Source organism: Eschscholzia californica, unplaced genomic scaffold (assembly GCF_041429995.1).
Source record: "Eschscholzia californica isolate CP2 unplaced genomic scaffold, dmEscCali1.0.p SCAF_5, whole genome shotgun sequence".
NCBI lineage: Eukaryota > Viridiplantae > Streptophyta > Magnoliopsida > Ranunculales > Papaveraceae > Eschscholzia > Eschscholzia californica.
The window spans coordinates 34,950,339-35,022,221 of record NW_028238472.1 but is presented as its reverse complement, the minus strand read 5'-3'; the positions used below and the strand labels follow the sequence as shown (position 1 = coordinate 35,022,221).

General features: G+C 36.4%; 5 protein-coding genes, 1 long non-coding RNA gene and 1 pseudogene across 9 annotated transcripts; 2 read left to right on the top strand and 5 right to left on the bottom strand.

Moving 5' to 3' along the window:
* Window positions 1-19,262: 19,262 nt before the first annotated feature.
* LOC147538819 (kiwellin-1 pseudogene) lies at window positions 19,263-20,065 on the bottom strand (annotated as a pseudogene).
* A 5,606-nt stretch (window positions 20,066-25,671) lies between these two features.
* LOC147538818 (uncharacterized) lies at window positions 25,672-26,424 on the top strand. The gene has a single exon (XM_086643016.1). It carries the CDS (start codon window positions 25,672-25,674, stop codon window positions 26,422-26,424), a length of 753 nt encoding a protein of 250 aa, XP_086499142.1.
* Window positions 26,425-32,452: 6,028 nt separating this feature from the next.
* On the bottom strand, window positions 32,453-35,197 carry LOC147538817 (outer envelope pore protein 21B, chloroplastic-like). The gene is made up of 5 exons (XM_086643433.1): window positions 34,882-35,197; window positions 34,663-34,737; window positions 34,418-34,570; window positions 33,408-33,506; window positions 32,453-32,686 (listed from the first exon to the last, which is right to left on the bottom strand). The coding sequence occupies exons 1-5, from the start codon at window positions 34,972-34,974 to the stop codon at window positions 32,603-32,605; spliced, it is 504 nt and encodes a 167-aa protein (XP_086499559.1). The 5' UTR covers window positions 34,975-35,197; the 3' UTR covers window positions 32,453-32,602.
* A 717-nt stretch (window positions 35,198-35,914) lies between these two features.
* LOC147538816 (MLO-like protein 9) lies at window positions 35,915-39,965 on the bottom strand. 2 transcript variants are annotated; one of them, XM_086643432.1, is made up of 15 exons: window positions 39,469-39,965; window positions 39,029-39,086; window positions 38,673-38,926; window positions 38,400-38,516; window positions 38,217-38,277; window positions 38,019-38,107; window positions 37,844-37,918; window positions 37,676-37,764; window positions 37,523-37,572; window positions 37,398-37,438; window positions 37,127-37,300; window positions 36,932-36,967; window positions 36,754-36,821; window positions 36,572-36,632; window positions 35,915-36,436 (listed from the first exon to the last, which is right to left on the bottom strand). In XM_086643432.1, exons 1-15 carry the CDS (start codon window positions 39,595-39,597, stop codon window positions 36,152-36,154), a joined length of 1,587 nt encoding a protein of 528 aa, XP_086499558.1. In that variant the 5' UTR covers window positions 39,598-39,965; the 3' UTR covers window positions 35,915-36,151. The 2 variants fall into 2 exon arrangements, with proteins under 2 accessions (XP_086499558.1, XP_086499557.1); XM_086643431.1 differs by having other exon boundaries at window positions 38,217-38,289; window positions 39,469-39,931.
* A 503-nt stretch (window positions 39,966-40,468) lies between these two features.
* Window positions 40,469-46,023, bottom strand: LOC147538815 (DHHC-type zinc finger family protein). The gene is made up of 10 exons (XM_086643429.1): window positions 45,306-46,023; window positions 44,617-44,730; window positions 44,382-44,502; window positions 43,787-43,992; window positions 43,306-43,374; window positions 42,879-42,950; window positions 42,646-42,774; window positions 42,215-42,295; window positions 41,920-42,129; window positions 40,469-41,509 (listed from the first exon to the last, which is right to left on the bottom strand). The coding sequence occupies exons 1-10, from the start codon at window positions 45,348-45,350 to the stop codon at window positions 40,580-40,582; spliced, it is 1,977 nt and encodes a 658-aa protein (XP_086499555.1). The 5' UTR covers window positions 45,351-46,023; the 3' UTR covers window positions 40,469-40,579.
* A 10,573-nt stretch (window positions 46,024-56,596) lies between these two features.
* On the bottom strand, window positions 56,597-65,937 carry LOC147538814 (exosome complex exonuclease RRP44 homolog A-like). The gene is given in 25 exon segments (XM_086643428.1): window positions 56,597-57,128; window positions 57,480-57,545; window positions 57,711-57,792; window positions 58,008-58,103; window positions 58,224-58,329; window positions 58,437-58,496; window positions 58,660-58,780; window positions 59,093-59,204; window positions 60,313-60,412; window positions 60,503-60,557; window positions 60,987-61,093; window positions 61,633-61,685; window positions 61,792-61,917; window positions 62,108-62,176; window positions 62,451-62,607; window positions 62,777-63,017; window positions 63,406-63,556; window positions 64,166-64,403; window positions 64,582-64,712; window positions 64,854-64,976; window positions 65,223-65,278; window positions 65,372-65,529; window positions 65,614-65,714; window positions 65,717-65,756; window positions 65,884-65,937. Coding segments are annotated over 25 exon segments (2,802 nt in total). The 3' UTR covers window positions 56,597-56,929.
* A 2,510-nt stretch (window positions 65,938-68,447) lies between these two features.
* On the top strand, window positions 68,448-69,830 carry LOC147538813 (uncharacterized). Of its 3 annotated transcripts, none has more exons than XR_015225891.1 (3): window positions 68,448-68,524; window positions 68,910-68,992; window positions 69,255-69,830. It is a non-coding gene; the product is annotated as an uncharacterized LOC147538813 (long non-coding RNA). The 3 variants fall into 3 exon arrangements; XR_015225890.1 differs by having other exon boundaries at window positions 68,511-68,524; window positions 68,611-68,992; XR_015225889.1 differs by lacking the exon at window positions 68,448-68,524 and having other exon boundaries at window positions 68,560-68,992.
* Window positions 69,831-71,883: the final 2,053 nt, after the last annotated feature.

The following is a 71,883-nucleotide window of genomic DNA, read 5'->3' as shown; positions in this document are numbered from 1 at the left end:
AATACGCCATATAACCCAATAATTTAGAAGGCCTATATATTAGGCGCGCATACCCTTTCATGGTGCTTCTCCACCATTTATTTCTCGGCCCTGAACAGGACCCACCTGTAATTAGTTACCAACGCCAGCCATAACCTGTTTCACTTGCCCCCTACTATCTTCTCAACCTTCGCCAAAACCAACTCACTCCAGAACCCCATCCCCCAGACACCCCAGCTTCAGAGCTATGGTAGTAGGTTTTGATATAGGCTCCATCCCCTTGCATCAATTCCCTCTGCTCCGCGGATCTATTGCTGTAATATTTAGACTGTTGCATCAGTTTACAAGTAAAGGACATACTCATCTATCGGGCACATGACTTATTGGCTTAAGAAGGAAGCCAAAGAAATAAGGGATTCACTTACTTCTAAAATATAACAAGAAAAAAAAGTGCTTTGATTGATGTTCCTGGTCTAGCACAATCAATGGGTACGCATGACACCTTCTCCTCATCTCTGTTTGCTGTAACTCTGTCCCTGTCTATGTGATTTAGAAACTAAGATAAGTAGGAATTGGATCGATGTAATGTAATGCCTACAGCTTCAAGACTGTTATATGCCCGCCCTATTCCCATACATGTAAAATCTGTTGGAATCGGAGCCAACTTTAGATCGGTTCAATTTGTCAAACTCAGAAACAAAGCAAGCCATTGCATTCGCCTCGTCGAGCTCTTAAGTTTAGAGGCAAGAATCACTCAAATACGATTCCGGATGAATGAGATATTCAAGTCTGAAGTTTGATCGATTTTTGGTTAATTTAGGGACTAAATTGCAATAAGGAAAAGTTGGTTTGGGGACCATTTACGCAAAGAGAACACACCTAGATCAGACTGCTGGCGTTCGCTCCGCGCAAATGCGCAAGATCTAACGGATCTGGTTAAGCCTGTGTCGGGCACGGAGTGGGATCATGCCGAAACCCCATCCAACGGCTGATCTCCTTTAGATTTCCGGATGGTTTCGGTATAAGTCCATCAAATCTAACGGAGGGCGTTTTCTCCGCGCTTTTGAGCAAGATCTGATGGTCCAAATCTCAACCGACAGGATCTGTTGCTAAAGAAGTGACCCTTCACTTTACTTTCTCAATAGATGCGTCCCTTAACCAACAGAAGTGTCCCAAATGTAGGTGTCTATTCGAAACCTATTTATAGGACCCAAATGAACTCCAAATTTCAATCCGTTTTTTCCAGAGTGTCAAGCATGTTAGAAGATCATATTAGAGTTTCTAAGAGAAAGATTTAGCAGAGTTTTCAAGGATTTTTATAAGCAAGAAGTTTGGTCCATTTGCATTAAGTCAGAGGTTAGTATACGTTCAAGTTCGACTGCTTTCTGATTCGAAGTACCATTGAATCGAAAGGTAATCGTTGTATCCTGGGAGACAAACACCGATAACTGTTTGGTACTATACAGGGCGTCAATTTTCTTAAGGAAAGAGGAATACCTCGCCTCGATTAAAAATCTTCTTTTTATCCTCCGATTTTTCTTTTTAGTCTATCTGATTTCTTAATGAAAGACATTCTGATTTTCCAAATCAGAAGTGTGTTGATTTTTTAAAGTAATAAATCAGTAAACACAGAAGGATACAGTTCCTCTTTCCGATCTTAAATCGCTAGTGAGATTCGACTACGAATCATCTATTCTGGATAACAGACATTATCGGTTATAAATACGAAAGATATTGAGTTGTTCTATTCCTTAGTTTTTGTCCATTAATTTGGAAAGAAAATGTTTTTGATTGATTTGCAAATAAAATCAAAGTAGTAACCAGTTTCACCAGTGATTCGGTTATAGACTCGTCGAGTCAACTCGTTGATTCGGTACACTGAAACCAACAAAATCCATGTTGACGTGATCATGCTCTTGTCACAGGGTCCTAATTAGAAACCGAACGTAGGCTACACTTCATTAATGGAAAGATAAGTGATACTTAATGGATTAATGATGGATCCACCATTTCATAAAACCAAAACGCGTCTCTTTTCTGAAGTTTTAGATTTTGCAAACAATTTCAAAGTTAAATCACTTACACCTTACCACTTAAAAATAAGTAATGACAGTAGAGTTCATTTCGTATTTGCCAACTCTCTGGCACACCACGACCAGACCTCCAACCGCGCCATTGGGCTCTCCTGCCATGTGAAAACCGGCCTTTTCATGATTTTTCGAGCTGATCGCTTTGCCTTCATAAGTGAATTCACTTTTTGGAGTAAAAAAACAATTAAGGGAGAGTTTAGGACGATAGCAAAACAAATAGAGGGCTCTCCGGCATTAATATAGTTCTTGCTGTCCAACTTTTGTGTCATCTTCATAAACTGTAATTTCCTCCATTTCCAACTTAAAATTAAATGTGGCACATACATTACCAGGGCCGGATCAATGAATTTCACTTAGGGGTGCGGATTTGTGTACTTAAATAATTTTTTTTTTTTTGTTTTTGCAAATACAGTAATTAACAAAATATTTATATTTATTAATTATATTAATACATCAACGATTGCAAACGCAATTGACCTTTATGAGAGTTCGTATTTTGAAATGTTCCTAAAATCAACTCATTGTTAATTTCACTAAAAACTTTTTTTTCAATAGAGACTACTAAACTATCTTTAGGTTCATCAATTTTAAGCAAGAAGCTTTAGTAGTTTAATGAAATTACCTAGGCAGGGGGAATGAAAATTCTCTAAATGTAACATTACCAACTTAATATCAATTTGCTCTTAACCATAGTTTCCATATCTATCCTTCGTTATTTTTGTAAAATATAAAAGAAAAATTGTGATAGTTTATTTAAGACGTATATTCACAGTCGGGGAGATAAAACCTGCTTTGCTTGCCCTCAGAGTAGGGCGACAACTTTGGTAGGTACACTTAGCGTATTTTCATTCCTCTTGTCTAGTTGCCCTTATGTTCAGGCGCTTGCACAATTAAAGAGCACCTATGCAATATATTCACACGGTGTAAATTTCTTTTAGCATTTTTAAATGTTTAATAATCACTTCCTAAGTTATATCAATTATAAGTATTATGTAATTTCTTTTCCATCACTTTTAAGTGGGTGCTTTTTAGTTTGATATCAATTTCAAGGGCTAGCAGTTTGGAGAAATAAGAAAGTTGGGTGCAAATATTTTGTTAAAAGTTTGTCAACTTTAGTTGACTATTTTTTTTCTTATTGTTTGGGGGAAACTATTTGAGTAAATAATTTTGCTTTCTTTTTTACTCTCCACAATTCCACCACCACTTTTTATGCACTCCGACAATGGGCGCCGGCAAACGACTATTGTCGGCAACCTTCAATATTTTTTCAGAATATTTCTTCTATTCCGCCCACCATCTTCGACCACCGTCGTCATTATTATTTTTCTCTCTTCCTTCCTCTCTCTCTTTGTCTTTTCTCTTCCCTCCTTCTTTCTCTTTCTATTCGCTCTCTAGTCGTTTTAATATGAAGGAATTGCCGAAAAATGTCACTGGTTAGGGGATCTCCCAAACCCATAAGATGATTGGGGATTCCCCCAACCGGTAGCAGATCTAGTTTGGAGATTTTCCGAACTAGATCGATTTTCCGACGAAGGAGATCATCCACTTTGCCAGATTAGAGAGAGAGAGAAAGAAACGATACATGCAGTGGCGAAGCCAGAAATTTTTCTGTGGGGGCACTTTTAAAAAGAAAATCCCACAAAAATTAATAAATCAAACAGTATATATTAACCCGTTATATTTAATTTAGTGCATTGAATACTTTCCGGATCGACTAAATAGAAAAGTGGTTTGTCCGACACTATAGTTTATCATAGAAAACGACAAATTCGGACGAAATTTTTCTTCCAATCAACCTATTGCTATTTAATCTTCTTTGAATGATATAAGAAATACGTAGGTAAATTTCATTATATTCTTAATTACTATATTTTTAGAGTAATTTAGTTCAAATTTTTGAAGAAAAAGAACTACACAATTTAATTTAGAAACATATACAAAAGAAAGCAAAAAAACAACACTTGCTTTTTAGTGGAAAAAATTTACACGCAATCAAAATTCTAAAGGTAAATAAATTATATATTAATGTTTTTATCTTATTTGATTTCTAAGGCAACTGACTATATACGACCACGTTTTTTACTAAAATATTTTACGTTTTATTTTGATTGTAATTTAGTGGTTATACTTTATTTATGTAAATAATCAAGTTAGGTAATTAATCTAACACATCGAACGAAAATGTAAATGTTATGCAAAAAAATAATTTTATTTCAAAGAGGAGATGATTACGAAAAATCGTCTCACTCATCAAACTAGGTTTACCAAGAAATTAAATTACAAAATAATTGGTATATCATTTCACGTATAAAGAATGAGATTATGGTGAGATGGAGTTTACACTATTTCTCCATGGACTTGAATTATAATTGCTTAATTTTTGTAGTGGGCACATATAAGAAGTGAATTTTCTTTAAAAACTAAATAGTGGATTTCTTACGAAGAAAAGAAATTAAAAAAAAAATCATTTACAAATTAAAAAATTAATTTAAGAATAGTGTTAAGGGGGGGGGGGGGGGGGGGGGGGGTTTAGGAGCTTGTGGGGACATGCGCCTCCACATGCCCCTTACTAGCTCCGCCCCTGGATACATGCAAGTGGTGGTGGACGAGAAAAGAAGAAAAAAATTGGGGAAAATATGAGTGGTGGTGGTGGTGGCCGGATTTTGTGATGGTGGTGGGTAGGAGATGAGGAAGAAGAAGTGTTTTGTTTCCTTTTAAATTTTGTACCCCCAAAATTGGTAAATTCACATTTTTCGATTAAATTCTTTACCCGGAAAATTTTTTTATTTCTGCAAAGCGCCGACCATCTTAATGATATAAAGTGAGTGATTATCTATTTTAACCTTCAAGTATTTTAATATTAGCATTTTATACTAATTCATTAAGCTCATGATTTTAGTTAAAAAAATAACTAAGTTTAATGAATATTATGTATTAAAAACATAAATTACAAGTAAGTAAGATTTATGAAAGAGAAAGAGATCCAATTGTAGTATAGATTTGGGGTCAGGGACGGAACTATGTTGGGGCCAGGAGGGGCCATGGCCCCCCTTGACCTCAACATAGTTAAACCTATATGGGGAGGCCAATTATCTCTAATGGTAGTAGTATTACTAATTTATATTTGGATTGTGATTAAGAGTTAACATTCTATCATAAACTAATTCCCCAATTGAATATATATTTAAAATACTTAAAACTTTAATGTATTGCATATAGATATCGATAAAATTGTATGTAAATATCGACTATTTTTGTCGTATGTAAATAGATATGGATTTTAGTGCAACTATTCTAGTTGTGTTCTATTTGATGAAATTTTGTAATTAATAAAATATTTAATTTATATCCAAAACCTCATATCACGTTAATATAGTGGTCAACGTTAAATCTAATATAAAAGTTCGAACATCTGAGCGTTTAAACTGATAAATTTTGTTGGTTAAGTTTTGTGAAAAAACTGGTTGTGTGAAATCCATTGAACACTGATAACTTGATCAATGACTTGAAACGGTTTAAGTTCTCAGTCGTCTATTAGTTTAATACACTTCAACGATTTCATTGTGTTTGGTATAATGAGGTGATCGTTCTTGTAAAATATCAAATTTTATTTTGTCACCGTACTATCTCCATGAATTAACGTAAATATTTTGTAACAATAATTTTAGGTAGTGTATGAAAAAGTATAAAAGAGAGAATTTTTCTAAACGTTCATTTGCATTTGGCCCCCGGTGATTGGGATTTCTGGTTTCGTCCCTGTTTGGGGTGGCTCCTTGCAATGTAAGAAAGGGAGAGGAAAGGATCTAAAGGGAAGACTCGAGTGAAAAAAGAGTGACGAACATAAAGCGTCTTTGCCAAGTGATAATTTGTTGGTTTTTTTTTTGTTTCTTTTTTTAATTAAGCCAGAATTTTCATTCAAACGTAGGAATTCAATCCAATACATTTTAAATGGTTTTGAATCTTTTGGCTCTTTTGAGTACAACACGAGACTTACAAAAGTAAATTACAATCTGAGACTTCCAAAAGTAAATTACAATATGAAGCTTAAAGGAGCACAACATTACGATAACAAAATGAAAAGACTCCAAAGATCACAAAAGGAAAAGATCATGAAGATCATAAATAAGAATACCCTAAAGGTCATAAAATTTTATTATACCTGGATACATCTAAAAATCGAACTAAATAATCTTATGAATAAAGAGTAGGGATAATTTTCGAACTGAAATTGGTCCCAAAAATATGAAGTCATCCTGAAATATCCAAGATAACCGACCGATTTCTTGATAATATCCCTACTCTTTATTCATAAGATTATTTAGTTCGCTTCACTTTTGGTTCTTTAACGTCAATCTTCTCACTTCATGAAGCCACACACCATCAATGTCGATTAATAGGGCGAACTAGTGGAAGATAAGTCGAGAAAATTGCAAAAATCATTAGAAAATACTCAATAACAGTTGATAATGGTGAATCTGATGATTATGTGTCAAGCAAAAGGAATATGGATCTGCTTTCAATACCAACTTTCATCTCCTCTTCTCTGCATCAATACCTCTATTCTTTACTCCAAATACTCATACTTGGATAGTAATAGATGTAAAACGAAGTAAAGAAACGAAAATAACAAACTTCTACTTGAATGGTAAATGGGTTCCAGTGAAGGGTACATACAACATTAGTTTGGGGTGGTTCTATAGGCCCTCCAAAGGCCAAAACTACAACTAATAATTTGGAAAACCAATAGAACTATTTGAATATTTGTCGTTGTTAAATTTGGTGGATGATAAAAATGTCTTTCTTAACACTTTTTTCTTGTTGTGAGTTCTTAACACTTATGAAGTAACTACAAGAATTTTTTTATTTTTCGAGGTGGAAAAATTTTAAATAGAAAATGTGATATTTAGAAGATTTCCAAGGAAAAAAAAAAAACATTTCTTCTTCTTCAACTCCGGCCACCACCATTATCACCATTTTTCTCTTCTTCTTTTCTTCCTCCCCTCCTCTCTCTTACTCGTTCTCTCACTGTTTAGCTCTTTCTCTCACACAGTCAATCTCCTCAAGGATTATGGTTTGGGGAGCGTGAGTTTCAGCAAGACAGAGAGAGAGACACACAGTGAGTGAAAGTGAGAGAGAGGCAATCCGACCGAGAGAGACGTAGCAGAAATGAGAATGAGTGATACTGTGATAGAGAGAGAAAAAAGGGTGACATAATGAGGAAAATAACGAAAGAAAGAGAGAGAGAGAAGAGAGAGAGAGAGAGAGAGAGAGAGAGAGAGAGAGAGAGAGAGAACAAAATGAGAGAAAAAAAAATAAAGAAAGAGGCAAATTATGCTGGTGGTGGCTAGATTTGGTGATCAGAAAGGATAGAAGAAAGAAAAAGAAATTGAAAAAAAAATTAAGGTCGTCGACAATGGTAGTTTACTAACGACCCTTCCCAACAGGGAAGTCGACAATTTTTTTCCCCCATAACAATTACAAAATATATAGGTCAACTAAAGTTAACCAGTTTTTAACAAAATCTTTGCCCTCAAAATTATTTTTATTTCCCCAAAGCGTCGGCCAAAGTGAGAAAATAAACGCCCTAAAGTTGTTGGCCTGCATTAATAGATGACTTTCGTAAGTGCAAGAAACACACACCTTGGAGGTTGTACTTTTGCACTTACTTTCTCATCACTTACACATTATTTTCATTTATTTAGTGAAAAGACAAACACCCTAAAATTTGTAACCGCACTTGATAAGTGAAAATCACGTAATAAGTGCAAATATCAAATTCCTTTAAATCTTAGAGACTCTTAGAGCCACACAAGAATTTTGAGTTTTTCTTTATAAAAGGTGCCCAAGAAAAAACTCAATTTAGATCTCTAAGATGTTGTGGCAATAGTCAAATAAAGATATCTAGAAAAAACACTCAATTTTTCAAGTGTCCTGTTTTTTGAGAAATCGAGTGTCCTCTTAATATATTTCTTACTGTCCAACTTATCATTTTCAATATTTAGACCAACGGAAATCAAGTCTTTCATTTATCTTCAAATAACAATTATTTACACCTAAATAAACAAAACAACTTTAGGATTTACCAAGACACCTAACAATGTCATATAAAACTAATGGAGTTTTTTTTTTTGAATTTGCGTTGGAGATTCTCTAATAATTTTTATCTTAAATGGGGCAGTAAAAAACTTGATACAAATTTTGAACGAAACTAAAGCTTTATATGCAATAAAATTTCTTGATTAGAAAATCTGAAATACTATTGAAAGAAATTTTTTAGAGAGACTTCTTTATATAGCACTTGAAGTTTCTTGTTATTGTTCCTTTATTGTCTCTCTCTTTCATTTTATTTTCTCTATCTCGGTTAATCCGAAATAATGATTCTTGATAAATTAGTATTCCCTTATTGTCTGTCTCTGTATAACTCACAAAAAGAAAGTTTTCTACTTCAAGCCAAGATTCTCTCTTAATCTAGACAAGAAGAGTGAGATCGTGAAATCGACTTCTTACAATAGGAACAACACTTCGTTCCCTCTCTCCTCTATGGATTTGTAGTACACTTTTACTTTGATAGTAGGAGAAGATAAAAAAAAAGTGATGGGAACTTAAAAAAAGAAGGCAGTTGATACCATTACCGTTTAGTTTCACCTTTTGGTTGATTGTATTACTAACTGATAAACAGGGGCGGCCCGTGACCAAAGCCACCAAGGCGGTCACTTTGGGCCCCAAATAATCAAGGGCCTCATGTTTCATATTTCGTATCTAACTTTCGAAAAAGTAATTATATTTTAAATCAATTACAAACACAAGTTAAGTTGTAGCTTGGTGGTAAAGGGTTTTTCTTAAATGAAAGGTCAAAGGTTCGATTCCTACCATTTGCATTGTTTACATTTTACTTAATTTTTTTCTAACATCCATTGTATGGGGGCCCCAATTTTTGATTTCGCTTGGGGCCCCCGATATACTAGGGCCGGCCCTGCTGATAAAACTAAAATTTAGAAATTAGTCTCTCCAAACTTACCTTTAATGTACCTGAGCATCTCCAATGAAACACTCAAATTGAAAAACTAAAAGTGCCACCTAGGTTTTTTTTGTAAGAAACTCTCTCCACTGCAACACTCAATTTGGATCTCAAAATGACATGACATCATTTAATATTGAGATATCTCAAGAAGAAACTCAATATTTGAGACTTCTTTTGAGGATCTCAATTTGTCACTCAATATTAAAAGCAAATCTAACCATCTAGGAAGAAATGACACCTAAGTTATTTTTAAGTTTTTAGAGTGTTGTATTGGAGATGTCTTTTGAATTGAGGATCTCATCAATATTAACATCTAGAACAGAGAAACTCAATTGAGCCTTGACACGTAGGACAATTTCAATTTTTTTTTTGAGTTTTGCATCGGAGATGCTCTAATAAGTAATATGATTTGTTTTTTTTTTTGTTGAAAAGTAATATTGCCTTGGGCTTCAAACTGAAAACACAATTGAGGATTTTATTTTGCCGCAAACTCTCTCTTTATTCCCTGATGGATATGAGCAGATTTTTTTTTTATCCTTTTCGATCAGTTTTTAGAAGTAAATCCCTACAAGTTACAACCACTAGCCATGTATCTTCTTTTAGTCAAGTCCTTCGGGGAACATGAAGGCAAATAGGCAATGGAAAGGACACAACAATAACAACTTGCAGCACTGGAATTATTAGCCACGGTGAGTGGGGTTCACAGCAACCAAGCTGTTGACCATAAAGCAAGTCCAGCCGCCTCAAAAAGTCATTTGTCATACAGAGTGATAAGTTGTTATTGGAAAAATCTATATGTATAACTAAATAATTTATAACAAAGATACAAGTATACAACTCTTGATTCAGTGTTTGTTGTTTTATAATTGGGTCGATCTTTATACAATTTTTACTACTAAAATTATGCAGTATGAATAAAAGTTACATAACGCATAATATGAAAAGAACAATGTGTTATCAATTGGTGTCTATTAGTATATCAATTAGTATATAATATCTTTTTATAATTAGGGTATATAATAGTATAAATTTGGTAGCTTACATTCTTATATATTGACTCACTTTGTATAAAGACCCATTGTAACACAACTCTTAATATATCAATGAAATATCATTCTATTTGAGACATGGTATCATGAGCATTTCATTGAAAAAAGAAAAAATTGCTTCTGTTATTTTCAAAGATTTTTTTTTCTAATCGTTGTAACTTAATCATCTTCATTCTCATTATTAGATATGATTGAATATATATTCAAATCTGTCTACTTCTCATAGCATCATCAAATCAGTGATTTACAACGGTTTGTTTCTCTTCTTCAATTGAGGAGAGGACTGGTAAAATCAATTTCTTCATCGGGTAACACCATCAGTTTTACACAGATTTTTTTTGGTTCTCTGTCATTAACTTAGCTTTCTCTCTGTAATTGTTTTTTAAGAAAAAAAAGGGTTAATTTAGTTCTCCTATTTGTTTTCTAATGGCTGGTGAAAAATATATTCAATCATTGATCACCAATGGGTCATCTGTTGACTTCGTCAATGGTCACGATGAAAATAATTATTCATTATCGCATCAAATTATTGAGATGAAGGTTGTTGGAACTTCTCTGAGAAGCTTATTCGAATTATCACATGGTATTAGAGCTTCTAGGTTGTGATTGATCAAGATCTGCGCCATTAATGGAGTCAGTAAACTCAGAAAACTTAGATTCTTCTTCGATCTCTAAAGTTCATTCTCCAACTTTAAACATCACAAATTTTATATCAGATAAACTCGACGAATCATACTTTCTGGTTTGGAAGGACCAATTCGAGACGATTCTTATTAACAATGATGATTTCTGTTTTGCTGATGGAACTTTAAATAAACCAGAAGCTTCTATCATTGATTCAGAAAGAAAAAAAACTATACCTAATCCTGATAATATCAACTAGAGGAAGCAAGATAGCTTCGTCAAATCATGCTTAAAGGCAACATTCTCTAAATCGATATCATTGGATGTTTTAGGTCTTCAAATCTCTCGAGAAATTTTGAGCTATTTGGAGACTGTGTATGCTGAATAATTTGAGGCTAAACAAGGTCTTCTTTGTCGATAAATTCAAAATACAAAGAGAGGATCGACATCAGTAAGTTAGTATCTTCGAAAACCTAAATCTATTTCAGATTCCTTAACTGTTGTTAGAGATAAAGTTTCAGATAGAGAGATATATTCGAATTATACTCTCTGGCTTAGGAAAAGAGTTTAATCAGTTTGTTATAGCAATCAATAATAGAACAGTTAACATCACACTTCCTGAACTTAGATCTAAGTTACTTCATCATGAATAGTGGCTATTGACTCAAGAACAAGATGATCAATTAGCCTATTATGTTAAAAATGCTCCATATAAGAACTCAAAACCAAATTTATACAAACAGAAACAATCTGGTTCTAGATCGAGCTATAACCAGTCTTCAAAACAAAACCATGACAAATTTTGTACATCACGAATTCAGAGATCTAATGATTCTCAGATCAAAACACAACAATCAAATACAAATTTACATCAAAATCCTCCATATCAACACAATCAGAAGGTTGTTAACTTTGATTTTTCAAGCATACCTTGTGGACTCTGCCACAAATGGGGTCATCAAGCTCATAGGCGTAGATTTCTTTATACACCTAACAAAACAACAACTACACAAGCATTTGTTAGAATACATATTTCAGATGATTGTAAAGTAGATAATCAAAATGATGAATGTGAATCGAAGCATGAAGAACGCAATTATGTTATACTAGAAGAGTGTAATGTTGCTACAAAAAGTACTATGTGTACATCAAGAGATACTTAACTTGCTGACACTGAAGCATCAAGCCATATGACCAACAATGTTAAGGTACTAACAACTTCTAAACCTTATCTTGGTTCAAAATCAGTATTAGTAGGAAGTGGTAAATCTATTCCTATTATTAGCTCAGGTGATGCTCAAATGCAAACCAAATCTCATAAATTCTGTCTGGAAAACGTTTTGTTAGTTCCTGACCTAAGGAAGAACTTGCTTTCTGTTTCAAAGTTTATTAGAGATAACAAATGTTCAGTAGAATTCTTTCCATGGGGTTATGATGTGAAGGGTCTAGCTACTCAAGATATATTGACAACATGACCAATGTTGAATGGTCTATATCCAATGGAATTTGAAACCATATTATCACAACAAGAGGCTTATGTCTCATATGTTAATGGTTCAGCGATTTTGTGGCATCAAAGACTTGGTCACACTGCTAGAGGGGCTATAGAAACTCTTCATCATTCAGCTAAGATTCATATTGACTAATTTGAGTTATTAGGGGTCTGTGAACCATGTCAATTAGGCAAGAGCAAGTCTCAACCCTTTGAGCTTTCATCGATCATTACCCCCGATCCCCTTCATATGATTCACTGTGACATCTGGGGACCAACCCCTATCACATCTATATCAGGAGCTAGGTACTATATACTATTTGTTGATGATTATAACATATATTTTTGGATTTATCCGATGAAACTCAGATCAGACGGCCTCTCATGCTTTAAGCAATTTAAAGCTACTTTTGAGAATCTTCTGTCTACTTCTATCAAGGTCTTTCAGACAGATGGAGCTCTTGAACTATCCAAAGGTGAATTTAAGAATTTTTTGGATAGTAACTGTATTTCCTTGAGATGTTCTTATCCTTATACCCCTCAGCAAAATGGAAGAGCTGAGAGGAAGAACAGGCAGATTACATAAATGGGATACTTTGGCTTTTCAGTCTTCTCTGCCTATGGAGTATCGGTTTGACTCTTTTGATGGTGCTTCTTATATTATAAACAGATTACCTACTAAAGTGTTTGATGGAAAATCCCCATATGAAGTTTTATTTGGTCATGCTCCTGACTATTCTATGATGAAGGTATCTGGTTCAGCTTGCTATCCACACTTAGCAGCAATCAGAGAAGATAAATTGAGCCCAAAGTCAATCAGATGTGTGTTTTTGGGTTATAGCCCCACTTATAAGGGGTATAAATGTCTCGATATGAGTAGTGGGGGAGTCTAATTCTCAAGACATGTGGTGTTTGATGAAGGGTGTTTTCCTTTTGCTGAGAACCCAACTTCAGTTCAACCTTCTTCTACTTCAGCTTCTGATAAGGTGATTTTACCAATTATCAGTTTTGTTTGTGAAGCTGTTATTCCTGAGGTACCTATACTTCCTTCTCTCTCCCTATTTCATAATTCCATATCATCTCATGGAGAGTCAAGTAATTCCTCTAGAATTGGTTCAGTTTCTGAGGTATCTATGCCTCTTTCTATAGCTGAATCAGAAACTCAGCCTGCTCAACCCATGACTGTAAGGTCAAAAGTGGGAGTTCACAAGCTAAAGAACTTGTCAGACTTTGTTTCTCATTTTTCTGTATCCCATCCTCTACCCCAGGTTTATGTAGGTGTTCTAGAGATTCCTCCTGAAACTACCACCTACAAACAAGCCTCTAAGAGTCCTGCTTGATGTCAAGCAATGAAAGATGAATATGATGCATTACAAAATAATAAGACATGGACTCTGGTACCTTCTACTCCATCAGTGAACATGATGCAGGCGCATAAACGTGTGGGCCCACGTCCACGCGTGCCCACATCCTATTTGGTTATAATAGTAGTTTATTTAGTATAGGAGAAGTTACTTCAATTTGATATTTCTTTATTTTTAAAGTTTCTATGTTTGAGTAGTTTATTATTTTAGGAATCCTAGTTTGAGTCTATCTAGGAAGGTTTATTATCTTATAAAAGGAGAGCTAGTCTATGTTATTATTCATATATTGAAGAGAAAAACCATTGAAGTTATTAAGAATTTAAGTTTATTTTATCGTTTCTTACAGTTTTTTTTAATTATTCTTAGTTTATTTTATTGTTCTTTAATTATTCCGCTGCGACTACATCAAGTGGTATTCAGAGCCATTTTTTTTAACCAATCACAATGGTTAATCCTACCGTTCCTACTCCAACAATCAAAGAGAAGACACCAACTTTTGCCTCCGAATGGGACAACATCAACAAGAAGTTATCCTCGGTTACAAAATTGGAAGAAGCTTTTGAAAATTACAAGAAGGAAAATATGAAAAAATTCGATCAAGTCAATGATTCCATCATGAAGTTATCTAAACAACTCGAAGGCATATGTAAGTCTCCCTCTTTTACCACCACTCCTTCATCTACTACTTCCTTCAACAACCACCAATCTACTACCAACCCAAAAATAACCCAACCATACCCATTCCAGACCCCTCGGCAATATTATTCACCAAGCACCATTCCACTCGAAACCCACCACCAAAACCGCAACCCCGAACCCTCATCTCTACCGACACCACCACCATCCCCCGCCCAACAACCCACTTCTTACCCGACTTCCATTAGTCCACCAACAGTACCCACCAACACTTTCAACATCCCAGGAAGTTCCAACACTTATGCCACTAATCCAACTACACACAATCTTTGGTTTTACAATATACAACCCATGTCCCACAACACTCCCACCATTCCACTTTACCTACAACAGTATACCACCCACATCTTCTACACCGATTCAGACCACCAATAGAACTCCACACAACATTACTAGCCCCCACATAACCGCACCCTACCCTCCATTCTCAAACCCACTCTTTCTCGAATCTTCCGCAAACATTAGAACAATTGGCCAACCCATGCTAATATACCATCACATACCCGACCATCAGCCCCCAAACCCTACTTGTTTCGAAAACCCACTACCCACTGCCACATACCCTACAACACCATTAACCACCCTGGGCCACTCAACCCATAACCAACTCAGATTCTCCCAATTCAACTCTTATAACCACCCACAAGTTTACAATGAGGCACAACAACTACAAGCACCTCCACATCATCTTTCTCCTCATTCTTTACAGGAACCCTTCTCCAACCAAACATTCCACCACACATATACAAACCCTAGTTATGTAGGCTACAACCTGGATTCTATAGGCACCCCTAATTTCCCTATACATAATATTCAAATCCCATCTATAGCCACCACCCAAATAACCCTACCCCAATATCACCAACATGTTCATGTTTCTCTCCCAATCTTTTGGTGTCAAACACCATCACCAACACAACAAACCTCTCCTTACTATTCCATATCCCCAACACTTTTACCAGAAAATTTTGAACCTTCCATATCCCCAACACTTCTGTCAGAAAATTTTGAATCTTCTCCTCAAGTTGAAACTCAGTTATCAACACACCCAAGTAATCAAAACCCAGAATTTAGTGAAGGAAAAGAAGAACAAAAAGCAATTATCAAAACCCATCACAACCAAGAAGAAGAACAACAAGAAAAACAATTAAGAAAAAGAGGAACAAGAAGAACAACCCAGAATTTTCCGAATCAATTATGTCCCACATCGCCGCTTTCTCTATCAAATCTCTTCCTACCAAATTTTCTTCAAACAATTAAGAAAAAGAGGATCAATTTCCCAATTCTTACAATGAACCTATACTCAATGGTCAAAGATCACATACCAATTGAACAACTTCCATCTAGGTTTCACATATCAATTGAAGAAAACAAACAGTGGGCTCCAGGTATTGATCACGTTAGAGTACATAAACTACATGAAGATGAACTTGGAAAAGTCAATTTTGCGTGGCATATCTACACTACATGGTTCCATATCGATATCTTAGTTAACGATGGTTATGCTTATACTTTGGCTATTGATGAAGTATTTTGTAAATTTGTTACAATTACTCTTACTTCACACTTGCTCATAGTACTTCACACTTTCTTGAAGATTAAGTGGTTGTGCCTACCGTGTGAAGATGGCGAGATGAACATTATTTATTCACTAAGGTTAATTTTGCGAGAATCATTGGCATATGAGTTTGGGTACGAGGTTGACGATTACTTGCACATTAGTATCCTTCCATTCCAGTGCAAACTTCGTTCGAAGTGGGAATTACGGATCGCCATGACAAAGTTCATCGTCTGCGGGTGCATCAACTTGTTTTCTTCAGCGAAATCGATTCGGGACGAACCTTCTGGGGAACAGGGTGCTGATGCAGGCGCATAAACGTGTGGGCCCACGTCTACGCGTACCCACATCCTATTTGGTTATAATAGTAGTTTATTTAGTATAGGAGAAGTTACTTTAATTTGATATTTCTTTACTTTTAAAGTTTCTATGTTTGAGTAGTTTATTATTTTAGGAATCCTAGTTTGAGTCTATCTAGGAAGGTTTATTATCTTACAAAAGGAGATCTAGTCTATGTTATTATTCATATATTGAAGAGAAAAACCATTGAAGTTATTAAGAATTTAAGTTTATTTTATCGTTTCTTACAGTTTTCTTTAATTATTCTTAGTTTATTTTATTGTTCTTTAATTATTCCGCTGCGACTACATCAGAACATCTGCAAATGGGTGTACAAGACTAAACTAAAGTCAGATTGGAGTATATAAAGGCACAAATTCAGACTAGTGGCCAAGGGGTTCCATCAGCTTGATAGATTAGACTACTCTGAGACATTCAGTCCAGTAGTTAAGCCTTCTACAATCAGAGCGGTTAGCTGTTACCAATGGTTGGCATATCAAACAACTGGATGTTTCCAATGTTTTCCTTCATGGTGTGCTTGACGAGGATGTGTATATGATGCAACCCCTTGGGTTTATTAATTCAACCAATTCTTCATTTGTGTGTCACCTTCACAAATCTCTCTATGGGTCAAAACAGACCCCTAGAGCCTGGTATACCAGATTCTCTGAGTTTCTTCTACACATGGTTTTCAAAGGGGTTCTACAGATTACTCCATGTTTGTTTTTATCAAAGGGGTTGACACTCTAGCTTTCTTGTTATATGTACATGATATTATATTGACTAGGTCATCTGATTCTCTAATTCAGACTCTCATTAGCACTTTGAGTACTTAATTTGCAATGAAGGATCTTGGTTCACTTCATTATTTCTTAGGAATTGAGGTGACTCCTCTTCCTTCATCTGGTCTGTTACTTATTCAGCAGAAATATACCTCATTACCTTGTTATATTTCTCTAATTCAGACTCTCATTAGCACTTTGAGTACTGAATTTGCAATGAAGGATCTTGGTTCACTTCATTATTGGAGCTTCTTCAGAAGGCTGATCTTTTGAACTCCAAGCAAATTTCTACTCCTATTCCTTTTGGTAAAAGGTTATCGGTTCAAGAAGGGGATCCTTTGCCTGATCCTACATTTTATAGAAGTCAGTTGGGGGCTTACAATATCTCAATATGACTAGACCAGATATTGCTTTTGGAGTAAATTATGTGGCTCAGTTTATGCATTCTCCTATTGAGGCTCATTTGCAGTTGGTTAAGAGAATACTTAGGTATCTAAAAGGCACTTTAGGATCTGGTGTTCCAATTAATTCAGGAGACATCTCTTGTCTCGGAGCCTACAGTGACTCCGATTGGGCTGGGTGTCCAGACACAAGAAGATCCATTTCAGGCTACTGTGTGTTTCTTGGCTCCACTCTTATTGCTTAGTCTTCTAAGAAGCAACCTACAGTTGCTCTGTCTAGCACTGAAGCTGAATACAAAGCATTGGCAATTGCTTCTTCTGAGTTACTTTGAGTCTCATATGTGTTGGAAGGATTGGGGGTTTCTCTCTACCTATTTTTAGCTGTATTGTGATAATATGGGAGCAAAGCATCTTGCCATGAATCCAGTGTTCCATGCTCGCACCAAGCATGTTGATTGATCACCATTTTGTACGAGAATTGGTGGCTTTAGGAGTTCTTCAATTGGAGTTTATTCCTTTCTCTACTCAACTAGTAGATGTGTTTACCAAGGGTCTTTCCAATCCTTTGTTCACTCTCTTCTTCTCTCCTTGATGCACTTTGTTCCTTCTCCAATCTGAAGTCGGTCTCTGGCATGCAGCTTGAGGGGGAGTGTAAAGCAGTGGATTTGAAATAAATAGAAGTGAAAGGATGAAACTAGAATAATAGAGGGTTTTCAAAAGGTTGTTAAAGTTGTTAGTCCAGCTACGACAGTTACTTATAACTAACTTTGTCTCATCCATAAAAAAAAAACTAACTTTGTCTCTCTAACAACTCATTCATATTCTTGTATAAATATGAGTTGGTCTCTCGTTTCGATATAATGAAAAACTCTCTGATTAAACTCTCTTTCTCTATATCTTTCTCTCTCTGAAACTTCTCTAAGAAGATTATTCGAATTATCACACAGTAGTCTACCATCTACTGACTATATTATATCATCTCTTCCCCCATAGTGTGGAGACCATCAACCACATAGGTCTCTCAGCCGTAGCAGTGACGGGACTCACGGCCAAATATGAGTATTTTATATGTTTCTAAGTTAGGATTAGTAGTAATGAAGAAAAATTAAGTTTAGTAATTATTTCCTTCCTAGTTGTGTCTATCTAGAAGTGTCTAAAACTCTATAAAACGAGTCCAATTTGTCCTTATTATTTACATATTGGAATATTATCAATCAAGTTTTTTAGTAATCAAGTTTATCGTTTTTATCTTTATTTTATCAGTTTATAGTGATAATAAAATCCTTTGCAAAAAACTCACAACCCTTTAGGGTCTGGTGCACTTAGAAGAAGTACAAAAATTAATAAATGTTGTGATAATGAAATCTTTTGCTAGAGAAAATCAAGAGTATATCTATCCGTGTTTAGAATAAACGAATAGGAATAATTTGGTTGGAATAGAAAATACAAGACACACTACACAATATGCCATTAAAAACGCAAAAGATGTTTCCAACACGAGGAATGATCACTTGGTGCTTGGGTTGATACGGCAAGCAAAAATAAGTTGTAAGAAACCAGGCAAGGAGATCGGCGTAGGTGGACTCGAACACGTGAGTTCAAGGTAACTAATAAGGGTGAAAGAGGTATTCAAGTCAAATATTCCTACCCAATAAGTTCAAAGGAAATATTCTCATATATATCTCCAAGATATGAATATATTAGAATTAGGATTATTTCTATATCTACGTTATTTATTTCCATCCATTGTAATTCTCTTCTACTATAAATAAATATGGAGGTATATGGTTTTCCTCAACCAAAACCTAAATCTTTTAGTAACAACCCCTAAAGTCTATGATAATTTAATTCTAAACTGAGAGCACAATAACATAATTTTACTTTATTTATACCATCAAATTACATAGTGAAATACAAGAGGGTAAACAACAACCCAAGAGTATCCAACTCCAGATACCTCTTGGATTTTGGAGGTAAGTACTTCATAAAACAAGTGCATGTGCATTTATTTGGAAATTAAGAACGTATTTAGAAACTAGCCGCTGGCATATTGGACATAATATAGCATATGATCTATGCATCAGACCAACTAACAACCATATTACCCCAATCATTCTCAGGTACACCAAGAGCTCTCCAGACAGCTTTAGAGGCATCAACTATGTTGCTGTGGCACGGAGGCTGGTAGTCATGCTCGGCATCACAACCCACCGTGGAGTCACATTCATCAACCACTTTCGCCACCACACTCTGACCATTTCCATTTATTCTTATGTACTTGTTACACCGACTTCGGTTGTCAAACCACCCAGTGGATAATGCAACCACCCTAGCGTTGTCAGAATGGAATTGACCATCACATGCTGAAGCTCCACCACCATCTCCACCTTCTTCAAAGCTATTTAAGGTTAAACGGGCTCTACCTCCAGAAGGAGAACACGTATGTGTTTTGTAAGGTTGGCCTTCTACACAACACTCTGAGTTGTTCTCTGTGTTGCATTTACCGGGAGGTGGTCTCCGACCTATCAGAGTCCCGCTAGGAGGACAAGTGAACTGAGCTTCTATTGTTGTTAAACAACTTGAGAACACTGCGACAACAACCACTGCGATTATTAATACAAACACACAACTACTATTTTTCTTCATTCTCTCTATATCTATTTGTAGTACTTACTTAGTTTCGTATGAAAATGTTAGACAAAGTGCTGGGGGTTTATATAGCCTGTCTAGACATTTGGAGTTACTAAAGATATTTCTTACATTCTTATCTCAGTCATTCATTCACAGATTAATCAAACGGTTGTAATTGTTTGAGCTCCACGTCAATGGCAAAACAAATAGAATATCAATTTTCTTTTAACCATATGGTCCATATCTATCCTCGGTTTTTTGTCAAATATATCCTCCTTTATTTAAGACGTTCACATAAGAGCCGGGAAGATAAAACCTCCTTCGCTTTCCCTCAAAGTATTAACTTGAGAATTTCCATTGCCCTTGTGTTGAGGTGTTTGCACAATTAAGAGCACCTCCAATGCAATATTCACAGGGTGTTTGATTTTTTTTAGCATTTCTTAAGTGTTTGATAATCGCTTATGTCATTTGCTTTCCATCAATTTTAAGTGCTTGTTTTTTGTTTTTATATCAATTTTAAAGGCGCTTTGGGAAAATAAGAACAAATTTTGGAGTCATGGACTTTGTTAAAAATTGCTCAACTTTAGTTGACTAATTTTTTTCTAAACGTTTGAGGCAAACCATTTTGAATGGAATATTTTTGCTTTTGTTTTTATTCTCCACAACTCCACCACCATTTTTTATACACTCCGACAATGGTCATCGACGAACGACCATTCCCAGCAACCTTAAATATTTTTCTAGAATTATTCTCCTCTATCCACCACCAGGGACGAAATCAGGAATCAGAATCAAAGGAGGCCAAATGTACATATGCATATAAATAATTTTTCATTTTTATATTTTTTCATGGACTACCTAAAGTAGTTATTGTTACAAACTACTTACGTTAATTCATCCAAATAATACAATGACAAAATAAGATTAAATATTTTACAAGAATGATCTTCTCATTGTACCAAACACACTGAAATTATTACAGTGTAATAAACCAATAGACGACTGAGAACTGTAATAGTTTCAAATAATTAATTAAGTCATTAGTGTTCAATAGACCTTACACAAGCAATTCTTTTTACACAACTAACCGACAAAATTACAAAATTATAAGTTTAAACATATAATTAGGAGCTAATTCGTATAGCTGATGTTCTCGAATTTTTATATTAAATCTAACGTTGGCTACTAGTTTAACGTAATATGAGTTTATGGATATACTCTAAATATTTTATTAGTTACAAAATTTATCAAATCGAACACCACTAGAATATCTGCACTGGAATATGTATCCATTGATATACACTAAGAAATGTTCGATATCTACGTCAATTTTATCGATACCTATATGCAATACATAAAAGACTTAACTATTTGAAATGTATATTCAAATCAAGAACGGGCTTATGATGAAATGATGTACTAATATTTAGGGGTGGGAATCGGACGGGTTCGGACGGGCTCGGGCTTCAAAGTGTCGGGCTCGGATAAGCCGAGCCCGAGGTAGGGAGTCGGGCGGATCGGGCCGGACGAGACACGCCATCTAAGTGTCCGTAGCCCGTCCGAGCCCGGCTGCCCGAGCGGGTTCCAACGGACTCAGGCCGGACGGGCTCGGGTTATTTTATTAAAAAAACATAATTAAACCGCCAATATTTCTAATATAAAAAACGAATATTAAATATCATCATCATCATTAAATCTTATATTATTAAAATAATTAACACCATTTCTAATTTAAGAAATAAACAACTTTTTAACAAAAAAATAAAATAAACAACTAATATCACAGTTACATTTCTTCTTCATTAAGTTACATATCAATCATCACATTCAACTCATCATCACCATTAAAGCTTACATCATCAAAAAAATTTACATCTCATTACTTGAAAGATTAAGAAGATACAACTAATTAATACAACTTCCAGAATACAAACCCTAACCCCCCCAAAATTCTTAGAATCAAAATTTCTCTCTTCCACAAAAATCTCACTGACTTCACTGGACTCCAGATCTTCTGAATCTCCATCCTCATAATCAACTCTGTATAATCCTATACTATAAGATACAACTTTCCCAAGAAAAATCCCATACCCTTCAAAGTCCTTCCTCAGGTTCCATTCACGGCTACAAGATGAAACCCTTTGTTCCACAAAAACTGAATAAAAGCACTCCTTTTAAACCTAACAAATCGAAATCAACACAAACCACATAAAACTTCAGGAAAAGAAAAAAAAAATCAGCCTCAAAATGAAATCTAGGGTTTCTGGAGATAACGAGAAAACAGAAAATCTAGGGCTTCAGTTTTCATCTTACCGTGGTTTAATGGAGTTCTGTTACCATGGTTTAGTGGAGTTCTGTTACCATGGTTTGATCATTCATAGAGGCAGGGAGAGATAAAGAGGCGGACCGAGAGAAAGAGTTGGATTCGTGGAGAGAGAGGCGGAGAGAGAGAAAGAGAGCGGCGGAGAGAGAGAGACAGCCGCGGTTTCGAGTGAGAGCTAGGGTTTTTACCCTGAGAAAAGAGGGGTATATATAGGCTGGTCGGATTTAATCCAACGGCTGTGATATTATGTAATCTCAGCCGTTGAATTCAACAAAAACACGCGGATCCTTCGGGCTGATCGACGGGCTACTCTTCGGGCTCTACAAACGGGCAACCTATCGGGCTATACATACGGGCAACCTATCGGGACGGGCTTCGGACGGGCTTTACGGGCCGGGACTCGGAATTGAGAACCTGTCCGAGTCCCGACCCTATTAGCCCGATCTATCGGGCCAGGTTAGCCCGGCTCGGGTTGCTTTCGGTCAGCGGTCACTCACGGTTCGGGCCGAACGGGCCGGACCGCGGGATTTCGGACCGTTTTCCCAGCCCTACTAATATTACCCCACATTGATAAATTGGTCTCCCCATATTGACTTAACTATGTTGAGGCCCCTCCTTGCCCCAACATAGTTCCGTCCCTGTCCACCACCTTCGACCGCCATCACCATCACTATTCCTCTCTCTTCTTCTCCCTCTCTTTCTTCTCTTTCCTCTCTCTTTCTTCTCTTTCTTCTCTTTCTTATTTCTTTCTCTTCTTATTCGCTTTGTAGCTGTTTGTTGAGATTTCCCCTAACCAAGCCGGTTTTCCCGCAAAGGGGAGTAAACCAGTATGAATTGGTGGCGGTTGGATTTGGTAATGGTGGTGGTAGGAGATGAAGCTGAAGAATAACTATTTTGTTTTCCTTTAAAATTTTACACCCAAAAGTTGATCACAATTTACATTCCCCATTAAATTTTCTACTTTGGAAAGTTTTCTTATTTTCCGAAGTTCCCGCCATTTTAAGTGCTATAAAAATGAATAATTATCAAGTTTAATCCTCAAATATTTTAATATGACAACGGCTAAAAGAATCTGCATAATTACTCAACAAAGTTATTTGCCAAGTACAACCTTTTTTTATTAAATTTCTAAACAACACTAAAATCCGTTTTGTTGGTATTATCTAGCAAATTATATCGCGAACTTTAATTGCTAAAGACAAAATGTTTTTCGCTAGGAAGAATTACTGAAATCCCCGACTTTTCATAAATAATGCGTTTACTGAAACCCCCGACTTTTCTTAGTAATTACTGAAACCCCCGACTTTCCCCCCACTTCCGTTAGATTCAACGGTGTGACGACGTTAGATGGAGAGAAATGACCAAAAAGCCATTTACTAAAACCGGACCTATTGAGAGATCAGACAACGCAGACGCCTTAAACACAATACTGGGGGTGCTTATATCAACAATCCTTCTTCTCCCTTACCCGTGACACTTACCAGTACCAATCAATTTTTCTCTCTCTACGAAGGCGCCATGAAAACTACATGAAACCAGCCTTATCAAACTCTCTAACGAAACTCAATCAACAAACCAGGTATTCTCCCTCTCTCTCTCTCTCTCTCCATTCGAACTACCTCTCTCTCCATTCGAACTACCTCTCTCTCCATTTGAAATTGAACTAGGTATATGATACTCATAACTAGGGTTTTTCGAAATTGGTTTCCCCCTTTCCATTCGAACTATGGTTTTTTTTTCTCTCTTTACTGATTATAACAATAATCAGGAAGAACAAAGTAGTTTTTAATCAATCAAAATTTGATTCCGAAATTGGCTTGATTTTTCTCGAAATTGGCTTGATTTGTATGAAATTTACTTGATTTTCTTGATAGAATTTCAGACATAGCTTCCCGACGACATTATGAGCTCGATAAGCAAAATTTGATTCTCGAAATTGGCTTGATTTATATGAAATTTACTTGATTTTCTTGATAGAATTTCAGACATTATGAGCTCGGTAAGCAAAATTTGATTCCCGAAATTGTCTTGATATGTATGAAATTGTCTTGATTTGTATGAAATTTACTTGATTTTCTTGATAGAATTTCAGACATAGCTTCGCGACGACATTATGAGCTCGATAAGCAAAATTTGATTTTTGAAATTGACTTGATTTGTATGAAATTGGCTTGATTTGTATGAATTGGCTTGATTTTCTTGATAAAATTTCAGACGTAGCTTCGCGACGACATTATGAGCTCGATAAGCAAAATTTGATTCCCGAAATTAGCTTGATTTGTATGAAATTGGTTCGATTAGTATGAAATTGGTTCAATTTGTATGAAATTTACTTAATGTTCTTGATAGAATTTCAGACATAGCTTCGCGACGACATTATGAGCTCGATAAGCAAAATTTGATTCCTGAAATTGACTTGATTTGTATGAAATTGGCATGATTTGTATGGAATTGGCTTAATTTGTATGAAATTTATTTGATTTTCTTGATAAAATTTCAGACATAGCTTCGCGACGACATTATGAGTTCGATAAGCAAAATGTAAGTTTCTTTTTTGATTTGTGATGTAAATTTATTCATGTGAGATGATGTTTATTAACATACTTGTCTAACAGGAACCCAATTGGGGGTAGGCGTACTCGTAATTGAATGGCTGAAACACCTCCACCACCACCAAGTAATCAATTTTGTTCCTCTTCTCCAGTTTCATTATAGTTTCGTTTTATGAGATTGTTTGAAAATGATTGTCTTTGTCTTGTAATAGGTGGTACTACTGCTTTCAGCGACACTCCGTTAACAATCGATGATTGTATTGTAGATGATTCTTCTGATCCTATTTCGGTATTTTTTTTAAGCTCAAATAGATCCGACAACTGGCAATGTAATGAGATTAGATGATATTTGTCTAGATGAGGAAGATGAAGATAGATTTTGGAAGCACAATGGATTTTTGGGTGAGGAATATGAACCAGAACCTGATGTGGATGAGGAAGATGAACCAGAACCTGATGTGGATGAAGAAGATGAACCAGAACTTGATGTGGATGAAGGAGATAAACCAGAACCTGATTGAGTCTAAAGAGGCTATGGAGAATGAGAATCCTCCTACCCAACAACCTCCACCGCATTTTGATCAAGCACAAGAAGATGAAGAGTTTGGTCACTTTGTTTGTCCAGGACACAACGGTGTTGGAAGACTTCGAAATGGAATTCACCGATGAAAGTAAAGTTCCCCTTGCATTCAAAAAAAGTATGGTTTTCTCATCTATTGGCATATTTAGAAAGATAGCTAAAAAAATATGCTATCTTGAATAAATTTGAAATGAGACTTCCAAGGAATGAAAGTGATAGGATAATGTGGGTTTGTATCGGAAAACCCAAACCTAATCATGAAGTTAATGGTGTAAATCGTTGTCCATGTCATATGTATGCGTCTCCAGTTCGTGGTACAAAAACAATGAAAGTTAGAAGGGTATATGATGTGCATACAAGCGGAAAAAGGGTTGGTAAGAAGAATAGTAGTGCCTCTTATTTATTTTGTGCAGATGTCGTAGAGAAACATGCAAGGGAGAACCCGTCTGGGTTTAATTCAGAAAATGTCCAAAAATATGTATGGAGGCATTACAAAGTCAAAATTGATTACATAAAAGGTTATAGAGCTTGGTGTCTTCTTAAAGATAGATTATACGGAAGTTTTGAAGAGTCATTTACTTTTGTACCGTTGTTGTGTGAAAAAATACCAGAAACAAATCCTGGTAGTGTTGCACAATATGGTATAGATATGGTAACTAGGCAGTTCAGGTATTGTTGCGTGTCATACCAATTTTCACTCCATAGATTTAGGAACTCTTGTAGACTTATAATAGGTCTAGACGGACGTTTTCTGAAAGGTAAGTATGGTGGGACTTTGTTGGCAGCCACCGCATTAGATGCAATGGGGGGTTTGTACCCGTTGGCAATTATGGTTTCTGATGCAGAGAATGAAGGCAACTGGACCATTTTTCTTGAAATACTGAAGTCGCATTTGATGTTCAAGGGCAAGAAGATTACTGATGTAGAACGCAGCGGAATTTAAAAATAAACTAAACTTTTACGAAGAACGATCAAAATAACTGAATAAACTGTAAACTTTGATTAACTTCAATGGAGTTTTTCTCTTCAATATATTCATAAACAAAGACTAGACCTCCTTTTATAGACTACTAAACTTTCCTAGATAAACACAAACTGGACTTTCCAAAATAATAGAAATACTAAAACTTCCTAAACCTAGATTCATTATGAATCCTTCTAAATTAGGACTCTCCTAAACTTCTAGAACGGCCGACTAGGCCGCGGGCGCGCCGGTTTGCGGGTCCGTCCCGTATGCGCATGCATCAGCTCCCCGTTCCCCAGAAGGTTCGTCCCGAACCGTTTCGATGAAGAAAACAATAGGATGCACCCGCAGACGATAACTTTCGCTATACCGATCCTTAATTCCCATTTTTCACGAAAGTAGCCGAAAATTCGAAGAAGACACTGATGGACTAACGAACCCACTATTATTCGGACCCCTTGATACGACAAGATTCTTAAAATCAACTGTAGGGAAGAAACATCCAACAAATTGTGACAACGACCATCATCTTTTAGTGGGATGAAGATGATTTCGAACACCACATATTCCTCCATGAAAATTCGAACCTTCAAATTCAACTTCCAATCCATCGCGAGCCCGCGTTCACCAGAAGTAAGAAAGTAAACTAGTGGCGAGATACATTTCTTTTTCTTCACATTACTCTTTTCGTTTAATCCCAACAAAGCAGCAAAACTAGTTCCCGGATAAATAACACCAACAGTTTCAACCGTCTTGTATGTTGGTACAGTAGCCTTGAAGTTGAGTTAGGCAGGTCCCATAAGTTCACTACCTTGTCTGTTCTAGCGTTGACCAAGGTCCACTCATTCTCAGATACAACCAATGAAGTTACGGCCGAGAAATACTTTTCTAGCACAACCACACTTTTCTTTCCGACAAGATCCCAAACTCTAACTGTTGTGTCATTACTTCCAGAGAACAACAACATAAGATGAGGGACACCAATCTGTAATGATTCAGCCAATTTGGCACACCAGTTGATGTATGCGTTACCTGCGTCACCGTATATTGATTTGACATTACCATATTCATTCTCAATCTGAGCAATAATGATAGGACCACCTGGTGATGCAAATAGCTTTTCTTTTCTCATCATATCTACTATCAGAGTTGTGAAATTTGCCATCTCATTCTTGAAAACATTATTATCAGTCTTGATTTTAACACCGTCCATATTGTGTAGCCACACTGGTAACCCTCCATAATTCCATTCAGCACGGACAGAAGGTCTGATACGAAGTATAGCGTACAATCCTGTGTCTTGCACCGTTTTAAGAAATCTTAGAAGATCCAAATTATCTGAAAAATCATAGTGGCGACGTTGTGGTTCATGAGAGTTCCAAAAGACATAAGTCTCAATAGTATCAAGTCCACCTTCTTTCGCTTTCTTTATCAAATCAGGCCCCATCTCGGGTGTGCTGCGGGGATAATGAATGAAACCAGACAAGAGAACTCGTCGTTCTCCGTCAATCGTTATAGCTCTTCCGTCGTATGAAACATCCATACCATAACAATAAGAAGAAGAATACATTGTCTCAACATCAACTAACTTACCTTCCTTCAAAAATTGACGAAGTATAGTTCGAAAAGTAGCAGTATCTGGTTTATACTTATCTTTCTCCATGTCAGATAAAAGTGAATAACCAGAACTAGGAGAACCAGATTTATAAAGACCCACAACAACAGAATCATAAGTATCAAGATTTGGCTTACGATTATAAACTTTGGGGGATTCATGAAAAACCCTATTTACCTCATCATATTTGTTTGCAAGAACACCAGCTAAAATAAGAGAATTTAGGGTTTTAGTTGATAGAGAAATACCTATATGTTCCACTTGCTGAAAAGCCGTGATAGAGTTGTCGCCAATTCCAGTGCGACCATATAAATTAATAACCCGAGTCAAACATCGTTCAATGTGGAGATCAGGAAGAGATTTGAATTCTTCTAGAAAAGAAGGAATCCCATGAAGAGGTTTGTAATGTTTGAGTTTTGACATTGTAGTCGAAAAAGTGGTTCCATTGAGATGACCATTGGGATGGAGAATTGCGGTTCGGAAAATATCGAGATTTCTTTTATCATCTTCATCATAGATTAGTGGATCAAAATATTGGAGTTTTTTATTAATAAGTTCAATATTTGTCATTGCTAGGTTTTTGGTTGACGGTTCGAAGGAAGACGGAGGTGATTGTTCTTTAGTAGGGCTTGAATCAGAACCAACCTTATCTTTGCTTATGTTATCTTCGACTTTCTCTTCTTCTACTTCCAAGGAAGAGTCATCTTCTTCTTCTGCAACTTCATCTTCTTCGCAATCTTCTTTTTCTATTTCTTTTTCCCGATCGCACGATAAAATAGGCGAAGAAGATGGTTCACGTATTATTGTTCTGAGGTCGTCACACATGTGTTGAATCTTAGCTGAATCGGACAGTAGCGATTGAACCGTTTCAGCAGAAGTCGGTTGTGGTGGATAAGGAAGAGAAGATGATTGTATTGGTGGTGGCAGTGAATACGGTTGTATGAGAGGTGATGAATACGGCGGTGGTGTATAATAAGGGTACGGAGGTGGTGGTGGTGGTGGTGGTGAATTGTAATAAGATGGATTTGATGTTGTATAAGACACTGGTGGCGGTAGTGCGGTCGTGGTCGGATAATAAAAAGATGGAAGTTGTGATGAGTTTTCTCGTACGGTCTCTCCCGGATTCCAATGATAATCGTACGAATATCTATTCGCATACAAACATGATGCGCAAAAGCATTGATTCGTTATTCCTTCGTGAGTATAATCTGATTGAATATACTCTTGTTGACTATTAGAATACTCCTTAGGCCAGTACATGATTGGCTGATGGATTAACTGGTCTGGAAAAAAATTTCCAGAATCATTAGCCCAAAACTTTGGTGGCTCTGAATACTACATGATGTAGAATGCAGCGGAATTTAAGAATAAACTAAACTAATACAAAGAACGATCAAAATAACTGAATAAACTGTAAACTTTGATTAACTTCAATGGAGTTTTTCTCTTCAATATATTCATAAACAAAGACTAGACCTCCTTTTATAGACTACTAAACTTTCCTAGATAAACACAAACTGGACTTTCCAAAATAATAGAAATACTAAAACTTCCTAAACCTAGATTCATTATGAATCCTTCTAAATTAGGGCTCTCCTAAATTTCTAGAACGACCGACTAGGCTGCGGGCGCGCCGGTTTGCGAGCCCGTCCCGTATGCGCCTGCATCAATTACATTTATGAGTGATAGAGGAAAAGGTCTTGTAATAGCAGTAGAGAAACTTTGGAGGAAAGTGTTTCCTGAGGCTTGTTCAAGATTTTGCTTACGACACTTGTTTGCAAATTTTAGGAAGTATTTTAAGGATTCTTCCGTGTAGAGCCTTATGTGGAGGGCAGGAGTAGCTCACAAATGGGTAAACTTCGAAAAGTACATTACCAAGATTCGAGAATTGAACGAAAAAGCATATGACTATTTAATGAAGGAATCGAAGTATACATGGGCTCGAGCATTTTATGACAAAGATTCTGAGTCTGAGCATACAACAAATGGTATGAGCGAGTCTTTTAATAATTAGGTGAAACTTTTGAGGAACAAACCAATATGTATGTTATTCATCAAACATAACCAAATGCTTAAGGTTAAGCATACAAATAGGAAAGAAAAGAGTAAGTATTTGAGAGATAATTTGTTGGTCCCGATGATGCAAAAAGAAGTGGAGTTAATGGAATCTTCAGCTGGCCTGTACACTGTTGATTGGGCTAACTTGAATGAGTCGGAAGTTAAATTGACTAACTCTGAGAAGTGTTGGACAGTCAATGTAGTCGACATGACTTGCACTTGTGGTCAGTGGCAACTAAGAAAGTTTGTTTGTGTTCATGGTGTATGTGCTGCAATGGATCTGGGTGGTGCAGTATATGAAAAGTATGGATTCTTACTTACTTATTTATACTTATGTTTATCTTTTATACTTATTTATATCTCATTATCATTTATGTAGCATATGTAGTGCTCTATATAGATGTGGGGCATACAAAGATTCATATGAAGGAAGTGTACATCCAATTGGTGATTCTAATGAGTAGGTAAAGGTATGGTTTAATTTTTAATGTGTTTTTTAATATTTAATTTGTTGTTTTCAATGACTTTTGTTTTATGTCGGGACCCTTTTGTGTGAATGAATGTCTTATATTGTGATGTTTATTACGTTGTGCCACTAGATTTTCTTCCTTTATAAAGAGGTTAGGGTTTTTAGTTTCTTATTCTATCCTGTTTTGAACATGTAGCCTACCAATGAGACAGTCTATGCACCTCCATTGAAGAGGCGGCCAGTTAGACCAAAGATGAATAGATATAAGTCTGCCGAAGAACCTAATCGAACGTCAACAAGCAAACTTAGAAAGTGTTCAAGATGCTAGGAGACTGGTCATAATGTCAGGAGTTGTAAAGGGGGTGTTGTTGGAAGTAACTCAAAAAAGAGTACAACTGCCGTAGTATGGAATTCTTCACAAGTTGGAGAGTCTGCAACTCTAACTCCATCAGCACATCATACTTTACAATCACAGGAAACAGGTAGTCAGTCCTAGAGCCACAGCACAACCACGTTCTCTTAATGAATTAGCATCATTACGACCAGCAGCAGTATCACGAGCACCAAGTAGCACATCATTGCCCAAAACAGCTGACAAGGATAAAGGTAAGGCAAAAGCGTCCGGCCATGGAGCTAAACGGTCTGTTAAACATACCATAATAGAAGATGGAGGGTTCAACAACTTTACATTTAACTTTTAGTTTTTGTGGAATTGATGGTAGTTTTTTTTTTTGAATGGGTGTTAGTTTTTTGTCGGATGGATGTTTAGTTTTTGTGAAACGGATGTTAGTTTTTAATGAAACGGGATGTTACTTTAATGGTCGGAATGGTATGTAAAGCTTGGTTATGAAATATCTTCTTTTTTAATTAGAACACACATACACATAAGAACTACAACTACTAAAAACATAAAATGAAATTACAAATACTAGAAAACATAACTACATTTTTATGTCATCTTGGCCCTCCATTTTGATATTGTCCATTCATTTCAGAAGTCTGGGGTTTCAGTAATCTCAATTAGTAAAAGTGGGGGGTTTAATAAGGGAGCAAGTCTGTTAGAAAAGTCGGGGGTTTCAATAATTACTAATAAAAATCGGGGGTTTCAGTAAACGCATTATCAAAAGTCGGGGATTTCATTAATTCTGCATAAAATATAAGGGGCGAGTTGTGATTGTTTACTGAGAAGTTCAGATCACAGTCGGGGAGATAAAACCTGCTTTGCTTGCCCTCATAGTAGGGCAACACGTCACGGGGCAAAATTTTGGCACAAATTTGCCTAAAATATGTGTCCATGTGACCCTTTCCTTCCTAGGTGGAGGACTCTAGAATATTCTAGAGGGCAGGACGGTCCGGACACTTCACTTAGTAAGAGAGAAAACAAACACCCAAGTTGTTAGCCTGCAGTAATAGATGACTTTTGCAAGTGCAAAAAAGCAGACACCCTCTTAGATCTTATTTCTTCTAACGAAATTTTCACGTAATAATTTTAGGCTAGTTAGGGCTAATTTAAAATCCTAACTCCGCCCTTGCCGGACACGGAGGTATACTTCCTTAAAGTATGCCAACATTTCAAAAAGAAAAAGTTCACTTTTTCCTGACCCTACACAATTTCTATTCGATTATGTTCTAAAATCTAAATATAAGAAATGATCTGACACAGTATAAAATTTATTTATTAAATAATACGAATGTCTAATAAGCTGTAGTACTAAATTATATAGTTTCCGATTCGATTAAGATTCTTGTAGATCTAGCCAAAATCTACCTGCGTCACTAAAGATCTCGATTTAGAACTAGACCGATTTAGAACTAGACATACCTTCTAAATTTCAGTGTCAAAAAAGGAAGGTCTAAGCAATATATAGGTGTCCAATTTGATGGTAGTACTCTAACCAACCTCATTCAAAATAAGCAGTGAAACCGATGTTACAGCAATCATAAGTTAGAACCTCAGTATCGTTCAATCAACACATCTAAACTAAACAACAATAACACTTCCAAACCTACCCATTTCAGAGGTTGAATCTAACATTCCATTTACCGTCCATGTTTGCGTTGAGAGTCCAATAGTTTTCTCTTATCTGAAAGTAAGGCACCTGAAAATACCACAGTGAAGTCTCAATTTTAAACTGTACAGGAACAAAAATGTGTCAAAATTAAACAACCAACACAGTAAAATTGAACTAAGGCTGTTCAAGAATAATTAAGTTTTAATATCAGTTAGTTGCCTCTTGACAGTTAACTAGGTTTTCCTTTTTTAGCTTCTGTCAGAATTACTATATAGAATTTCACTTTGCTAGAGATACTCTCGAACCTCAACAGTAATTGTGATGCACTTACAGCGAGGTTTGAAGTCACGAGATTTGGAACTACCTTTTCCAATTGCACTTGCATCAAACCATTCAAGAATGAGAGCATCTTTCGAATTGATTAAGAGCAATTTATTTAAAAATTCAATATTAAGTGGTACTGTTACTTCTCATACAAACGAAATTCACCAAAAAAGGAGTTAAGAAGAAACTATTCATTCATTAATGCCTCTATAGTGTGCGGATATTGAGTTATTATGTAGGGATATCCACAAGGAAAAACATATAAATCTTGTATGTGTGAAATCAAATATGTAGGTTGGATGAACTAGCGGAGCAGTATTGACATATTGAAGTAAAAGGCCATTAAGATCATAGCAAGAAGTGAGCAAGGAATTCGTCAAAATGATAATAACAAGTGGGCAATAAATGAGAAGCTATGAAAGATTGGAGCTGTGTATCTAAATCCATACACTTGCTAATTTAAGTGAAAAAGAAAGAGATATACCTTTTCAAGGATCTCATAACCTATTTTGAATCTCACAAGTTGTGTCTTCGCGGAATCTGATAAAGCCCAACACAGTTCAGCAGCCCCTCTTCCCTTCTTCTGTTAGATGTATCAGAACACAACAAATACCCTCTTTGTAAGTCATATATAGTTACGAAACTCGAACTAGCAACGAAGTAGAGTACAAAGAGTAGTTTAAAATAGAAAAAACCACAATGACTTTATGGGATTTCTAACCTACTCGGTCCAAGAACAGAAAAACTTAACAGCACAAGCAAGAGAACCCATTATGGATTTACATAGTCATAATGAGTTATTTTGTTCTGATATAGCACGTGACTAGTTAATGGGGGATTCTTGGAGCATTCCCATATGTACTTGCAAAGCTCACTTGAGGAACTGGTTAAAAGTATACCCTACCCAGGATTTCGAAAACATGCTAACGTAGATATATATATATATATATATATATATATATATATATATATGTTCAGTTGCAGGAAGGGCAAACGCATTGCTTCAATCAACTTTCAAGGGAAGACGCTCTCTAAGAATGCAAAGTTTCAGGCCTAATTAAGTATTTGAAGAAACAACTCACTAGTGTATTATGCACGACATCTCTATTATATTAGTAGGTTTACAGCCAAATAGAAAGAAGATGTGAATTCGTATAATGTCTTGTTACCTAAGTTCAAGTGTAGTATAATTGTATAAATACTATGACAAGGTATAAGCAACCTCATTTTCCTTTCAACAAACCCTAGCATCTTCCCTCGCCCTACACATAAATGTTCAAATGCTCATTTTGAATATACGATTTTTTATTCAAATTTGAACCATTATCATGATAAGAGTTAACTCTAATTAACAAGTCTTGGTCTCATACATCAAGCATATAATAGGTTTTTGATGAAAGAAGATCAAACTTTCTCTTTGGCCAAAGTTTCTCCAAACATTAAACCAACTAAAATTCCATTTCTTGCAAGCAAACAAAGATAAAAAGTACCAACCTCTTTGAATTCTTTATCAGTGTCACATCTCCCCTTGACGACAAAACTAACTAAACCATTGCTAGCAATTGGAAACTCCTTCTTTCCTCTTACATTATATCTAAAGCTTTCATTTTCATCATACTGAATTCCCACTCCAACGCTTGCTGATAGCTATTAAAAATTAGTTTTTACACTGTTTTAGTTAGAATCAATATATACAAAAGAATGGCCTTTAGGGTTTGGGGCAAAGTGTAAGCTCAAACCTCAGGATAAAAACGCCTAATTCTTCCACTACAATAACTTGGAGCTCCAATTCTTGTATCTAGCTCCCCATTAACCTAAAATTGAGAGGAGAACTTAAGAAATGCTACTACTACGATATTGAAGCCTCCCCAAAAGAGAGAAAGATCCCAAATTTTAGAGAGAGAAAGTAATTTGATTGAGGTTAATAGAGAGAGAGAGAGAAGGGAGAATAGATGTACCTGTAAATAGGTATCGGTGTCAATGGGGAACTTCTGTTTGGCGTGGAGTCTGAGAGATTTGGAATCCCCACCATATCTGAGAGATGTCTCCATTTCTTCTTCTAGTTCGGTAGCTCAGAAAACTAAAAACCCTAAAAAAAAAGACCGTGAAGAAAGAAAATTACCCGCGCGCCTTTATTTCCCACACACTTTACAATTAGAAATTCAAAATGTTTAACCATCAAAATCTCTACAAAATGGATTTTTTTAATGGAACAAGAATACTACTTAGATCTCACAAAAAATTGTTCTAAATGAGTAGACAAAACAAATTTTGCACACCATGTCACTAATTTAGGATGTCACTATATCTCAATCTAAGGGTATAGATTCTAAGACCCTCGTACTGTCTGTTAAGAATTCGGGATCTCGGGGTCGAGTCGAGGAAGTAGCAATAGTCGAAATCAAAGTGGAAAGAGAACCTAATTTTAGTATTAGGCGAACTTTCACATGCTGACTTTTCTACGCCGACTGTACTACGGGAACCCTTCAAGGCTGCGCTCAGTCGCTCCGGCCTTCAATTCATACCATAAAAAAAAGAGAAATCGTTTGAATACTTACTTATATGGGAGTCAGGGCGTTAATGAGGTTGAGCTCGTGGCTGGGCCGTAATAGCGAAGCGAACTCTTGACATAAAGCGATCAATACATTTACATATTTTGGATTGTAAGATGTTAAATTTAATAACAGGTAGTCTGTGCACGTAATTTTTGTTCTCCTTGATAGAGTCCTCTTAGACTATCATAATATGTTTCTCAATGTTGTGAGCCTCTTGTTTAAGGCTGTCAGCTTCTCTTGGTGTGAAGCGACGTTGTTTATACTCATCGCCCACCCAGATACCCAATAGACATTTTCTTGCATCCACCATGAATTAAGTGTTTCAATACCAGTTTCTCTTCCATTCCTTTCTCCATGGACAATCAACCTAAATATTTGGTTTAGAAGGGAGAAAAGAAGGTACAAAAGATACTCTACTATTGAAATGAGCTGAAATGAAGAATATTGTGCAAGTTAAATTCTATAGTCCAGTATATCATTCTACATCTTTACTACTATCTCTCAATGCACAAACAAATAATGATTCATCTAAATTCGACAGTATCTTTCTCAACTAAACTTCCTCCTCCCAATAATGTAATGTCTTCGACAACTATCTTCAGAAGACAAAAACCAATCACTACAGTTCCGCAAAAGAAACAAAAACGCATCAGTGCTAACTTTGAGAAGACAATCAAGGTCCACTTATTAGGTCAATGTGATTTTCATTAGAGTCTGGACCTCCATGATCCACATTGACGATGAGAGTAGCTGCCGATGACGTGTGAGCTTCAACCCCGTCTTTAGTGGTAGATGTGGCTGGAGATTGACGTGGCGATCCACCTGGACTTCCACCCAATGTCCTAGTTGGTGATCTTCCTTTCCTCCCTTCCTTCTTCTGAACAGCATTCTTATGCCACTTCTTAAGGGCTTTTGACGTTTGTTCATCGAAGATAGACTTTTTCATGGTTGATCCCATCTGCAAATTGCCACCACAAATAGTCATTTAGTCGCGCTTATATTGATATATATATATATATATATATATATATATATATATATATATATATATATAGTACATGTTTGGTTGCTTGAATAAATAGTATGCTAGTACCTGAGTTACGAGAGCGTAAAGTGGAAGTGTAATGTAACTGCACATAAATTGGACCAACACTCTGCATGTTGCACACAATTCAACGATGAATAAAATGAATAAAGTTCGATCTCGCTAGATGAAAACTATGATCAATAATGATATTGGACTAACATATCTACTTATTTTGAATGGAAACTTACCCCATAATAATTCTGAGAACTGTAAGATTGAAATTACTTTGGAAACAAGATTTCAAGCCAAACTCATACTGCAACAAAGGAAAAGAAATGTGATTCTATTCTTAAAAGAGATGTACGGAAAAAATCGGGACACGGAACAAAAGGTTGAGTAAGAAAATTGAGGAGAAGATTTAGTTACCCATATCCACAAGAAATAAGTTATCTGAAATGCATTCTGCATAAAAGTTCCGACCCTCGTTAGTTTTCTTATAATTTCATTAGATATATTGTTCATCTAGTTTAGTGATCCTAGATATTCAAGCAACTGATATATTTCTATTGTTCCACAGATAAAAACGTATACACACGTGAGAGAGAAGAAACGTTTATATACCTGAAACAGTGTCAAATGTATTAGGTATAGAGTCATTGGTGGCCAACCAAACCAAAAGTGTCTGTCACTGACTTGAACAAGAGGAATCCCTTGAACAACTGCATGTCTTTCTTGGATTTCAAGAGCCATTTGTGTTATAATAGCTTGAAGCTTCGTTCCGACAGCTACTATTATCTGTTCATATTTTAACCATCAGATATATCTCCTGTAATCGAACTGAAAATCTAATGGAATAAAAAAAAAGTTCTTCGCTTGTGTAGATATTACTTACAAGTAGAGGAAATACGGATATCCAAAACATTGCCTGCCACCCTGAAATGAACATAATAACTTGATGAACTAGTCCTTGAATAACATTAGTCAGGACGAAAGAGTTGGTTATAGGTTTTGACTAACCATAGACATTGAGAAGCAAGAAGAGCACCACTGAAGCCCATAACAATGGACTGCCAAGATATGTTCGGTTAACAGATCAAGAATCAAAAGATCGAAGATAGTAAAGCTTTAACTCTGAATTGTTTCAGAAAGAAACGGATAATAACAATATACCTTATTCCTACGACTACCTTGAAGTCGTCCTCTAATGATCTCAGTATATATTTTTGAAAATCAAACTTACTTCCAGGTGCTAAATGAACCTAAAAAGCGAAAACAATCAACAACTATACAAGATTGTATAACTAGGGAAAGTGGGGATTCGTGGCTAATATGACTCACAGTGACAAATCCATTACGCATAGTCAGGTAGTCGGACTTACCGACCGACCTGATAAATTGTCGGAAAAAAGAACCCTGTAGAGGATGGAGAATATTAAGAACCCCATAATCTGGTAAGTCAAAATGAGAAGAATATAATCTAAATCGATCGAAAAAGAGTACGGAAGATTCGTACAACGTAGAAGAAGAAACGGTTCTTAGTCCAGAAAGTTGTATGTGATTTCACAAAAGATGTTTCGTGAGTAAGTCTGAATCTAGAAGGATCTGCAAATTACCATTAAAGCAAATACTATTATCAAATACTGCTAGAACTTCATGTTTGAGAGAGTTAATCAAATTAAGATGATTATTTTTTCATACAATGTAAAAGTACCATTAGAAAATTCATAGTCATGTGATGTAGTCTCCTTCTCCCACTCCTTCCATCCACGAATCTGCAATTGAATTGCTTCGTCAATACAGCCAATTTACAGGAAGTCATAAGGTCAAAAAATAAAGTCTGTAAGGTAGATTGCTTCTTAATTTTTATCGGATTCGTCAAAATAAATTTACCCACCTTAAGTCTTCCAAGCATCATTGTCGAAGCACTGAACATTACATGAAAGATAGCCAAAAAGAAGATGAAGATGTGTAGCTGATGCAATCCATGCAAAGACATAAGTGGCTCATACCCCTATTGATGAAAATCATGTTAGTTATGTACGAGGGCTAATCGAGGACAAGATAGATTATACAAAACGAACTTGTTTCGGGTTTTGATTTAGTGATTTTAGACTGGAAGGACGATCGAAGAAATTGTGTCTTTAAAATACACATTTGATTCACTTACTGACTTGCATTTGAAAGACTCGGTATCACCAAGTAAGAATCTATGTTCATTCCATAAAAGTCTCCGATGATGTTCCCCCGTCTCATTGCTTTCTACTGGTTTGTCAGTGTCGTGACCGCTTTCTACCTCATGCCCTATCCCATGATAGGGACACGGCAACATTGTATCTGCAAACCTCAAGGGAACACAAATCTTGGCAATATAGTTCTGACAGAATGTTAGTAGCAAGGAAATGAAACCAAGAACCATTAGCTCTGCAGACACATTTAACCAAGTTAATCACAAGTTTAGCCTCAAACTGAATCAAACATAGAAGATGAATAATCAACAAGAACTTCAGTGGAAACTCGTCATACCTCCTTTAACCTTCTCAAGTGCTTCTAAGAGAGCAGGTTTGCGTCTTTCCTTGAACCACTGAGGGGAAAAAAAATATAGTATAATAAGAACCCGAAAACAACATACCCTATTTCTTATCTTTTCGTACTTGTTCTTTCCCAATTTTAGGCTATTGAAGAAAAACACCAAAAGTCGATAAATTTTATGTTTTCTCCATAACCCATTTCCCAAAAAGTAAAACAAGTTTCACCTTTAGCTTCCCGATATGCATCAAATTTGATTCGAAATGTTAGACGACATTCTCGTGAACACGAAAAAGATCGAATGGGGAAACAGGCAACAACTAAACTTAACATTAACATGAATCATCGAATATCATTCGAACAACGTTATAGAATATATATTGTGAAGATAAAGAAACAATAATCAGCCAGAAATTTAAATTTCTTTTGATCCTTACCTCTCCAACAAGATGAATGATCTTTTCAAGGCCAATAGATATTACAATAATAACAGCAACAACTGCTGCAACAGCCCATGTTGGTGTCTGATCTAGCTCCCTTGAATGGGTTGCACCTCCTCCCGCCATTTTTATACGATAATATATCAAACCCAGATACTGTTTTTGTTTATATTTTTGACAGATTGAAAACAGACAGAGGAAGAGAAAGATATATATACAACTTTCCTCCCTCCCCTTCTCTATAATTTTCCAATTGCCTGGGTTTTCTCATATGTATTCACACTTGCATTTGTCAATAGAATTTTAGAATTTTGATCAGACTGCCTCCTCCTCCTCCTAGGTTATTACCCACTTTCTTCTGCAAATAGAGAAAGAATTCAAGAGAGAGAGATTGTTCTTTCTCTGTAACGGACATGACCAAACAAAAAACCATGGTAGCAGGGCACAAACTAATGCACCCGAAGCAGGGTAATTACCCAACACCATGACTTCTTGTTGTTGACCTCAGCTTCATTGCTAAAGTCCAATAGGTATTGGTTACCAAAAATACTATAAAGGGCCCAACTGTCGGGGCCGACCACGGCCCAAAAGGTGATGTGGCGCAACGGCGGTTCCAATTTGTCAGGCTGTGAGAAGACAGAAACGGCTTGACCAATCAGGACCAGCCGCATCATCTTATCTTTCGGCCCACCGTGGGTCCCAAACATCGGGACGATTAGCACTTCTCTTTGGTTATATATTTATATACCTAATGGGCTACAATATAAAATTTCCATCCTGCCATTATTCAATTTCTTTTAACTTGAATTCTCATAACCACAAGAACATTAGTAAATGGGTAGGTATTCCTGCCTGTGAATCGGTACCACACAAACATTTTACACAGTTATTGGAGACGTATGATCGTTCCGGATCCTGTTTCTTCTGTTACAACCAGATCTAAGAAATACCCATTCAATCAAGGGATTAATGTAAATGCCAAGAGGAAGAGAATGAATGGAGAAAACAAGTAAAACCAAGATCAATTGTTGGTCTAAATCATTATATATCACAAGAAGAAGAAGAAGAAAAAAGAAAAAGTTGCCTGAGTTCTTTCTATCAAAGGTCTTCAAGGTAATCTAGATTTGGAATTCTGGTTTGTGTGAGAATCTGTAGGAACAAATACAGGAAGATGGCCTCTCTCTGATCTACCACCTTGCTGGTAATGGCTTGAAGTAGAGCCTCTTTCCAAGCCGCTGGATCCTGACGATCCGCCGGGATTTCTTGAACCCCTGTTTAGTCCTTCATTGACAAGAGGACCACCAAAGAATATTGATTGACCTGTGTACAGAAGTTCTGCTCCAGCAACCCGAGATGTAGAAGAAGATCCGACGTTCCTAGAAGCAGTTGACATGAATCGTCCGGCTTCTTGATCCCAAAAAACTGAAGATCTTGTGTTTTCTCCAATACCCACATTGTTTTTCTTGATTGGATTTCTTTCCGGATTGTCGCGAGTGATGATCTCTCTCCCTTCACCAGTTTTTGCAGACCATGGAGATTGATCAGTTGAAGGACGATACATTGGATTGAAGTGTTCTCTCTCAGGAAGTCTTTGTTCCAATGGAGTTAGCATGTTTGTGTGGCGAGGACTGCTGAAACTACTAATGCTATTACTACAAGTTTCAAGATCCTCTCCACTGGCACGACTTGGCGGATAAGAACTCTTTCGAGAAAATCCTAAGATCCCCGACCCAGTATCTCTGTTGTTGGAACCATGATCTGTGTTGACTGGACTGCTTCTAACACTTGCTGTGCCGCTTGATAAGTGACTCGCATCGTATGGATGGTGGCGTGAATTTAAAGGGCGTAATACAGAAGATGATGCTCTTGCCTTTGCTGCTGCTTTAATTGCCTCGTTTGAATCCAACTTCGCAAGCTTCCAAGCACTGATTCGAACTGGTTGTCGTGGTAAACCTTTACCCTTGTTGGCTAAGTCAGTTGCATCTGGATCTACTGTTGAAGGCACACGTCCTGGCCCCAGATGTGGAACAATTTCATCCTGTTTGGTATGAACATGCAGAAATTCATTAATTCTATGAACACTGTCCACGTTTTCACAGCATAAGAGAACTAAGAACTAAACACAATAATGAACGACGGGGGTGAACTTAGATACTGACTTTCGAAGATGTAGCTTTCCATACATTGGCATTTTCCAGTTTTAGGTATTGATTAAAAACGCATGTCAACAATTTTTTTGCTTGGGCTACTTATGTAAAGCCTGTACGAACTATGCAAACTGTGTAAAACCTGTGCAAATCTAGGGAGCAGAAGCCTATGAAAACATATGATCCTATTTTACAAAAGAAATTTTCGCCTAGGGAGTTTTGGCCATTTTATCCTTTTCTATATCAAGAGGTATTTTTTGTGAAAACTTAGGAATCTTGAGAAAGGGAAGGAGAAGAATACCTGATGGTCCATGAAAATTCTAGGGGGTGTACACCAAGCACCTTTATATTGTAAGCCCATACCAAGAGAGCTTCTTCCACTAATGGCAGTTACAGCTGAGCTGGTTGGTGAAGATGGGAGGCTTTGCTGCTCGAGACCTCCATCGATAGAAGGTCCAGGTGGTTCACTTTGTGTTCGCATCGCAACCACATACTCATATGTTGTAATCCCCTATAGAAAAGATATTCAGTTTTCATGTCCACGTAAGAGAATCTAACTGAATCGGAGAGATAAGTTGGAGGATATTTTAAGTTACCTTTCGAATCAGAATCATATGGAAAAAGAAAAGTTCTCCCAACGGCACAGTAGCCAGAAAAGAAACAAAAGTGCACAATGCCTGAAATAGAGGATAGCAGTGATAAACATACTGATTTGAGGTTCATGTAAAATGTAAATACGGAAAACCCAAGTATCAACCAACAAACCTCATAGAAATTGATGATATTTAAACACTTAACCAAATCTTTTTAGACTAGTCTAGCACATATAAGCTTCCGTTATACATTTCAGGGAGCAGGGAGAGGGAATGAGAAAGATAAGAGCTAATTTTAGTCCTAAATCGATATACTAAAAGGTTACTCCAATATTTTGTTGTTAAATTTGAATCATCTCCAATAGTCTGAAAAAAAGAGTCCAGACCTTGCCTCTGTAGAAATGAAACTTAAAACACTGAAACTAGATACGTACCACCACAGTAGCAAATGGGGGGCGGGAGAACCCAGCTCCGAGCCTGTCAGCTATCTGATTTTCAGTAGCCTTTCTATAAACAAAGCACCGAACCATGACAGCAATACCGACTCCGCATTCAAACGCGAGCTAAAAACAGAAACAGGAGAAACAATCGTATTTGAATATTGAAAAAGCTAGAAGTTTACTTTCTAATTAGTAAAGCAAACGATAACACAGTTTTTACTACTTACCCAAACAAGACTGAATGCCATAAGGGAAATAAAAGTGATGTAATTTTTCCTCCCTACGCAATTGTTTAGCCACTGCAACAGGCACCAGAAAGGTGGTTAGAATTTAACAAATCAAGTTCAGTGTATGCCTCAAAAAGAACATGAATCAACAGTTGAAGACACGGTAGCCCCCCCCCCCCCCCCCCCCCGGATCTCATCTCGGTCACATGGATGCGTAAAATTGCAAAATCTTCAGAGCAAGGCTTTACTCTTTCTTTTTTCTCTCTTTTACTAACACCTGCTTTTTTGGCCCATCTATAATGCAGTCAATGAAGATAGAGTACTATCTGAAATAGGAATAGATACTAGAGTTTTAACAAGCACTCTCACGCAGAACATGAATTGAGGAATCTCTCTCATGGCACAATCAGAAATAATAGTTACATACCCGACAATGATGGTCAAATCCATCAACACATTTGTCACAACTTCTGCAATGTTTGCTGAACTTACGCACCTATGAAAGACAAATTACCACATGAGTTCAATTTTTTCTATTTTACAGGAGCCAATAGGTTGGACCAGATATAGCAATTTTGTGGGTGCAATAGGAAAAACTGTTAAATCAAAGCCAAACTAGGACGTGAGATGGAATCATATACTATATGTTCATAATCTATGTCATACAATTAACAATACGATTCTAACTGGATCTGCAGTATTAAATGATAGAAAGAATAAAAGAATGAGAACAGACTATTTATGTGCCATAAGATAACTCTGTATCTCTAAAGTAAATTCATGTTCATAACCTTGTATTCCGGTTTTAGATTTCTCAAGTAGAATGGCCAATTTTAAGACTCGAAAGTGTGAGAACTTTAAATATGTGGCTCTATTAAGGATGAAAGAACAGTAGGGGAGATAGTCACCTCAGCGTTGCACAATGTGCAAAACAAGGCATCCTCTTCACCAGCTTGTTGCTGCAAATAATCCTCATCATTACGGCAATCCTCTTTTACAAAACAACCACAAAAAATGCCTCCTAATGTTGAACAACAACTTGAATTATGACGATTGGATTGTTCTCCATTCTTCAGCCCTATCTTGCTCGGCTCTTCAATTGAAGATGCATTCCCTGATTGCATAACATGAAACAGTATGAAGAACAAGTAATTTGAGGAAGTGTTGTTTTACTAAAAGTGGTTTCCTCCTATCATATTGGAACACTAACAATTCAAGAGGCTTTACTTCTCGTTGGTTATATATGTATAACCACCAAGGAGCACCCCAAGACGAGAAGCCAAAAGATACACGAGATAAAAATATCTCCCTATATAATCATAGAGAATATACCCTGACATTTTCCTTGTATACCTTTGGACCATGAAATGGGCCACTAGATACTCATTTTCAGATAATCCAATCAGATCAATGTTTGGTCCAATATCCCTGGCGATTACCAATTAATGACTGTAAATAACCTCTAATTAGAGTATCAATTATCTTTAAGAAAAAATCACAAACCAGGCAATTCGGCTTCATTTTGTGACCTATATGTGGATTGCTCGTCGCCTCTAATAAGAATTCCAGGATCAGCAGGGTCAATGGCTGTGCATCTAACGTAGAGAACAAATACGGAAAGCGCCTGAAAAGAAAGTTCGAACAATAAAGATCACTTGGGAAAGCGAATAGCTACAAATAATAGAGACATCTCCAAAATGCAATTATTTAATCCAAATAACTCAACCAGTCAACCTACCAAGAAAGAGTAAATGCCCGTAGCCACATATTCATAAATGTTCTTTCCAAGAAATGGAGCAAAAAATGCATAGAATGCAACAACTAGAAGCGAGAAAACCGTTATGGCTACAACCTACAGCAGAAACAAAAACAACATTACAATATCAGTTCAACGAATAAATTAACATTTCCCTTACCAATACTGGAACTCGCATAATTTAACTCAACATCATAAAAACAAATGATGGCTAACGATTCCATTGCAGCGAATGAGCTGATGAGGTATACCCACAAGAAAATATCACTCGACCAAGGAAGTTATGGTTTGTTCGATCAATGTAAACACATTATAGTTAATTTACGCGATAGAAAAAATGGGATTTAGAATCAGATACTATTGAAGTGTGGCAAACAAAAGATAACTACCCAAAACAAGTAAATCTCACTCAATAGGAAGTAATCTATTAATCTAGTCCAAAAAAGTAATCCATTAACACAACCCATAGTTCAATTTGCTAAGAACCACTTAATGTGGTACTAATCTTAGAAAGAAAATCAACAACTAACTAATCTAGAACTAATTAAATCCCAAATTCAGTACTTAATTAGAGAACCAAATAACAAACTCAAAGATCTGAAGAAACAAAAGGGTAGTCATCTATCCATCCATTTTCCCCATGACTGAATCAAAAGAGGGAACAACATTACCTGAAATGTATGAGCAGGAAGTTGCCAACCGTGACGTCTAGCCATGACTGTCAAAAACTGAGTAGAGTTGTGAAAAAATCAACAGCATTCAACAATTTAAAGTAGTTATGAGCAAAAAATCTTGAACAATTTATGGATTTTGAAGAAAACCCAGATACGAAATCTAACCCAAAGTACTTCCAAGACTCTATCTGACTTCGGATCAGATGAAGATAAAACTCAAAAAGAAAGAAACTAGGGTTTGTAAAGTTAAGGAAACCATGGATCGAGGAGGAAGAGGAGGCATGGAAGATGGAGAAGAAGGTCTGGGTCTGAGTCTGGTCGGGGTCTGGTTTTTAAGTGGTTTTACCAAATCGATGATAAAGCGTGATTTTCACCGCAGCGTTTTATCCAACATTTTCTCTTTTTTCTGTTTATTTATTAAAAATCCCCATTCCTACTCTCCTCCTTCACTCTTGAATTTATTTAGACTAACTGAGAGAGTGGGAGAGTGTTGACGCCGTCAGACACCATTATCACCTATAACGCTTTATCTTGTTAGAGGAAAATACACACCAGTCTTCTAATCCGTTAGTGATACTGTTCGCTTGACATTTTGGATTTTATGGTTTTAAAAAGTCACGCTAGAGAAGAGGTATTTAACTTCTGAAGGGGAACATCAAATTCCGTCTCACCACAGATGCGAGGATTGGTCACAACACATCTTTATAACTTGACTGATTTTATTTTACGCATTCCCAAACTTTTTATCTTAGTTTTTTTTTTGTTGAGAAGCTTTTTATCTTAGTTGAAACAAAACAAAAACTCTAAAAATCTTATATGTGAAACTCAAAAGTAGATTGCTATAGTGTAATTTTTCTAGCGGACATTTAGTGATACTTTAATAAAAAAAAAAAAAAAAAAAAAACAGACTTCTCCAACGTAAATATTATAAAAGTCATATATTACATTAAAGAATGTCTTCAATAGGAGGCTCAACTTTGACTTCAGAGTGCCAAATAAAAAAAACAAAGATTTTAAATTACGACACTCGATTTGGGAACTCTAAGATAATGTAGAGGTAGTTATTTTAGTGACACTTTAAAGTTAGGGTGTCCACTCGAAGATCTTTAAGTGTTCAAGTCATCGAACTTTAGATTTAAACTAATAGGAAAGCTTCATTTTTGTCATAAATGAAAGTGAATCTCAATCAAATAAGATTTATGTCCCCCACATTCTCTAAGGGTTATGGTTAGCCTAATAACCCCATATTCAATCTCCCTTTACTCTTAATATCAATCCATTGTTGTGTTCTGATTAACCTTCAAGGTTTATATCTCTCTCCTCTACTTCATCTCTTTTTCTCCATTACTACCATCACTAGCGGAGGGCATAGACGATCTCTATTGAAAAAATTTTAAAAGATTTTTCTCTCTTCTTCTTCTTCTTCTCTCCTTCCACTGCCACCATCACCACGCATACTCTCTCTCTCTCTCTCTCTCTCTCCCTCTAACATCAAACATCAGTCTCTTTCGTCATGACTATGGTTCTTTTCTTTCGCCGAAAGGAACCCTGACGAAAGAAGAATCTTTGAAACCTTTCAAACAAACTAGAAGAAAAATAAGAGAAGACTTTTTGTGTTTTTGAGAGTGTTAGAAGACCGATAATCCTTTGTCGACGACGTTAGTGGTGGAGATTAAGAGATGCAATGAAGGAGCTACGAAGAAATAATAATGAAAGAAAATACATAAACAGAAACGAAATAAATGACATATACTAGAAGGGCATAATTGAGAAAAAGAAAAATTAAAGGTCAACCTGAATGCAATTGAGGATAAAAATGTTCGTCTATCACAAACTGAGAGCTAAAAAGTTACCCAACAGAAAATAGTATCTCCTTCGATTGTCCAATCTTTAGCATTTAACGCGAGTTTAAGAAAAGTGTAAAGGTGCCAACTTAACGATGCCAATAAGTATATGGCCGACTTAAAAATTGAGATACCTCTTTGGACGAAACTAATGGACCCGTTTTCAACAAAAAAAAAAAAAAAAAAAAGCTAATGGACCCTTTGCAACAAAAAGGAATAGCTAATGGACCCAAGTCTAAACCTACTTCCACAACATTGTGTTTCCATTCAAACATTCATGAGAAGAGAATTTGGCAACATGTACTATGAAATTACTGTAGTTGCTAACAGAGATTCCTCAAGTTAACATGGATGAAATCTATTTTATTAATAACATGATTAGCTTATGACTTATGAGCTGCCTAAAATATAAAAAATGCAGACTCTGGAATTATATTTTTGTCTACGAGCAAATATTATTTTAATGCGAATAGTTGCCATGATAAAATTGTTTAATCAAAGAGATCAAGAACACTGTCCTTTTTTAATAAACAGTTTAGCTTAACTAATATTCTCCCTTGATTAATTTAATTTTAATTATTGACTTTGTTTTAGTTATAAATTATCTTTGAAGCAACTAATGAGTGATATCAAGATGGCTTATTGGTAAAGGCTATATACTTTTACCAAGGAAATAAATTGAAAAGCAATATCAGAAACACCAAATATATATAATTAGTGGCGAATCTAGAATTAATCAAGGGGAGCGATATTATATATCAAATAGAAAGAATTTGCAATCACAATAATTAACAAAAACAAAGTACAACACAAATACTATAGTATAGAACATTGTTGCTTAAGGTCTGTGTTAGTCCCACATTGTTCAGGAGAGTGTCCGGGGTCTGAGCTATAAGTGTACGACCAAGTATGGTAAGTACCTAGACATTTTTGGTGAGCTCGTGGAGCCTCCATCAAGAACAAAACACCGTACCTGTGGGCTTAGGACATAGGGTGGTAAAGGCGGAAACAGTATCGATAATTGCTAAGGGCTTGGTATCTGAGCTAAAGACGATTCTTCGTTGAGGGTGGAGGGATTGTGATATTTCACATCGTTCGCGAGAGTGTTCGAAGCCTGAGTTATAGGCATTACAAGTAATATCAGAGTCGATGATTCTTAGATGTGGGTGTTCGAAGTCTGAGCTATTAGTGCACGCTCAAGCTTGGTAAGTATCGATCCTTTTGGATGGGCTTGTGGAGCCTTCGCCAAAAACAAAACTCCGTACGTGTGGGCTTGGACTTGTGGTGGTAAAAGCCAGGACGATATGGATAACTGCTAAGGCTTGGGGCGTCACAAGGCCAATCCAAGTTTTATCCTAGGTATCCCGACAGATCAGTCCGGTCTGGCGTCAGATAGTGAGCCCGAGTTGGGGCAAAGTCCGACAAGACTCATTTCTTTATCACTTATTAAAGATTAAGTAATGTCAATTACATCTCATAAGATCTTTATTTTCTCTTAAAATACTAAGGATTAAGGATTACAGAATGTAATTTTTTGGGTAAGTTAATTTGTGATTTATTTTTGGGTAAGTTTGTAATTTATATATCTTATTTTCAAGTAAGTTTGTAATAATTTATATATCCCATAAGAATTTTCGATAAGTTTGTAATTTATTATTTGGTGAGTTTGTAATTTACCTCTTATCTTTTATGTTTGTTCGGTAAGTTATTAGTTTATTTTTTTAAAAAAATGTTTTTTTTTTTTAAATTTGAATATAGTGGGACAGTCCGGGTTTAGCAGGCACGGGCCTACTCTCAGCTCAGACAAGATTCAAGCTAGTGTCGTCGTTCTTTTCAAGGTCAGAGCGGCTCGACCAGGCGTGATAAGCAACATTACTATAGAATATTATAAATGTACATTAAATAAAAGCGGTTATCGTGCTCATCACATCTTCACGATGTACCAATGCCTTCTCTCAAAAAAAATGAGCCTCAATTTTACGTTAAGTAGGGTCGTAGGGGTTAACCATAAGTTAAAACGATCGATTTGTATGACCAGTTTTTTATGAGGTCATTTCAAGCGTGAATATAGTTGTTTGACTATACATATGATTCTGAAGAATTGGAGAAACTTCCTATGTCATTAGAATTGATTTGGAACTTGTTTCGAATATGGGTTGATATCAAACCCAACTTGCAATCTACTAACCCGCTTTGAAGCTTCGGCACGAAATTTTAGACTTGATTTTGAACTTGTTGAAGTGTCTTGAATATGGGTTGATATCTAACCCAACTTGCAATCTGCTAACCCACTTTGAAGCTTCGGCACGAAATTTTAGACTCGTTTAGCAAGGTTGATCTCCACGACAGGGTTGGTGTGCTAAGCAAGTCTCATGTTAATGTCATTACTAATGCTAACGATATTCATTTATATTTTGGAAATTAAAAGAGAGTCGGTTAAGCAGTGTGTCGGTGAGATCAGGGCGTTAGTGGTATATATAAACTAAAACCTTGGGAATAAGATATTCATTCTTACAAAATCTGTTGTGTAACTTGTTTTCTTATCATAGCGGAAATCATCGCGTCGTTATTCGACATGGAGCAAGTCTCACCATCAGAATCACGTAAATCTCTGTGTTCTTAGTAATGTTTATTGTTTTTCTTGGTTTACTTCATTCCGTCACACCCATCTTGTTGAGCAAAGTGTTGTGTAGTTTACCATACAAAAACAACTGCAGGCCGGCCATAACAGGCCAAACAACGGAATAACTTCAAAGGGAATAAAATGTTTTATGTAACAACAAAATAAACTACCTACTGTTATGGAGCATTAAGTGGTTGCCCATAGAAAATTTGTTATGGGGCATTAGTTGGCTGCCCATGGAAAGCTTATCTCAAATATGAGGTGCCTGCACCATAGAAACTTTATCATCCACCTCACTCATGCAAGCATGAGGTGCCTATTAGCATCCCATTTCCCTCCACATTAGTCCCTTACGTGTTGGAATTGTGAATGCATGGAAAGGGTTATAAATACCCTCCACCATTCATTCCTTGTATAAGAGAAAAAGTGTATATTGGAATATAGTGTACTTTGATATTAATACAAATCTCACTTCCTTATACCCATGCATTGGTTTAGTTTTAGTACATATATAAGACTACAAATACAATAATCACAATACGTTATCAGCACGAGGCTCTAACCAAGTGGGGAAATAATTCCAGTTATAGACGAAGGGTTGTCTTGAAGACCGTTTGAAAATCAAAGTAAGTTGTGTTATTACTTTTCAAATGTCGAATCTAACTAATATAAATTTTGCAGTTCTTGACCTAACAGGAAGAAACTATCTTAATTGGGCTCCTGATGTTGAATCTCATTTAGAGGAAAGGAATCTAAAGAAAACCATAGCAGAGGGAAATAATGAAACTTCTCAGAATCGTGCGGCTGCACTGAATTTTATCCGACACCATCTATGTGAAGATCTAAAGTCGGAATATTTAAATATGAGAGACCCTTTATTGTTATGGACCGGTTTAAAGAAACGTTTTGACCATTTAAAAAGAGTTATCCTTCCTAAGGCTTTAAATGATTGGTTGCATCTGAGACTGCAGGATTATAAAACTGTTTCTGAGTATAGTTCTGTTTTGTTTAAAATAACGACAAAATTGGCACATTGTGGTTTTCCTGTTAGTGAAGAACAAATGTTGGAGAAAACATTTTCTACTTTTCATGTATCTAACATGAACCTGCAAGAACAATACAGAAATATGAATTTTAAATATCATTCTGATTTAATCTCTTGTCTACTTGTTGCGGAACAAAATAGAGAAGTTATTATGAAAAACCAAGAGGCTCGTCCAACAGGTTATTCAGAAGTATCTGAAACCTATGTGACATCTTATGGACGAGGTGGTCGTGACAACGATCACAACAAAAATAATAGAGGTGGTGGCTACCACTCTAGAGGGCGTGGTCGTGGCAACGATCACCAATTAGATTCCAGAGATGGTGGCTACCACTCTGGAGGACGCGGTCATGGGAACAGTCAAAGTTGGAATAACAGAGATGGTGGCTACCACTCTGGTGGACGTGGTCGTGGTTACGGTCGTGGTCGTCGAGGACGTTATAATAACTCGAGTACTAGACATCATCCATTTAGTCGACAAGACAAAGGAAAAAGGGAATTAAATGAACCATCTGAAATGCAAACTAAATCATGTTATAGATGTGGCATGACAGGTCATTGGCAAAGGACCTGTAAAACTTCAAAACATCTGGTAGATCTTTATCAAGCGTCGTTAAAGAAATCAACGACGAATACAGAAATGAACCAGATGGAGATAGGTGGTTCCTCCTATAACACTGGATTAGATGTGTCTGATTTTCTAGTTGATGAAGTGGAAATTCATCATACTGAATCACAAACCGAGTTATTTCCTGTTGATTACGGCGGTAATCTGGAGATTCTAAAAGATTGTGTCCCAGCAGCCGAAAGAGATATATACGATGGTAGTTTTGATCATCTACCTCCCGCTGAATTTGACAAACTACTTGATGAAGAGTTTGACAAAATTTTCCCAGAATAGTGCTATATTTGTATATATTACTTTGTTTCTTAAATAATTAATGTAATATATTGTCATGTTCATATAATACAAATATATTATAATCTTATGTCTTATTTTTGTGTACAAAAGGTATGGATTACAAAAAGACAATATCAAAGGATGATGAGGATATATGTGTAGTTGATAGCGGAACTACAAACTCTATCTTTCGAAACAATAAATATTTTGAAACCTTAAAGTTACACAAGGCTAATGCGATAACAATCGCTGGTTCATCTAGTCTCATTGAAGGCTCTGGTAGAGCAACTATAATATTACCGCATGGTACGAAAATAACCATTGAAGACGCATTGTTTTCAACCAAGTCTTTGAAAAATTTATTAAGCTTTAAAGACATTCGTCGAAATGGTTACCACATTGAGATTAGAGATGAAAATAATGAAGAATATTTATATATTACTTCAAATACTTCTGGCAAGAAGCATGATTTAGAGAGACTGTCGACTCTTTCTTCTGGACTGTATCTTGTAAGGATAAAAACGATTGAATCATATATTGTCGTAAACCAGAAGCTTTACGACCCTAGTGTGGTGACACTTTGGCATGATCGTTTGGGACATCCTGGATCTACCATGATGAGTAGAATAATCCAAAATTCTCAAGGACACCCATTACAGAACCAGAAGTTTCTGATAACTAAGGATTTTAATTGTAAATCCTGCTCTCTTGGTAAATTGATTGTAAAACCATCTTTCACAAAAGTTCATATGGAATCTCCTAAATTTTTGGAAAGGATTCAAGGAGATATTTGTGGTCCTATTCACCCATCATGTGGACCATTTAGATATTTTATGGTATTAATTGATGCATCTACCAAATGGTCTTACGTTAATCTTTTATCAACACGTAATAATGCTTTTGCACGATTACTAGCTCAGATTATTAGACTACGTGCTCATTTTCTAGATTTTCCTATCAAAAAGATACGTCTTGATGGTGCAGGAGAATTTACATCAAAGGCTTTTGATGCTTACTGTCAGGCAGCTGGTATTGATCTTGAACATCCTGTAGCGTATGTTCATACCCAGAATGGTCTAGCAGAATCATTCATAAAACATCTACAACTAATTGCAAGACCAATGTTGATGAAAACTAAATTGTCTATTTCGGCATGGGGATCTGCAATATTACATGCTGCAACTTTGATCCGTCTTCGGCCCAGAGCAAATGATTATTCTCCGTTACAACATGTCTTGGGTCATCAACCAAATATTACACATTTACGTATGTTTGGGTGTGCGGTGCATATCCCTATTTCACCTCCAAAACGTACTAAATTTGGACCTCAGCGGCGGCTGGGTATATATGTTGGTTTTGACTCACCATCTATTATAAGATATCTCGAACCTATGACAGGTGATACTTTTACCGCACGTTTTGCAGATTGTCATTTTGATGAGACAATTTTCCCACCATTAGGGGGAGAAAATCCGTCTACATCAGATAATAAACAAAATGATTTATGTTGGCATACAGAGAGTTTGTCTTATCTAGACCCTCGAACTAGTCAGTCAGAACTAGAAGTAGAAAGGATAATACATTTGCAAGGCATTGCAAATAAACTACCAGATGCATTTAATGATGCTGCAAGGGTAACAGAATCATATATCCCTGCTGTTAATGCTCGTGCACGAATTAATGTTCCTAAAGGACCAGGAGAAACTGCTATAGCAAATGAGTCGTCTAAGCCACGTCAGAAACGTGGACGACCAATTGGTTCTAAAGATATTATTCCGAGAAAGAGGAAGAACCAATCACAAAATAATAGTTCTCTAGAAGAGACTATAAATGATACACCAACACTTTCTGAACAAATACCCCTTGAAGAGGGTAAAGCCTTTGATGAAGCAGAGATACAAAATAATGAGGAAGTCTCTATGAATTATGAATGCTCAAAAGAAGTTTGGGACCGAAATGAAACACTTATTGACGAGGTATTTTCTTTTGCAGTGACAACCTCAATTCTGAAAGAGAATGGTGATTATGAACCACACTCTATTGAGGAATGTCGACAAAGACCTGATTGGTCGAAATGGAAAGATGCAATTCAGGCAGAGCTAGATTCACTCAATAAGCGTAGTGTTTTTGGACCAGTGGTCCTCACACCTAAGGATGTAAATCCAGTTGGGTTCAAATGGGTTTTTGTGAGAAAACGCAATGAAAATAACGAAATCGTTCGCTACAAAGCACGACTTGTGGCACAGGGTTTTCTACAAAAACCTGGGATAGATTATGAGGAAACATATTCTCCTGTTATGGATGCCATTACATTCAGATATTTAATCAGTCTAGCCGCTCAAGAAGGACTCGATATGCATCTACTAGATGTCGTTACTGCATATCTATATGGCAATCTAGATACAGATATTTATATGAAAGTCCCTGAAGGTTTCAAGTTACCTGAAGGAAAACAACGTGTCATGTATTCACTTAAACTTAATAGAGCTTTATATGGTTTAAAGCAATCAGGACGAATGTGGTACAATCGTCTCAGTGAATACTTGACCAAGGAAGGATATGTAAACGATCCTATTTGTCCATATGTGTTCATCAAGAAATCAAATATTGGATTTGCTATCATTGCAATATACGTTGATGATATAAACTTAATTGGGACAGTTGAAGATGTCTCAAAAGCTGCAGAATATTTGAAGAAAGAATTTGAGATGAAAGATCTTGGAAAAACAAAATTCTGCATTGGTTTACAAATTGAGAAGAGCACAAGTGGCATACTTGTTCATCAAAATTTATATACTGAAAAAGTCTTGAAAAGATTTCACATGGACACTTCATATCCTCTTAGTACTCCAATGGTTGTCAGATCTCTTGATACTGTAAAAGATCCATATCGTCCTAAAGAAGATAATGAAGCACTACTTGGTCCTGAAGTACCATATTTAAGTGCAATCGGTGCTTTATTATATTTGGCTCAATGTACTAGACCTGACATTTCTTTTGCAGTAAATTTATTGGCCAGATTCAGTTCGGCACCAACAAAACGACATTGGATGGGAGTAAAGCATATTCTCCGATACCTTCGAGGAACTACTTACATGGGGTTATTCTATTCGAAGAATTCCTCTGATGGTTCACAAGTGATAGGATATACCGACGCAGGATATTTATCTGATCCACATAAAGGAATTTCACAAACAGGCTATGTTTTTAGTAGTTGTGGTACAGCTTTCTCTTGGCGATCAAGTAAGCAAAGTATGCCTACTACATCTTCTAACCACTCGGAGATTATTGCTCTTCATGAAGCTACCAGAGAATGTGTATGGCTAAGGTCTATTATTAGTCATATTAGACTTTCATGCGATCTCCCTGGGATTACAAAATCACCTACCATTATTTACGAAGATAATGCGGCTTGCATTGCTCAAATTAAGGAAGGATATATTAAAGGTGACAGAACAAAACACATTTCACCTAAATTATTTTTCTCGCACCATCTACAGAAGAATGGCGAAATTGATATTCAGAAGATACAATCATGTGAAAATTATGCCGACTTGTTTACCAAGTCTTTGCCTACTACAACGTTCAGAAAACTAGTACATGGCATTGGAATGCGGAGTTTGAATAATCTTATGGTATAAGATTACATCGGTCTAAGATATGATATTCATCAGGGGGAGAATATCATCTATGAAGATTTTCGCATCACTAGTACTGGATATCTACGCTCTGTACTCTTTTTCCTTCGTCCAGTTTTTATCCCAATGGGTTTTTCTGGCAAGGTTTTAACGAGGCAGATATAGCGTAACTTATATGTCTCATTGTTTTCAGCATTGTGCTCTTTTCTTTGTCATATTTTTGTCCCACTGGGTTTTTGCTGACAAGATTTTGAAGAGATAGTTATTACAAAGAGAATGATGGTCATCCAAGGGGGAGTGTTATGGAGCATTAAGTGGTTGCCCATAGAAAACTTGTTATGGGGCATTAGTTGGCTGCCCATGGAAAGCTTATCTCAAATATGAGGTGCCTCCACCATAGAAACTTTATCATCCACCTCACTCATGCAAGCATGAGGTGCCTATTAGCATCCCATTTCCCTCCACATTAGTCCCTTACGTGTTGGAATTGTGAATGCATGGAAAGGGTTATAAATACCCTCCACCATTCATTCCTTGTATAAGAGAAAAAGTGTATATTGGAATATAGTGTACTTTGATATTAATACAAATCTCACTTCCTTATACCCATGCATTGGTTTAGTTTTAGTACATATATAAGACTACAAATACAATAATCACAATACCTACCAATTTTAGATACTATCTTGTTTTTTCTTCTTCATCATCCTTGTTTGATTTAAATCCAACATTAGGGTTGGGTGTTTGTTTCTTGTTTGACTGCCTCCGCACTTAATTAATAATAAGATCCATTGCTTCTTTTAACAAAAAAAAAAAAAAAATCCATTGCTATTTGCTACTCTTTTTTCTTTTTGATGCAACCATTGCTACTCAACCGCTTCCCAAAACAATAGAAATAATAGTAGTAGGTCCACCATCCTCTGGTGTAACAGTTGGACACCCCTCTTAAGACCATGAGGTCATGGGATCGAGTCTCGGTGGAAAAGTTGCCATCAAAGATTTATCCTATGTAATTTAGGCTATGAATAATGTAAAAATTTGTCGGGCTTTAGGCCTCTTCGTTGTCGGGCTTCAGGCCTCTTTCTGTCTCAGTTTAAATTAGGCAGTTATCGTGCTCATTACATCTCCATGATGCATCAATGCCTTGTAACGACTAACGTAGACCGTAGTCGAATTCTCAAAAAAAAAATAGTATAGAGAGGGAGAGAAAATACAATTCCAACCTGGTATAAGCATATCGCAAACTCGGCATGATATAAACAACTGTAATTTCTGGTACAATGCTACAAACAAATGCTAGCAGATAACTGAAACAGAATTTGCCGTGGTTTCCAATGCAATTTCGTAATTCTTACGATAAACTTAACTTCTCAGTAAGGTGAACAGAATACATATTAATTAGGTCCTATACTTCAACCCTGTGATAAGACAAAAGGGTTGGAGCTGATTACTACTTACTGAAGTTTTACTTGCAGGTTACCGAAACTATAAAAACTTTCTATGGATTCCATGTATTGATTTCTTCTGTTTCAATTGAACAAGTTTTGAGGGGAGTGTGAATACTTATCTTCTAAATGAGAGTGAGTTGGAGCTTCGGTCGATTGGGTTGTGGTTCGACAACTTCCATGTGAATTCTGACTGCTTGTAAAACGCTATAACTAATGCTACCATCCATCTTCCTTACCTTCTGATGCTCCTCATCCACAAACCATTCTCCTCCACCCTTCTCTTCTCTCGATGTTAAGTACACTGGCCCTTCTATACCATACCTGTGACATTTCAACAATGTTATAGTCATCAGTTTCAAAATATAAGAAGACATTCAAGGGTCAGGCATCAAGCTATTTTACAAATATGTATTTCGACATTATGGTTCAGTTCGTAGGTTAGCCTTCTCCTTCGGGCTTTAAGCGATTGAAGCAGGCAGCAGGCTGGGCTAAACTTCTAATTGATTTAAGCAATTGGAGCTCGCCTCCTATCAATATATTAGTATATTACTGTAGTAAATTCTGGTTTCTCTCAAGTGCAGTATTAGACTCCCATAATATTCCCGTAGTTTGATACATTGGCCATTTAAATGGTTGTGAGGAAAAGATTAAAAGAAATTATAGAAAGCATACTTGGGCACAAAGACAATAAAACCGTTGGATCTTATCTTCACTATTCTTGCTTCAGTATCTGTAGGCCTGCAAGAAAAAAGACAATTTCTACTTAGAGAGAGAGAGAGAGAGAGATAAAAGAGATTTAGACGAGAGAGACATATATAAAAAAGATATATACGAGAGAGATATGAGAGAGAGAGAGAGAGAGAGAGAGAGAGAGAGAGAGAGATGAGATGAGGTGAAACACACCGGTTCCTGAAAAAGATGAGTGTATGCAGCTCAACTGAGGCCCGACTTGCCATCTGGGCATTCCTATGACGATAATTTAAATCTGGAAAGAGCCATATATGCATAATTTGGATTTAGTAAATTCTGAAAAACTGAAACGAATAAAAAAAACATAATTTGGAATATGGCAAGCATCAGTAATGTGCATAGCAACAAGTGACATAAACTCGGAAAGGGGAATCAAGAATCTGCACTATATTATGGCCTTCTGTGCGTAAGAAGTAAAAATAAAAGGCTTTGACAGAAACATTATCTTACTGTCAGCAATGCTGGTAAGTTGAGGCCTGTCTTGGAATATTGGTGGAAGCTTGTAAATCCCCAAAGCTGCGGCAAGCAACCTGTGCACAATGACATCTGCACGAAAGTGAAGGTTACCAACTCGGATTATCACATCTCAAGTACAAGATGCATATGATATCAGAAGGCGTTTTCAAGGCCGGAAATTTTATTTTTATTGATAAGCTAATTACTAACCTGCATATCTTCGAATTGGAGAAGTGAAATGAGTGTAAAGAGCAGCCGCAAGACCATAATGCAAGAATTCTGGAGGAGTGAGATCCCCACTACAGAAATAAACTGCCTAAATGTGTAAACCAGGGAAAAAATGAACAGGTCAGAAACGCTAAAAAAAAAAAACGAGTCTAAATTGTAATTAGAGCTTAGTTGTGCTATGTGTGAAAATTTTACCTGCGTCATGCATCTAGTTGCTAATATCCGGATAAGTTTATTAAAATATGGATCATCAGCCTGTAGAATATCTTTTATATTTGAGTAAATTTATTCAATTATAGACAACTTCTGATGATAAAACGGAAGAAACCCATTTCTAAAACGTAAAAGACATTATGAAGTTGGCCACTTTAAGTAACGCTTGGAGGATATTGTTGAACTGGGATTCAAATAATCATACCACAGCACGATCGAGTGAATCAGCGAGAGCTTTTGAAGATGACACGTCCAATCCCAGACCAACAGCAGTTGCAGTACGCAGCAAAGGCTCAAGCATATCTTTGGTTGGACTTGGATGACGCCTAAATCCATGTCAAACTAAGTTCAGTTACATATTAAGAATAACAAAAGAAGCTCAGAAAAGTGGACAATTCCTTTAGGCTGAAAGAGGCATATAGCCACTAATTTTTTGTTTGAATTCATAGTGTATAGGTAATAGGTCATCTTACCTGAATGTGCACCAATGAAATTATGGAATAGTTATTGTAAAAAAAAAAAATTGATTTCAAAGGATTGCTTCTTCAAGTCTACCAATCAATTTCCCAGTAGGGCAAAACGCAACAGAACCAAACCTTCAGTGTGTAGCATGACGAGGTAAGTAATTAGCACTGTACCTGAGTAGTGAACACACAGGAAAATGTTTCAAGATTTTTTCCGCAACTGAAATATTAGCAGCAAGCATAAACTCCTCAACCATCTGATTAGCCTCTCGAATTTGATACATTCCTGCGGAAACCAGTAGAATTAAGAAATAAATAGATAAATGAAGTAAATCTAAGCAATACGTTGTACTGGTGATAGTATATGAAATGAAATCTCAGACCATTTTGTAACTACAAGAAGCAAAGTATGAAGTATTAAACGGAAGCAATAGCCTTATCAGTTGCACATTCAGGATGTACACTTCCTAAATTTCCAAGAAACGGCAGCGGTACACAATAACAAAACCTATACGAAAGGACCATGAGCTCTATGAGTCTATGGATAAAATCGTTTGCAGGTAGAAGTTAAGAGAACTAAGCCAAAACTCACTCTTTCACGACATATTGTCAAAGGGGAAATGGATATAAACAATTTTTTATATTGTAGCATCCAATCACTGTCACCCTAGAAAGGGAGCATGAGATCTCAAATTCTTTTGCAGGTAGAAGTTAAGAGAACTATGCCGAAACTCACTCTTTCACGACATACTGTCAAAGGGGAGATGGAAACAAATAATTATTTATTCTAGCATTCAATTACTGTCCTCCTAGAAACGTAACATGAAATCCATAGTTTGGGATACACCCAAATTGATATTAATCCTGAGAAATATATTCACAACATCGCAGACTGCAGTGTAACTTGTTAAGTTTGTGGTCGTCCAACTCAAAACCAACGGGGAACGAGTTGAGATGATCTAGATGTTGTATGCTCGGTTCGAGTACCCTTTTCTCATATGGTACTATTCTACTGAGCCTATCAGATTTGGGATCGGGCAACCAAGAAGTTCCCAATTCTGAAGCAAAATATATGATATATCTCAACTCAACTGCAGACAGCTTTGGGTAGCATTCAGTTAGCACATGTTGTGGTTGTTGGAATGTCTTTTGCCTCAAAGAAAGGTTTCGAGCATGGAAAGATGGGAGTTTTCTTATCTAATATATGGGAGTTTTCTTATCTAATAGATGGGAGTTTTCTTATTTATGAGTGCCACTTGAATCACATGTACTCATATCACAAGTTAGAAAGGGTAAGCAAATTTCAGCCACAGTAGTTACTTACGTTACGTTGTACATGTGGAACTAATGGCATTATGGAACTACTACATTTTATTTATCTTAAAATCACATACCAATGTCCATAGGATCGTGGGTTTCAGTGTCAATTTGGAATTTAACTTCGGCAGAAGCTAGAGTTAGAGCTCCTCTTTCGATACGTCTGAGCCTCATAATCTGTATTAACATTTTGTTAAAATTATATGATATGGAATTTCACATAATAAAACTGTAAGTAAGCACCACTCAACTCTCATACAAGCATACCTTCGCTAATGCGTTCATATTTCGCAGATCGGTAGTTAATGGGTCCATAAGGCGGCTGCAAATGTCATATAATGAAATTTACAATGGTTAGAGAAAGAACTGAGAAGGATATTGAAAATGAACTGCTACAGAACTTGAAAGGAAAAATTATGAGACTACCGGTTCACATCAGCGAACGGAAATTAATTAAATCAGGAAAGCAGGAAAAGAATATCAGTTTGCATCCAAGTATAAAGTTAATGTTGTTTCAACTGATTGATATTGGTGCTGATATCTTGGTTGCTTTTCTCAAAAGTTGAAAAGTGGAGCATAAGTAAAGTACTATGTAATATAATCCGGAATGTCCTTATAATATTAAGTGGCCAAGTTTAACTCGAATTGCTTAAGAATATCAACAGTGCAAATTGAACTTGAAAATGCGGGGTTATCAAAGAATGCCAAGAAAAACAGATAAAAAGAAGAAGAAAGAACATAAGTTAACCACCTATCATCCATCCTGGCTTGAGCTTCAATATAAGATAATGCAGCACAGGACTTGATAACACTTTTTGTGTATTTAGTAGAAATAATCTCTGCTTCAGGTGTCATTTCCTGAAATCAGAGGAAATACAGATGTAAGTCCACGACAACAAACTATTCTACATAAAAACCAATTCAGGAAATTGTTCGAAGCTTTGAAAAGAAAGAACACATGAATAAAGACAATGCTAGGGTAGGATGTTGAAGAAGTCACTTCATTGTAATAATTTCTCTCGCTTGGTCATTATTAGACCCCTGACTCTATCAAAATCAAAAGGTATCATGACTACAGAACCCTAAATCGACCTCTTTCTTAAATTTAATTTCGGAGAAGGAATAACTCAAGAGAAGGCATCCATTTATTTTTTGAAACTGCGAATTAATTTTTGAAAAAAAAAAACCCAGAGCGCACCATCCCTAGAAAGCGAGTTTAAACCGACATCATATATGTGATGTTGAACATATTAAGAATCATTCCAGCCAAATTTTTTTGCAGCAGAGAACCACAACGTCCATATCTGAAAATATATCATGCTTTTGAAATGAGGTTTTATATTTTACTTATTTTTAGTCCATATTATCTAGAAACCTAAAATGGTTAAAGCATATACCCAAATAACAGAAAAGGCCAGCCTCTCCACGTCAGATCGAAGAGAACATATATCTGCAAAAAGAAACTTACTACTTCAAAGAACATAGTAACAAAAAGACTTCTTGATATACTCTTCAATACTGGTATGTGTAACATGTGTAGCCAAAAGAACATGTACCTTCTGTTAGAGGCTTAGGAAGCATATCGATGCGGCGCTCAACAAGATAGACTGATGTTCCCCTTTGTGTAGCTTCATCATCAAGAGGAGTACCAGGGTGCACGAAATTTGTGACATCAGCAATATCTGTATAATGTTGTTTAAGATTCACATAGAGGCTTCAAAATTTTACAACAAATAACAAGGTCACAAAGAAAAGAGAAAAATGTGAAGATGAGTACGTAGTACTCTGGTGACTTTCAGGTCCAGAGAGAGGTATATTTCTTAAAAAGAGACGGAGAAAGATATAATTAAAAAGAAAGGTGCAATAGGATACGGACTCCAACTTCAAAATGTCCATTGGATAAGGGTGTGCAGTGAAGTGCGTCGTCGATATCTCTGCAGCCTGCACCAACCAGAGGTGTTGTAAATTAAGATTTAAGATTACTTCTTAGAAGTAACATTTAAGAAATTCATAGATCACTTGCAGAAGGGCATCAACAACAAAATAATAAACAAAAGTAGCAAAAATTGTAAATAATAATAATAATAATAATAATAATAATAATAATAATAATAATAATAAAATGGTAATTATTTTTAGAATTGTTATTATAATGGGTTAACAAATGTGGGGATATTGAAAGAAGAAAAGCACAATACATAAGACAGTTCCATACCTGGAGGATCAACACTAAATACACGCAAGTGCCGAAGATCTTGCCTGTTAGGATTTTCTAGATCTACCGACGTCACTGACCAAGGTAAAGGTGGCAAACAAGACAGTACTTGTGCAGAAAATGGCCTAGAATCTATATCATTCTCGATCAAGACAACCTGACAATGAAAACGATTATTCAGTCAAAAGAAACCCTTTGAATACCAAGCATTGTAAACTTAGGCAACTTATCTGTCGGGGAGATTTTATTCACCAATGATAGAGAAAGATCCGCCTTCATAGAAATTCAAGGATTCAATACACAACTAAAATCAGTTTACAGTTTACCTCAGTTTCGGTCTCTCTGTCACCAATTTCACCTATCGTTCGTACATAATGACCAGATGGATACCGAGATAAATAATCCCAAGAATCAACAGCCACAATAATCCTCTTATCTAAAAGATTACCAAGCTGTCGAGTTTGAATCCGAATCTTAGGAATTCTACGATCTTTAGATACAAATAATGCATGTGCAACACCCCCAGTAGCTGCCGGCATCGGCATTGGCTCCAAAGAACCACAATAACTGCAGGAAATCATGTAACTATAAACCAAGAATGTTTGTCCAAATATACTAAAATATAGATAGAAGTCAAAAAGTTTTGAAACTGGATGTTTTCCTTTCGATTGTAAAACTACGTTAAATGCATCAACTCATGGGGCAAGTCTGTTTGATACAACGAAAACAAAAGTTAAACACATACCCTGGGATTTTGGAATATTTTACATTTTCAAAATAACATTAATAAATACCTGCTTTGTAAAGTATAATAATTCTTGAAAAGTAAAAAATGAAACGAAATATCAACAAAGTTTCCGACTCTAGTACTTGATTATAAAAATGCAGAAAGTCTACCCAAGATATGTAAATAATTTTATTTGAAAAATATAATATAAAAGTAATATTGACTTACGAATTCCAATTACGCTTTATAATACCAACAACACGCCCAGATGTACGACATGAACCAACATCCGTGTCAGAAGAACCTTGTGCAACATTTATATTTCTAGGAGCATCATCAGCACTGTTTGGAACTAAATGGACATCTTCCTCTTCATCCTCTGAAAGTAAAGGCAGCAGAACAAGGAACCAAGATCAATTAAAAAGTCTCCTTGGAAGAGACATACCAAGAAAAAGTATTTCCAACATCGTTTTGCTAACTTCCCCACACTGGCAACAAAATATGGGATACCAAAAGCACTTCGATAACTTGATATAACATCTAGTTAATCTCTTACCTTGGTCTAGTTAGAATATAGTGAACTATAACAACCATAAAATGATTCAACCAACCAGTACCACAATAGTTGAGAGTGCTTGCTTATAAAAACAAATTTGGTTTAATCTATAAATTCCCATTATCTGAATTTATTTTTAACGGTAATACGGAAAAAAAAAAGTTGTTTATCAATAAATTGGATTGACAGAAATGAAAATATTCCCAGAAGGAAGAAACGTGACAGAGTCAAGATAACAATCACCAATAATTACAACTCACAGATGAACGTTGTAGGCACTACACCAATTTGACATACAATTCGGCATGCCATGAACGACAATAACAGAAGTGAAAATAACATTTGGCAAAAACTTGCTTTCATTGTCAAAAAAGACTTCATTTGAAAATGTAAACATTTGGAATGAAATTTCTCAATATATGTTCAGCGTACCATCATCCGCTAATGAAAGAGACGTTCCCTCATGCCATTGATCTTTTGGCAAGAGCTCCACTGCCACTATATCACCATCAAAAGCCCTATTCATGTTACTCCGTCCATGAATTATTATTTCACCGATGCTCTCACTGCCAACATAGGCCTCAGAGGGATTGTAGCGGTTGACACGAAGTTTTCCTTGATGAAAAATTCCACGATGCAAGCCAGAAGTAATTTCTGACAAGGGTTTGTGCTGGAGTAGAAAATGAGACAACTCTTATAACCGAGATAAAATATCTAGCTGACTAAGCAAAGGTCATTAGGTTTGGTCTATTGCCAATCTAAAGAAGTAGAATTTAACACCAAGAAGTTACAACAATATGGCAATGTACCATAAAAAAGAAACTAGATGCACCTGAAAACAGTCATACCTCGGTATAAATGGCTTTTCTCTTTGAAGGTCTCATATCTTCAACTTCTTCCATTTCTACATCTCCAGAGATTGGTTGCACAACTAGATCCAGTAAATCTGGTCGATCTAGTGATTTTATATACGTTTCGACTGAAAACAGGGATAATTAACAAGTGAACTTCTTAACATTGTACTGCTGAAAATAATCAATAATGTCATAAGAGACCAAATGAGAGATAGGACTTGATAGGGGAGCCAAATGAAATGGCAAACAGAAACTTAGTATGATACCTGTCTCTGCAGCAATGCCCTCTTCAGTCGCCTTCCTCCTATTCTCCTTATCATTGGTGATTAGTAAGACGCGTACACTAGTACCAAGATGGCGTTGATACCAATCAGTTGCAACGCGGATTGCTGAATAACAAAAGAGTCTCATCAAAATATCTTGTCAATTATGAGACTTATATCAAATTATCAACAGCCTCCACAAAAACTATGTTTTCCAGTAACACGTTTCATTTTTTCCGTTATCATGAGCATTTGGACATAGTAATAATAGAATCAATTTATTAACATTTTACTAAACAACTTCGTTTGGTCCTTCCACATGATATCCTTCATTAAGATGATGAAATTAGCAAGAGACAAAACCAAACTTACCTCTATCATTCCTATCGTTAGGACTCTCCCCAACCATGGCCTTGATATATGTATCCCTATCAAGAATCAAGATTAAACTAAAGTATAAATTTGCCCAAACTTCAAACAAAATTGAACTAAAAACATAACTAATAGAAATTTCAGCTCACTTATGATGTTCATTTGAAAAGACGAAAAAATTTCGAAGAGAGTTGCTGCAAAGAGTCCTTAATCTATTATAAACAGATAAATTCTTGTTCTTCACTTCTTCCAACACAATTGAAAGAACAACAACATCATCCATAGCCGGATTCTCAAGCAAATCAATCTGAAACATATCAAAACAAAAATATCATAAAACCTAAATCTTTGAAAAAGAAGAAGTCCCTCGGGAAAAAAGAAAGCAAGTTACCTGATTGAGAACAACATTTGTATCAACAATGAGAATAGTAGAAGAAGAAGAAGATGAAGTTAAACGAGGTTCCTTGTTATCACAAACTTTACATATAAAGCTCCACAATAGATATCATCTCTTAAGTAATGTTCCCTCACAACCTGGAATTTAACGACAACAACAACAATAGTGAAAGAGAAAGTTTCAATATCTTTGAACAAGTAGAGAAGAAAATACTAACAGAAATTTGGGGTTTAGGGTTTGGAAATGGAAATTGATAAACACTACCTTTAAAACTTTGCCTTGCTTTGTTTTTCTGACCAATGATTTATTCTGCAACATTTTAGTTTTCGGCTTCGAATTTTGCCGCCGATGAACAAAACTTCGCACTAGATTTGATTGATCGTATTTGTATCAACATAGTCATAGACGTCATAGGCTCATAGCTCATAGGAGATGCTTTGAGTGCTACTTCGGACTTGGGTTACCTTCACCCAAAAATTTCTCTTCACCGTTCCAATTTTCTCTTCTAATTCAATGAAACACTCAACAAAAACTTAATTAATCCAACGTGTCTAACCAAAGCCAGTGCGGGGCTCGGGCTCCCAATTTTGGGAGCCTCTAAATTTTGGAAACCCAAGGATTTTGTCTCAATTCCAACGTGGGGGCTCCCAAATCCAAAAAATGTGCATGTGTGGTGTACGCGTGTTGAATTTGTGTTTTAATTTTCACCCATTACATTATTATATTTAAAATCATTAAAATTTAATAAATAATTAAAATTCATACATAGATCTAATTAGAATAACTGAAATGCACCCCCATTCTCCTTTTTCCAATTTGAGATCAATATCCTATGAAGAGCAAGTTGTTCGGGAGTCATGTTCGAAGTATCTTTGCCCACCAAGGGTATCCCCATTTGCGTCACTTTAGCGTTTAATTTTTTTTCTTCCATGACCAATTCTTTTTCTTTCATTTCTAATTGTTTGTTTTAAGGTAGTCGACTTTCTTTTTCCGGATTAATGGCGTCATTGAGAAGTTTATCTCTACTCTCCTGATTCGCATTTCTCTCATTCCAAAACTCAATCGTTGTAGAAGTTTCAGTACTTCTGGATTTATCTCTAGCCTCCTTGCTTGGTTTTCTTCCAAGTGGTCTTTGTTGGATTGTGGAGGGAGATCCTTCGTCTTGGTCCAAAGAAGTTTTTCTTTTGTTTGACGAAGCTTGAGATAAGTTTGATGACCATTTTGGATGGTCTTTCAAAATTTTATAACAATGTTAGAACTTAAAATCTTTTTTTCCCATTGTTTTGTTTAAACAATAGTTTTGCGGAGTTTAACTGCAAAAATAAAAAACTTAATTTCAAATTTGTGTAAAAAAAATCTTAATGTTGTTAAAATGTAATAATAGTAATTACCCGATCATCATCATTTTCTCCGCTTTTTGGGTCTTTGCAACAATGACAAATACCCACAAAACTTCGCGCATTGCTTGTTAATTTCGCTCCAACGACATTTAAGACCCTTTGCTACACGATTTTGATTTGTACGCTCGTTGAAGTGTTCGGTAATCTTGTTCCAAAAAGTACTCGCTCTTTGATCATTCCCAATAATTGCATCGGTGGCAATATGTAAATAATCATTAACGAGCACACTATCATCTACTTGAGTATAACGCTTTACCGACGACGTTGGCGTTTCATTACAATCAAAATTTTCTTCGACCACATCATTCGATAAATTAACTTCATCATAATTGAAATCGGAGTTTAACATTTCTACATAGCCAAAATTATTGAAATCGGGATTTGGACTATCCATTGAAGAAATTGAGAGAGAAAGATGAAAAATTGGAGTTTAACTTGGAAAAAATTGAGAGAGAAAGATGAAAAAATGAGAGAGAAATAAGAAAAAATGAGAGAGAGGTGATATTTAGTATTGGGGTGGATCCCCTTTAATAGGGGATCCACCCCAATACAGCCGTTGGGAGTCTCCAACTAGCCGTTGGGGATTCCCAACGCTAAAGTTTTGGGGCTGGGAGCCCCCCAGCTCGGGCTCCTAGCCCCGGGGCTCCCGGGTTGGGCAGCCAACGTGTATGGACTGGGGCTCCCAATTTAAAGGGGATCCACCCCAATACAGCCGTTGGGAGTCTCCAACTAGCCGTTGGGGATTCCCAACGCTAAAGTTTTGGGGCTGGGAGCCCGGGGGGAGCCCTGCCCCAGGGCTCCTGGGTTGGGCAGCCAACGGGCTGGGCTGGGGCTCCCAAAATTCAAATTGGGAGCCCCAGCCCATGCACGTTGGCTTTGCCCTAAGTATGAGTTGAGTTTCCCTTTTCTAAGTTGCACTAATGAGGTACTCAATTCAAAATTCATCTCTAATGCAACACTAAAAAAAACTCAACATTTACTTTAGATATACTTTTGGTTCTTATTTTAGAGTTAATTCCTATATGGCCCCCTACTTTGTGACCAGCTTCCTTTATGGCCCCCAAATTTCTGTAAATTCAAATATGACCCCCTATTTTCATGGAAATGTCATAACTACCCCTCCCATTAATGTATTGTCAAAATAAAATTAAAAACAAAATCCTAAATTCCACCTCACTTCCCTCTCCACCACTCATCTCTCTCCACGTCACCTATCTCTCCAACTCACCTCTCTCTCTCCAAGTCAGCACTCTCATGAAGGTCGCCGGCCGGAAAATTTTCCGGCCGGCGACCTTCAAACCTAAAAAAAAAAAAAAAAAAATTTTTTTTTTCACTCACCTCTCTCTCTCTCTCTCCAAGTCAGCACTCACATGAAGGTCGCCGGCCGGCGACCTTCAAACTTAAAAAAAAAAAAAAAATTTTTTTTTTTTTTCACTCATCTCTCTCTCTAAAAATTCCGGCGAAGGGGGTTTCCCAAGTTATTCTTTATCTCTTCATCACTCTCTGTAAGTTAAAAATCTTCTCATTTCTTTATTTATTTTTTTCAGTTAATTAGACAAGCTCATAAACCCTAATCTCTGACTTCTTTTAGGTTTAGCTCTGGACTTGAATTGGCTGATTTATTAGTTTCTTCTGATCTTCTTAACCTTTCATATACATCAATTTCATCTCTCTTTTTAGAAGATTTTGATTATGATTCTCAAAGTTCAGTTAAGGATGATTCAATTGCATCTTCCTCAAGTTTTTCTGTTAGATATAGAACTCAATTAGGTCGAAATTACACTGTTATAGCTTTTGCCTCTTTTCCATTAATATCTCATCAAGGAGAAATCTTGATTCCATCATCTTCCCTTGAACAAAATTGTTCACTTTTTGATTTCCTGTGTGCAGATAACCCCTCTTTTTCAATTAACCAAGAAGCAATTTACATTTTTATCTCCCTCTTTGATCAGCTTTCCTCCCTTGTCAATCAGGTAACCTTTTGTGCTTCCCCTTTATTTGATTTCTTCTTGAATGCACTTTTGATTGAAAGAAAAAAACTCAAACTTAAATTTAATGAAATTATCCACTTATGATCATTGATTACTCTATAATTGTATTTGGGAAGATAAAGATTCAAACTTGAGAACTAATTTGCATTTGCTATGATCTAGAATGCCAGTTGTAAAGAAAAAACACAAAATTCAAACTTGGGTATTTATTTGTGTATTTCTTTTTTCTTGCTACTAAATGCAGTTGGGGGTTTCGGATAAGCCACTTATAATCACTGGTCATTCACTAGGAGGATCAGTTGCAGCTCTTTTCACTTTATGGTTACTTGAGAATATCCCGAAATCGACCCAGAAGCTTCCGTTTTGTATCACTCAGTTCTTCAACTAATAAACCACTCCACCGTACTTTCAATTCCTTGTCAACTCAATTCGGTCCCATTCTCTTACTCCGATTCGGTTTCCGCCGTGTCCTCGTCGTCTCATCTCCTTCTTCCGTCGAAGAATGTTTCACTAAAAACGACATCACCTTCGCTAATCGACCTAATTTCCTCGCCGGAAAACACTTCGGTTACAATTTTACCGCACTCGGTTGGGCACCGTACGGTCACCACTGGAGAAATCTCAGACGAATTTCAACTATTGAAGTCTTCTCATCTAATAGTCTTCAACTTACTACTGGAATTCGGAAAGAAGAAATCGAGTATTTGATTAAAGAATTGTTTAAAGAATCGATTAGTAATTGTGGGGTTTTTAAAGTTGATGTGAAATCGATGTTCATGGAGTTATTGTTTAATGTAATGATGAGGATTGTAGCTGGAAAGAGGTGTTTTAATGGTGATGAAAAGACGAAGAAGAAAGAAATTTAGGAACATTTGAGGGAACTTTTTATACCTAATATGGCTATGAATTTGGGGGATATATTTCCAATCTCTCTCTCACTCAGCTCTTATTGGGTGGTTTATGGAATCTGGTCTGTTGAAGAACAGGCCGATCTGGTCTGTTCTTCAACAGACCAGATTCCGGCGAAGGGAAACCCCCTTCGCCGGAATTTTTAGAGAGAGAGAGAGATGAGTGAAAAAAAAAAAAATTTATTTTTTTTTAAGTTTGAAGGTCGCCGGCCGGAAAATTTCCCGGCCGGCGACCTTCATGTGAGTGCTGACTTGGAGAGAGAGAGAGAGGTGAGTGAAATTTTTTTTTTTTTTTTTTAGGTTTGAAGGTCGCCGGCCGGAAAATTTTCCGACCGGCGACCTTCATGAGAGTGCTGACTTGGAGAGAGAGAGAGAGGTGAGTTGGAGAGATAGGTGACGTGGAGAGAGATGAGTGGTGGAGAGGGAAGTGAGGTGGAATTTAGGATTTTGTTTTTAATTTTATTTTGAAAATACATTAATGGGAAGGGTAGTTATGACATTTCCATGAAAATAGGGGGCCATATTTGAATTTACAGAAATTTGGAGGCCATAAAGGAAGCTGGTCACAAAGTAGGGGGCCATTGGGAGCCCCAGCCCATGCACGTTGGCTTTGCCCTAAGTATGAGTTGAGTTTCCCTTTTCTAAGTTGCACTAATGAGGTACTCAATTCAAAATTCATCTCCAATGCAACACTAAAAAAACTCAACATTTACTTTAGATATACTTTTGGTTCTTATTTTAATATATAAAATGGGAGCCCGGAAGCCTGGGGCTCCCAGCCCCACCGAGAGCCCAGCCCCGGGGCTCCCGGGTTGGGCAGCCAACGGGCTGGGCTGGGGCTCCCAAAATTCAAATTGGGAGCCCCAGCCCATGCACGTTGACTTTGCCCTAAGTATGAGTTGAGTTTCTCTTTCCTAAGTTGCACTAATGAGGTACTCAATTCAAAATTCATCTCCATCATCTTATATCCCGAGATTGAAGACATGAGATAAAAGAATAAAGAATGTCAAAAGCAAGTATGAAATGAAAAGTTGATTGCAATAATAGAGTTGTGTGTGTTGTATTTTGTGTGAGTTGTGTCTTCCCTCGATGACTTGCGTTAGATTCGGGTTTAAGTTGAGGAAGTATTAAGCACGCTTCTACCACCCCCTAAGTTTCGTGATTAAAGTACTTGCCCACTCCGACTGCGATTGGAGTTAGAACTAGAACAGAGCTAATGCGCCTATGATACTCGCACCGACTCCCCAGTTCTAGGATTAAATGACATCGCTTTTTTGACCCGAGTTGACTTGTCGATGCTTGCTCTTTCCTTGACTTATTGACCTCCCTAGTGGCTTAACAGTTTATTCGAACACGGGTTGGGGAAGAATGGACGTATCATGAATATGTGGGAGAGACATTGGACCTGATTTTTTGTTTCATGTATAGAGGGGTACTGGTGCTATTATGAGTCGTGGCTTTATTCTGGATATATTTGATCATATCAATAAGAGTGGAAGTCTCTTGGAGTTAATTTGATCATTTGGTTCTTCTTTAAACCCAAAATAACATCTCTTGAAGGATGTCAAAGCCTATTATGTCAAGTCTTGGCTGATGCACTGATTGAGTATGCCTCTTATGACCCATTTGAAGTAGTATTATAAGGATTGATGGTGAAATCAATACTATATAGGTTAGTAACCATCGGTTTATTAGCTAGAACCTCCTTGGACCATAAATCTTTGATGAGGAAACCCCATGGTAAGAATTCAACACTACAAAAGTTTTCTTTTGTGAACTTGGAAATGGACAACAGGTTCTTTTGTATATTTGGTACATAAAGTACCTTCTTGAGTTGGAATGAAGTTGTACCAGCTAAGACAGTAGCTTGTCATGTGTTATCAATACTCAAGGACTTTGCATTTCCTATCATAACTCCATTGGTACCATTATAAGGTGTACTATCACTCAGATTTCATTTTGTGT

Bases quoted from the DNA above. Each gene is read 5' to 3' on its own strand.
- LOC147538818 (XM_086643016.1), top strand. From the start codon at position 25,672: ATGAGACTTCCAAGGAATGAAAGTGATAGGATAATGTGGGTTTGTATC.
- LOC147538817 (XM_086643433.1), bottom strand. From the start codon at position 34,974: ATGGAGACATCTCTCAGATATGGTGGGGATTCCAAATCTCTCAGACTC. The intron at 34,738-34,881 runs GTACATCTATTC...TCTCAATTTTAG, and splicing joins ACACCGATACCTATTTACAG to GTTAATGGGGAGCTAGATAC. The intron at 33,507-34,417 runs GTTGGTACTTTT...TACATCTAACAG, and splicing joins CTGATAAAGAATTCAAAGAG to AAGAAGGGAAGAGGGGCTGC.
- LOC147538816 (XM_086643431.1), bottom strand. From the start codon at position 39,597: ATGGCGGGAGGAGGTGCAACCCATTCAAGGGAGCTAGATCAGACACCA. The intron at 39,087-39,468 runs GTAAGGATCAAA...TTTTCCCCTCAG, and splicing joins TCATTCATCTTGTTGGAGAG to TGGTTCAAGGAAAGACGCAA. The intron at 36,633-36,753 runs GTAAGTTTCCAT...TGCAACATGCAG, and splicing joins GTTCTCAGAATTATTATGGG to AGTGTTGGTCCAATTTATGT.
- LOC147538815 (XM_086643429.1), bottom strand. From the start codon at position 45,350: ATGGCTAGACGTCACGGTTGGCAACTTCCTGCTCATACATTTCAG. The intron at 42,951-43,305 runs GTATGTAACTAT...TGCCTGTTGCAG, and splicing joins GATTTGACCATCATTGTCGG to TGGCTAAACAATTGCGTAGG. The intron at 42,130-42,214 runs GTAACTTAAAAT...TCTTTTCTATAG, and splicing joins ATATGATTCTGATTCGAAAG to GGGATTACAACATATGAGTA.